Raw genomic sequence first — 72,089 nt, 5'->3', positions numbered from 1 at the left:
AAGAGGGTTCAGTCATTTGTAGAAGTAATCACTTTGTTACTTTCCAGAATAAACAAACGGTGCCCCCGGCTTGCCAGATCTCACACAGGAGGTAAATATGCCAACGTTCTAACTCTGCCTTCACAGTCGGTACAGGGGCATACCATATGGGTGGTGAGGGTAGGGGTGACGGGAGATACCACTAGTTGCAGTAAATTACAACACATCATCCTCCCTAGGGAGACAAGAAACAGGGCAAAGCATAGAGCAACTGGGAGAGAGGGAGAGAGAGGATAAGGGAAAGAAAGGAGACTAAGGAAGGTGGTGAGGGCCAGAGGGTGAAGATATGGGCAGGAGATATTGTGAAACACAGCTTGACCAGGTCTTACCCAGAAGACCCCAATACATTTAGCAATGGTAACTGAGAATAGTGGAACAGTCTCAATTCATACTATATTGTCTGTGCCAGTGCGGAGAGTATCTTTGCCTATAACTTTTCCTACACTGCCTCTCGTTCTCCCTGCTGTCGCTCTCTGGTGTCCTGCCATCCTCTACTGTGTAATCCCTTCCTCTGACAGGAACTACCTGGTCCTGACTCCACATCTTCCCATCTTCCATGACAACCACATTTCTTTTAACTTCCCTGATCTTACCCAGGGGAAAGAATTTGTCACCCTTCGTGGCAAGTTTTACGGGCTTCTTGATGTACACACTCTGTCCTTTCCCAAAGTTCCTCTCCTTTGCTCCCCACTTCTTGCCGTACCATTCTTTGTATTTATTTTGTTTGCGTTCAATCTTCTTACTCGTCTCCTCCTGATCAATCTCCACCTCTATTTTCTTCCCCATCCAGCTGGGAGCTAATTTCGAACCTGCTTTTCTTCTCCTCAAAAGCTCGAAAGGTGAATGTCCTGTAGCTGCATTTGGCGTGGTATGGTACGCCCATAACATGTCTCTGGTTGCATCATCCACATTTACTCCTGACTTGCTGGCCAGTTGTATGCATTCTTTCAGCATGCGGTTTGCTCTTTCTACTTTTCCGTTAGCTTTTGGGCAATATAGTGGGGTACGGACATGGGTAATGGAGTAGTCCTTTTGAAACTCCTTCATCTCCTCCGAGACCAGTTGAACTCCTTTGTCCGTTACCATCTTGGATGGAATACCCTCTCTTGAAAACACCTCCTTTAAGAAATTGATGAGCGACTTAGTGTTAATGTTATGTACCACCTTGTGGGTAATCCAGTTGGAGTAGTAGTCAATTAGCACCAACAAATACTAATCCTGAGGTCCCTTTCCTTGAATGGGACTCGCAATATCTAAACCAAGTTTGTCCCATGGTACCTTTGGAACCTCCATTGGGCTCAGGGGTGCATGTTTTGTCACTCTTGACTTGTCACTTAAGCTGCATGCCAAGCAGTCTCTTACTTTGTCCTCCATGTCCCGGTCCATAGCTGGAAACCAATACTCAGAGCGTAGTCTTGCCTTGCTGGGACTGCGGCCCAAATGGCCCTCGTGGGCCAGATCAATCACCTGGCTTCTCAACCCTTCCGGTGGTACCAATCTTCCAGACTTTAGAATGAATTTCTCCTCCACTGAAAGATTGTCCCTTACTTTCCAATAGGGTTGAATTTCCGTATCAAGATCCTTGCATCTGTCTGGCCAACCTGACACGATGTACCTCTTCACTCTCTTTAAAATATTATCTTGCTCCATTTGTGCCTCCCATTTGTCCTTGGTCACCGCTGCTAGGTTCACTTGCAAGATAGTATCTTCGACCTTTTCCTCCTCTGCTTCACCATCTATAAGAAATCCGCCACCTTATTTTGTTGACCTGGAATATACGCCATTTTGAAATTGTAGCCTTGCAGCCCTAAAACCCATTTAGCAATGCGGGGGGTCATATTCTCCATGTCTTTGTTAGTGAGCATTGAAATCAACGGCTTGTGGTCTGTATGCACTTCGAATGGAACACCCCACACGTAAAATTTGAAATGCCTGATAGCCCAGAAGATGGCCAGAGCCTCTTTCTCCACTGTTGAATAGTAGATTTCCGGACTTGTGAGCGTCCTGGATGCAAATGCGATCACCTTAACTTTGTTATCAACCTTCTGTGCTATTGTCGCTCCAATCCCTTTGTTGCTGGCATCTGTTGAAATGATGGTGTCCTTTTCTGGATTGAATTTGCCAATGTAGGGTGCCTGTATGATAGCTTCTTTTATGTTGGTAAAAGCGGCCTCTTGATCCAATCCCCAATTGAATTTTCTATCCTTCTTGATAAGTTCTCTTAGAGGATGCGACCTTGTGGCAAAGTCTTTGATGAATTTAGCCATGTATTCTGCCAATCATAAAAATGACATGACATCCTCTCTGTTTTTCGGAGTGGAAGCATCTCTCACTGCGTTGACCAGATCACACTTTGGCTTGATGCTCTCTTCAGAGATTGTGTGTCCCAGATAGTCCACAGAGCTCACACCTAGCTTGCACTTGCTCGCTCTCGTTGTGAACCCAACTTCCTTTAATCTCTCCAATACACCTTTCGTGTTGTCATTGTGCTCTTTTTCATTTGTTCCATAAATTAGGATATCATCTTGAAAGCACCTTGTTTTTATGCAGTCTTTTAGAATATGTTGCATCACCCTTTGAAAGGCTGCAGCTGCGGACGCCAAGCCAAAAGGCATCCTCTGGAATTTATAATTTCGGAATGGAGTCGTGAAAGCTGTCAAGGACTGAGACTCTGGATGTAATTTGATCTGGTAATATGCCGAAGACATGCACAGAGAAAATTATTCTATTTATTACCTTTGTGGAAGGCAGGAATGAGTCACCTCTCATGAGTCATCCTCACACTCAACAATGTTAATTAACAGCTATTACACTCTTGACATCTGTATTTATACACTATAGGATACACATTAATAGAAGAATAACTAGAGGATGACTGCTGATTGTTTTGTTGGTAAAGGAGCTGACTGACGGTGGTGAACAAAATGACAGACTTGTCTGGTTAATGTTTGGGCTAGATTTTTCGTAGAGCTTGGGATGATATCTTGAATCTCTAAGCAAGGTTTGAGTGATGCGACAGGAGCTGTTGATCACTGCAAGAGATTCAAGGTTTGTGCCATCATTCACAGGCCTTGAATCGCAAGGAAATTCGAGGGAGTGCTGAATGGGAAACTGAAATCAATATTTCCCATTTTCACAGAAGGTGGGAAGATAGATTTTTTCATGAGGAACCTTCCCAGAAAAAAGAAATAATGAAGCAAAAATATATTGTTTTAAACTCACCCGAACTTCCACACTCTCTGCATTAGCACAAATGCAGGAAGAAGCGACTGCAGTAAACATTCACTAAAGTACTTCATTTTGCACAGAGTGTCTAGGTAAGGCTGAGGCTCTGGGGCTGTGCAAATCGGCGGCGGCCATCTTATGTTGGGCACTCTTGAATCGGCGCTCTAGTCGCCAGTACTTAAACAGCCCCTTGAGAGCAGGTGCGAGATTACTGCTCACACTTCTCCTGAGGCGGAAGCCGGGAGTCACCTAAGCAGATAGCGCTTTTTAAATATTTTATCTTGCTCCTGTTTGTTGTTCCTTTGTGTCCGCTCCCCCTCTGCCTGTCACTTAGTGCTCACAGATTTTATCGTGAAGCTCTGCTTATTTACTATCATACCCTGCTGTGGCACGGACCTCCTAGCACCTTGCACTTTGTCCCGCTGATACTCATTTTTAAATCTTCTTACTCACGCATCCCGGGCTGCTCTCGGCCGATTGAAGGGCTGAGGCTCCGGGGCTGTGCAAATCGGCGGCGGCCATCTTACGTTGGGCACTCTTGGATCGGCGCTCTAGTCGCCAGTGATAAAGCGGTCAGGTCACCCGACTAACCAAATATGCACACTTGGGCCCATAAGAATTATTTCTCGTAATACTTTAATCGGGTAACCCACACTCTACTATCAGCAGTTCGGGTTCCTTTCTATTTATTTCCGTGTACCTGACTTGCCAATCCTTGTCTCAGGTACTTAAGATCACGATGGGCCTAGGAGCTAGCTGTGGAGAAAGTAGACAACACAAATACCATATACCATTTAAATTTCTTTGTACTCTTTATAATAACCACAAACGCAAGGAGTTTCAAAAACCTTTATCTCGTTATCGTTTTCTTCAGTTTCCGTGAGCCACAGGTTAATACAAATCAAACTATCTATCACTAAGATTAAGAAAATAGTATAACAATGAATCAAAGTGAGAAACATTAAGAAATTTGGAAAATAAATGGAAGGGAAAATAAGGAACAAGCTAAATTTAGATCAACAGACTTTCATAACCTTACTAAAGGCGGGTAGGAAAAAAGGAACATACTAGTCAGAGCCAACTTTCAGTTATCACTAACAGTCTATAAGAAACGAAACGCATGCAATTTGACTTATACAGATATGCTTATTCTCTAAAGGGAGGGTACGAATGGGACAAACTATATATGCATATGATTCTGAATTCGACTAAGGGTAGGGAGAGAATGGAACATGCTAATACATCAGTTTATACAAGAAACTTATATGTAGAGAAAAACAGGGTAAAGGACTAATAGGTCATTTGCTTTATTCGGGAAAAGGAAGAAGAAGCTTGGACAGACAAACACCCACGCAACTTTTATATTTACCTAGGACAGAATGAAGACCAACCCTGGCCACGGGTTGGTTGGAAAAGGCGGGAATGGACCCTCAAGGACTTAGGCTGCCAGTAGGCAAGCAGGTACAGCTCATGGACAGTCAGGACAGGATAACCTCAGGATTTTGGATCAGGACTGGGCTCACCAAAGGGTACGACCACCACCTGCGGCTTCGGATGCAACGCCTGCGCTACCCCCTCTCTGCAAGGAATCTGCCAATAACCCCGATTGGGTTTCTCGAATCTCCTAGGAAAGTGCTTCGCCAGCACTTAAGGTTTCTCAAACTCCGACTGAGTTTGTGGAAATTACGGACAGAGTGCTCCGCAGCTCTCTGTATCAGTCACCTATAGAGTTCGTTGGGTCAGTGACAGGTCAGCTATTCGGACAAGTCGGACAATTTCTCTAGCTAAACCTAGGCAAATTATACTGTTTTCGGGACAATGTACCACCCACAAATGTTGCAAGTGAAAGGTTCCCTAATTTCTGATTGGGCAAGAGAGGAGGTTAGGTCATGGTACCTCCTAAAATGTTGACTTTCTCAGACTTAATATTCATTTTCAAACCCACCCCTTACATTCCAGTTCCCATGGCAAGAGAGGTTTTAGCAGACAATGGGGTACACACAATCTAATACATTTGTTGCCACTGCAGGTACAAATCGGCTTCTTTAGCTGGGTTAGAGAGCAGGTTCCCAGGAGCATCTTGGCTTCTGCTGCCAGCTGGCTGGGTTCCACTGTTGAATGACTTTCTTTCCCCCCCCGTCACATGACTGGTCCCATTCGAGCTTCAAGATGGAGTAGTGGTGCTTCCCAGGCCCCCCGAGGATGGTACATGAAAAGTAAGTGAAAACAATTTAGAAATACAGGAAAAAATGAATACACTGTATACCGTGAATGGCTATACTATATCACTTACTTTATAATAACTGTAGCGTTAGGAGTTAAGCAGAATAAACGGCTTTGCCAAAGCAGCAGTGCAAGCACGGAGCATGTGAAAAACAAAGCGGCCATATTTAGCAATACTGCGCACGAGCGACAAGTTCCCTCCAGAACTGCGAGTGCGTCACATCACGTGGGTATGACCGACGCATGCGCAGACTAGATTCCCGCAAAGCAGCAACCATATTATTAGCAAGCTTCATTATTATTAGTAAACACATAGGCAAGCATTGCTGGGACACCCCCGTGAGGTGTAAAAATGCAATATTAGAAAGACAAAAACATATTGAATTAGTTTCATTACTGTTATTTGAGGTTCTTGATACAAGCAAGTAGCGTCACATGTGAATACTTGCTCCATAAATCCCCTCTTTGATGATATTTACTATCATCACTATAAATGGAACCAGATGCCAACTTGTCACATGTCTTGCATCTCAATCTCCTCAATCATTCGATTCATTTTCTCTTTCGTTTCTTTATTAGGGTGAAAACTTTTCATCTTTTTATAAATTTGGTTATTCAGTTCCTCCAGTTCCAATTCATTCACATTCCTCTTCACTCCTCTCTTATTCACAGTGTACTTTTTCTGATGTTTGAGACATTTACAACAAATGAATATAAGAAACACTACTATACTAATGCCCATGATTGGCAATAGTATTTTACTCAAAAGACTTTTCCCTAGGTTAGTAAACCAATGACCTACAGAGGAGAGACCATCAGTTAGTCTCTTCCAGGCGCTGTCAACTTCCAGTGGTTTGAGCTCTTTTTCCAAATTTGTAATATTCCTCACATACCTTTTGATCTCCACACTTTTGTCAGGTATGTAGGTGCAACAATGTTGCGCTTTCAACATTCTACAGACTCCGCCCTCTTTTGCTAATAAGGTATCAAGAGCAAACCTGTTTTGTAAAACCATAGATCTGATCGCAACCATTTTGGTATTGACCATCAAGAAACCTCCAGCAGTGTCAGTAGATAACCGATCCACTACTGTTCACAATTTGCAAATTCTGTGTGTATTCAGAGTCACTCTCACTGCAGGTATCAATGCACTAAAAATATCTCCCACTATTTCTCCAGCACTCTCTCTCTTTGTGCGTGCTAATTTGTTAGTCTTTTCAATGCTTCCAGTGTTTTTCCCCACATGGTATATCTTCCGAAAGACAATACCAAAGTAACAACCTCCGTACCAATGGTCCGGTAATTTGAATTAAGCCTTGTTTCCGCATATACAATAAATTCCAGGAAACACGGGCTCTGACCCATCTTTGAATCCCCAACCCCCAATTACCTTGTAATTATGTTCGCACTCAATGGAACCAATGAATATGTCATTATAATAACTAGTCATTTCTCTATGAAGACAAAGCTTCCCCTTCTTTTCGAAATCCAGCAACAAGGCAGCATTTTCTTTACCATTTGAGGTACTTTCTATATTTTCTGCCCATTTAGGAACTTTTTGAGTTTTATCTTTGGCCTTCCTTTGGAAGCTTTCTCTTCTTTTTTCTACCATATCTAAAATTATTTTTCCTTTCCATGTCGAGAACAAGTCAGGTTATTCTTGTGTGCGTCATCTATGTTAATTTTTCCTACAGTTAGAAAATAATCACCCATATATTTAGCTACATCTCTAGTTGTATGTACAGGGTTCAGGTTTCTTCGAACAGGAAGTTCAGAAAATGTCACGTCAAGGTTTGAGTAATAATACTGTAACGGTCCTCTTCTGTAAAATAAGCTAGTCAGTATACTACAGGAAATTGCATAGGTCAAGGGTAAGTGGTGGTAAGTCACGCCTTCAGCTACTGAAGTAGGTAGCTTCATACAGACATAGCAGTCATCTATTTCCATTGTCTATGCATAATGTACTAATAGATTCGCAAAAACATTTAAATGAGTTTTGTTCCGTATTTTATTGCAGTGTAAGTCTTCCTCATCTGATGCTTCTAAGTCTAGTTGTCTCTGTTTCAAGCTTAATGGTCTGTCTAATGCGTCTATACTTTGTGGTGTATTTCTAGTATGTGATTCTATAGTGTCGTCCGGTAAATTATTATTAGGGTACAGACTTGGGTTTTCGCTCATCATAGAGGGAATGGTTATGGTCAGACCTATCCAAAGTATTATAATTAGTGCTACACTACATACACATATTTGACAACACGTTTTACACCAATTACGCCTAGGTCTTCCATTTACACTGGAATCATACATCTTGGGCTTAAGAGAAGTTTTCAACCCCTCTTTGTAACTTTATCCAAATTTTCCTACACCGAGCAGCTTCAGGTCGGCTCTTCTTCTTTGGTGCTCTGAATGGCAATCACCTCTTCATCACTTTCGTCACTTATATCAAGATCTTCGAACTCCTCCAGTACCAGAAAAGTCAATTCAGGATCCTGATATTTGCGGTTTTGTTTCCTTAGTCGGGCACTTTTTCTCATAGGCTTAGTTCCAGATTTCTCCTTTTCTCTAGCAGCCTGTTTCCTTTCCTCAAGCTTTTCCTCTACAGTTTTTAGTCTTAGTCTCAGTCTTTTGATGAATCTTGGTTCACTTTTCTTTTTCTTGAATCACTGGCACTGTTACTGGGCTTTCGTCTAATGATCTTTTTTTCATTCAATTGTGGTACAGCTGCTTCGATGGTTTCTTGTTCCCTACCTATCTGACTAGTTCCAGGTCCTGAGTCGACTTCTTCTGCCTGGTCACTAAGCTGGCCTTGTTCAGGTGTATGTCGGATTTGGCTTAGTTTTGTTTCAATTTCTTCTTCCTGAACACTTTTATCTATTTCTATCTGATCCTGTTCAAGCACTTCGAACCCTTGATTTTCTTCCGCTTGAACTTTTGCTCTATTTCCTAATTGTCCCTTTTCAATCTCAGGAGTTCTTGGAGGTGTGTCGATAACCTGTTCTGTCCCTGTCTGTTCTTCCTCGTTGTCTGATCTGACATGGATCTCGATAATCTGGTTATCCTTTTCTATTCCTGTCTCGTCCTCACTATCCCACTCTCTATCTAAGTAGGTGTATCTTCTAGTTCTTATAGGATCGAATGTCAGGTCGACTACTGGGATCCACTCATCTTGACTGGTGCTCGGTTGTTCATCATCAGCTACTTCAGGACCAACGTCAGGAGACCCTCAGCTGCACAACCTTCAGCCTCAGTTTCTTCGTTTTCAGTCACTCTTTTGGTATGACTGGCGTGGATCCACTTCGGCACACCTGCACACTTCACCGCTGTCGTGGTAACAAGAATCACTTGTCTCGGTTTTCCCCACTTCGGTGCAAGACAACTCGATCAGGTGTGTTTCTTTAGCACAACCCAATCCCCTGGGTTCAGATTATGGGCTGGAGTTGTTGGCCTGGCGGCGGCGTCTTCCCCAATCTGGTGAGAGATAGAATGCACTTGGTCACCCAGTTGCTTGCAGTACTCTAGCACCAAATCATCAGAAATGCTTAGCAGTTTGTGTCCTGGCACCCATGCTTGTCGCATTACTCTTCCCATCAGTATCTCATGGGGGCTCAGGCCTGTCTTCCGATCTGGAATACTTCTGATTCCCATCAGGACAAGGGGCAAGGCGTCTATCCAAATCATTCCAGTAGAATCACACATTTTTCCTAATCTTGATTTGATAGTGCCATTCAGCTGTTCTACCACTCCAGAAGCCTCTGGGCGATATGCACAGTGCAATTTTTGTGTAATTTTGAATGCTTCACAAAGTTGTTCTATTATCTCATTGTGAAAATGCCCACCTCTGTCTGATTCAATTGTAACTGGAAAACCAAACCTAGGTATCAGTTCCCTTAGTAACAACTTGGCTACAGTGATGCCATCATTTCTTTTTACAGGATAAGCTTCTACCCATTTTGAAAATAAGCAGACAATGACAAGGACGTACTTCATTCCTTTACAGAGGGGCAACTGTATAAAGTCAATCTGTAGTCTGACAAAGGGACCCTCTGCTTTCCCGATTGAACCTGCTGTAACTACTGTTTTCTTTCCCGGATTAAACTGCTGACAAGTTAAGCACCTCTGGCAAAGTGCCTCTGCAATGTTCCTGAATTTCGAATTGTACCATGTCTGTTTAAAGACACGAACCATAGCGTCCCTGCCTATATGTGCATCTTCATGTATTAGCCGGGCCATAGGAGCAAGCAAGCTGTCAGGCAATACAACAAAATGTGCCCCCTCCCTCAATTACTTCAATATTAGGGACCCAATGAACACGAAAGTTAAATCAGGTCCGGTATGTTTATTCATACCTTTTTTTTTTAATGATTATTTCAAGAACTACTTTTTCATAGCAGATCAATAATACAACATACACAATTATTGACAACAAACATTAACCTACATTAACACAATGAAATTGGCAAACTATATAAGAAGCAATGTGAAAAACAATTTCAAGTGTAACATCCCACAAATAATACAGTGCTGAACCATAAGCGTAACAATAAGACAATTAGATACAGACAAATCAGGAAAACGAAAAAAGAGAGCCGATTCAATACAAGAGCACACAAGCGTGAGGCAATATATTTTAGTACACAGTTAATGTATATAGTTAGCTCTTGCTGGATTGCCGACGCGTTTCAAGTTTGGGCGTGAAGTTTCCAAACTATCATCAGGGCTCTTGATTAAGTTCTGTTGGAATGTAAAAAAACTGTTTTAATACAACCAAATGGCCTCTTCAGAAAAGAAGAACCATTTGAATGGAATTAAAAGTACCTGAATATTGGTAATGGGTTGGCCTGTGTGGGTTTCTATCAACGGACCGAATCCTTTATTCAGGGCTCAACCAAAATGACTTCATTGACAACACCACCCTAGAACAGAGGTGTTATCTTCATTTAGAATGTGGTCTCCAGTGTATAGAACAACATCCCACATAAACTTTGCAACACAGTAATGATGTTGGCAGAATCATACCTTAAGTTGATCGATTTTATAGCCAAAAGGGGGCTGGGGGGCGGAGGATTATCTTTTCTTGTTAACCTGTGCGGGAAAATTATACCCGTTTGTAATGAGGGAAACCTTCATAATTAGCATGGAAATTTATCTTTAAAACACAAGATGTTATATTGAATAATCATACCTTTAACGCTCTTTAACTGGTGAGGCGGCAGGGACTTCTACCTCGTGCCTATTAGAGCAAAGGACTGAATGAATATGGGTTTATTTAAAATGTATTAAGTAATGCTCGGCTTAGCGTTATGGCGCTCTGCTTCGCCGAAAATAAATTTACCTTTCGTTTAGGTCTAGGCAGCACACCTCGCCCCCACTCTACGGCCCCGGCCGGGGCTGTCAGGAATCGCAGGGATGTGATTCCAGTCAGTGCTTCACAGGCGCGAACAGTCGTTTTCTGAAAAAACGCACGAGTGGTTTGTTTACTGTGGGGAACACTGAATGAAGGGCTCCAAGCAGATGAGCCTAGCTGTTTGTTGCGCTCACCTTAGAAATCTTTTCTTTAGCGATTCAAACGCGATGCTTTTCTCTCGCTTGCTGGAAGCAGGAAAAGGCGGCGGCCATTTCCACCTACTTAAAGGGGCACCGTTATTAAAAAACGGGAGAGTGCTGCTAGAACCGAAATGTATTGTGGGATTTGGAGTCCAAGCCCATTGTGGTGAGCTTGACCCAATCCTAGTTGGTTCAACGAAAAACAACAAAGGTTAAAAACGGCTTGTGACAATTACAACACTGTGTGATGAAAGTATCCCTCATGATCATAAGGGGGAGGAGAGCAATAGTGACAAGGCGGCAGTATGGCGCCAGGTCTCAGATTCTCGACAATTCAGACATGGTGTTAAGGCCCGTTAATGTGCAGTTAAATTTCAGTATAAGATACGCTTCTATCTTTCTCGTATTTTAAGGATTTATTGTTTATAGTAATATCCTTAAACACCTGGATATCCTTCTGGATCTTGTCAAGAAGAGTCTTGGCGTCAGTGACTGCAGGATTGTCTGCTATTGCTTTAGTTAGCTCCTCGATTTCCTCCAATTCTTTCTTACACAACCTTTGCGCCGTCTCAATGGTGTGTACCATTAAGTCCCGGCTGCATTTAGTATTGATCTGGCTGAATCCCTTTTTATATTCAGCGTCTTCCACAAAGATAACGGGGGTATTCTTAACCTGGAGACCCCAGGGAATAGTTCCACCCTGTAAATGTTTTAACAAAAAATATCCGTGTAATTCTGTTCTGACGTGCTTTTTACAAAGACGAGTCAATTTCTCTGTCTCGTTTTGTTGCTTTGCGTCGGTACTCAAAGAAATGGATCCAAGCGGTGAAGAGGCTATGAGAGACTGGATATGACTCTCGCTGAAAGAAAGTGTATCTTTCTCTGCCATAATTTCTGAAGGACTCAAGGTCCTTCCACTATGAAAGTACTCTTAATACCCCTAAATCTCTCGCGGATATGGCATCCGCTCTTAACAGCACACAAAGAAAGGAGATAGGTCCTTGGCGGGGCCGAGGAGGGGCTGGACCCTATATGAAGCTAGACAACAAAATGTGCCCCCTCCCTCAATTACTTCAATATTAGGGACCCAATGAACACGAAAGTAAAATCAGGCCCGGTATGTTTATTCATACCTTTTTTTTTTTTTGAATGATTATTTCAAGAACTACTTTTTCATAGCAGATCAATAATACAACATACACAATTATTGACAACAAACATTAACCTACATTAACACAATGAAATTGGCAAACTATATAAGAAGCAATGTGAAAAACAATTTCAAGTGTAACATCCCACAAATAATACAGTGCTGAACCATAAGCGTAACAATAAGACAATTAGATACAGACAAATCAGGAAAACAAAAAAAGAGAGCCGATTCAATACAAGAGCACACAAGCGTGAGGCAATATATTTTAGTACACAGTTAATGTATATAGTTAGCTCTTGCTGGATTGCCGACGCGTTTCAAGTTTGGGCGTGAAGTTTCCAAACTATCATCAGGGCTCTTGATTAAGTTCTGTTGGAATGTAAAAAAACTGTTTTAATACAACCAAATGGCCTCTTCAGAAAAGAAGAACCGTTTGAATGGAATTAAAAGTACCTGAATGTTGGTAATGGGTTGGCCTGTGTGGGTTTCTATCAACGGACCGAATCCTTTATTCAGGGCTCAACCAAAATGACTTCATTGACAACACCACCCTAGAACAGAGGTGTTATCTTCATTTAGAATGTGGTCTCCAGTGTATAGAACAACATCCCACATAAACTTTGCAACACAGTAATGATGTTGGCAGAATCATACCTTAAGTTGATCGATTTTATAGCCAAAAGGGGGCTGGGGGGGGGAGGATTATCTTTTCTTGTTAACCTGTGCGGGAAAATTATACCCGTTTGTAATGAGGGAAACCTTCATAATTAGCATGGAAATTTATCTTTAAAACACAAGATGTTATATTGAATAATCATACCTTTAACGCTCTTTAACTGGTGAGGCGGCAGGGACTTCTACCTCGTGCCTATTAGAGCAAAGGACTGAAAAAACGCACGAGTGGTTTGTTTACTGCTTGGAGCCCTTCATTCAGTGTTCCCCACAGTAAACAAACCACTCGTGCGTTTTTTCAGAAAACGACTGTTCGCGCCTGTGAAGCACTGACTGGAATCACATCCCTGCGATTCCTGACAGCCCCGGCCGGGGCCGTAGAGTGGGTGCGAGGTGTGCTGCCTAGACCTAAACGAAAGGTAAATTTATTTTCGGCGAAGCAGAGCGCCATAACGCTAAGCCGAGCATTAGTTAATACATTTTAAATAAACCCATATTCATTCAGTCCTTTGCTCTAATAGGCACGAGGTAGAAGTCCCTGCCGCCTCACCAGTTAAAGAGCGTTAAAGGTATGATTATTCAATATAACATCTTGTGTTTTAAAGATAAATTTCCATGCTAATTATGAAGGTTTCCCTCATTACAAACGGGTATAATTTTCCCGCACAGGTTAACAAGAAAAGATAATCCTCCGCCCCCCAGCCCCCTTTTGGCTATAAAATCGATCAACTTAAGGTATGATTCTGCCAACATCATTACTGTGTTGCAAAGTTTATGTGGGATGTTGTTCTATACACTGGAGACCACATTCTAAATGAAGATAACACCTCTGTTCTAGGGTGGTGTTGTCAATGAAGTCATTTTGGTTGAGCCCTGAATAAAGGATTCGTTCCGTTGATAGAAACCCACACAGGCCAACCCATTACCAACATTCAGGTACTTTTAATTCCATTCAAACGGTTCTTCTTTTCTGAAGAGGCCATTTGGTTGTATTAAAACAGTTTTTTTACATTCCAACAGAACTTAATCAAGAGCCCTGATGATAGTTTGGAAACTTCACGCCCAAACTTGAAACGCGTCGGCAATCCAGCAAGAGCTAACTATATACATTAACTGTGTACTAAAATATATTGCCTCACGCTTGTGTGCTCTTGTATTGAATCGGCTCTCTTTTTTCGTTTTCCTGATTTGTCTGTATCTAATTGTCTTATTGTTACGCTTATGGTTCAGCACTGTATTATTTGTGGGATGTTACACTTGAAATTGTTTTTCACATTGCTTCTTATATAGTTTGCCAATTTCATTGTGTTAATGTAGGTTAATGTTTGTTGTCAATAATTGTGTATGTTGTATTATTGATCTGCTATGAAAAAGTAGTTCTTGAAATAATCATTCAAAAAAAAAAAAAAAGGTATGAATAAACATACCGGACCTGATTTAACTTTCGTGTTCATTGGGTCCCTAATATTGAAGTAATTGAGGGAGGGGGCACATTTTGTTGTCTAGCTTCATATAGGGTCCAGCCCCCCCTCGGCCCCGCCAAGGACCTATCTCCTTTCTTTGTGTGCTGTCAGGCAATACAGGCATACCATCAATGTGAACCATGACACCATCCTCACTCCTTTTCTGACAACCAGTTTTTCTCCACCTTCTCTTTTCCCTTGATCCTGCTGCATTTTGCAAATCTTTCAGTTCTTCCCATGATTTCACATCTTCAAACACCATAATTTGGTAGCTGTTTCCATGTCCCCCCAACTTGATGTTGACTGACATTCGATAACGTGCACAATATTGGGCTAGTTGGTCAGCATATCGATTACCTGCTGTCACATCGTCATCGCCAGATTTGTGAGCAGCACACTTGACCACTGCCAGTTATTTTGGTAACTGGATTGCCTCCAGTAATTCCTTTACAACCTTCCCATTCCTGATAGGAGTACCTGAAGAGGTCAGGAACTCTCTTTGCAGCCACAATTGGCCAAAATCATGCACAACCCCATAGCCATACTGGCTGTCCGTATATATGGTTCTTCTTTTATTTTTCCCAGCTTTACAGGCTCTGGTTAATGCAATTAATTCGGCCACTTGTGCAGACTTGACTCCAAACAAATAGGATGCTTCTACTGCACTTTCTAATGTGCACACTGAATAAGCAGCACTTAATCCTCCATCCTCATGTCTTAGACACGAGCCATCCACAAACAGTTCGTAATCTTCAACAGGCAAAGGCATTTCCTTAATGTCTGGGCGTGGTTTTGTTCTGAACTCAGTTAGGTCTATGCAATCATGCTCGACCCCTCCCTTCACTGCTGCAATGAGGGAATCAGGTAATAGAGTAGCTGGATTCAATAAGTTACATCGAGTAATGGTTACATTTGCTGCACCCACCAGAATCCTTTCATACTTAGTCAGCCGACTAGGTGTGAGATACTGGGTTTTAGTTTGGGTCAGTAAGATTACAACTGCATGTGAAACATACACAGTTGCATGATGATGGATTCACTCTGCTCAGGACTCATGCAAGTTGCAGCTACTGCTTTCAGACATCCGGGTAATCCAGCAGCCACTAGATCTAAAGTGGCAGAGAAATATGCCACAGGACGTCTAGTCAAACCATGCGCTTGGGTCAGATCTGACAATGCACAGTTGTCGCGTGTGTCACAAAACAATGCAAACTCTTTCGAGTAATCAGGCATTCCCAATGCAGGAGCAGTACACAGACAGTCTCGTAATTTTGTAAAAGCTGACATTCTTTCTTCATCCCACTCTACTGGGTCCTTTGCTCCTTTCTTGGTCATTTTTATCAATGGTTTTGCTAGAACTGCAAATCCCACAATCCACTGTCTACAGTATACTACAGCCCCAAGGAACATTCTGATCTCTTTCTGAGTACGGGGTAGATGCATGTTTTTAATTATCCTGATTCTATCTGTGGTTACTTTCCTGATACCTTTCTCTATCTGGTGCCCCAGATATTTCACTGAAGAGGTGCAGAACTGTAATTTGTCTGGTGATACTTTATGCCCTCCTTCCCCTAAATGGTTCAGCAAGGCAATGGTGTCAACAACACAGTCATTCTGACTTTTAGACGCCACCAAAAGGTCGTCTATGTATTGCACCAGCACTGACTCTCCAGGTAGGACCAAAGATTCAAGACACTTTTTCAGAATCTGATTAAAGATTGAAGGGCTCTCTGTGTACCCCTGAGGGACACGATTCCAGACATAGACATGACTGTTGAATTCAAATGAGAAAAGGAATTTGATGTCTGGGTGCAATGGGATTGAAAAGAATGCATGGCATAAGTCAATGACGGTGAACCATTCAGCATTCCATGGAATTTGATACAAGATCACGGCATGATTTGGCACAATAGGACAGCAAGGAACCACAATTTTGTTTACCTTGCGCAAGTCCTGCACTACCCTGTACTTACCACTCGGTTTCTTGATTCCAATTATAAGTGAATTACAAGGACTGCTCATTACCTCCTGTATGATGCTTGCTTCCAATAATCTTTTTACTTCGATGGCAACCCCTGTTTTTACTTCTGCACTCATTTTGTAGGGTTTGGTATTCGGGTAGACTGCATCTTCTCTTATGGCTATTTTAATTGGATCAACATTTGCCATTAATCCTACATCTTTTCCAGTAAAATCCCACACCTCGGGTTTCACTGTTTGTATTAGTTCTTCAGGTAAGTCTTGTATTGTCAGTCTTTTAATTTCTGAGTCAGGCCTTATTAATATTAGTTTGTAAATTACATCTTCATCTGGGGTCTGAATTTCAATGCCTTTTGGTGTGCAAAAGATGGTGCAATTCATTTTGCACAGCAAATCACGTCCTAACAGGTTCACAGGACTGGAGTCACAGACGACAAATCTGTGCATCTCTTTGAAGTTCCCTATTATAATTTCCATGGGCTCAGTTACTGGGGTACTAATTAACTGATTAGAAACACCCACTACTTGGATTGCTTCTCCCGAGAGGGGTAGGTTTGGGACATCTGCTGTTCTCACAGTAGAATGGGTAGCACCAGTGTCCAACAGAAAGGTGACGTCATTTCCTTCAACCTTTCCTTCAATGTATGGCCCTGACTGGTCTACCGGCAAGGAGGCGCCAAGCACGCACTCCTCGTCCTACCCCCTCAGGCGCGGTCAGTAAGGTTCATCACAGAGGAATGTATCATTCAACAGGAATTGCAAAGTTGCTGCATTTCTATCCTCCCTTCCTTCCCAAACCTCTGCTTCCTCACTCTGTTGTGCTCTATTCCTATAGTTTGGTCTAGGTGCACGAGGCAGCTATGGCTGCTTTACCTGTTGCTGAGTCTTTCATGGCCCCTCTTTCTGCACCTGTGGATTCAAATCATTATTGGGCATGTTACCATTCTGTATCCCTGGACACTCGTCTTTCCAGTGCCCTATCTGTCCGCACCCGTGACAGGGGAACTTCTTCTTGGCTTCCTCTCGGCTCATTTTAACTCTGGGCTTCCATCCACCCCCAGGGCTTTGATTCTGGGTATTATTATTCATTTTACTTAACTGCTTTTCTTGTTGCTCTGCCAGTTTCACTTGTGCCCACATGACTTTCTCTTTTAATGCTTTCCTTTTATTTTCCATCTCATCTTCACAATACTTGGCATATTTCAGGACCTCATCTATAGGTTTTGCTTGCCAACAGATTTTATTGTCTTTAATCCACTGTGAAATTTCAGGTCTTAACCCTACCACGAATCGCTAAATGAAATGGGTCATGTCCTTCGTCTCAATGTTATCTAGTCCACTGTACGTTTTGAACACCTGTAACAGACGTTCATAATATGAATGTACAGTTTCATCACGATTTTGGGTAGTTCTATCTATACGGGTCCAATCAGTTTCTTTAGCGGGCACCTTTCCTTTTAAGTACAGTATTACTTGGTCATATTTTCTCATCACCTCCGCTGAGGGGGCTCCTATCCTAGTGTCTCTGGCATACTCCTCACTGGGCCAATCAACAGGAATTTTGCATTCTGTCCACAAATCTACGAGAACTACAATGTCAAAGAACCCATCTAGATCTTTCAGGAGACATTTTTGAACCTTAATAAACCTCTCAACCTGCCTGTACCATTCTACAGGTTTTTCTCGTAATTTTGGGAAATCATTTGTGAATGACACAATATCCTGTCGGGACCATGGAACATGTACATACTTCCCACCTGGCACTTCTCTCATGGGATACAATGGTTCAGGTTTATCTGTTTCTTTTAGGACATATTCAGTGGACACGTGTCGGGACCTACTGTCTTCCTTTTTCTTTGCCCACCTCGATTTCCATTTTTCTAGGTCTCCCCATTTCTGTAACAGGTGTAACAATTCTCTTATCTGCACCTTTTTCCCTGACACGTTCATGTTTTCCAAATCTTTGTCAGAAAGTTCTGCTCTGTATGGTTTCTGTAATACTTTAGATCTGCTGACATCTATTCCCATATTAGCTGCGGTGTCCATTAGTTTCTCATGGAACACTCTGGTATTTCTGGTAATGCTTTTACATATGAACAGTAGCTCTTCCTCATTAAGAGTGTTTAGCCTGTCTAGTCCTACTTTCCCAGCCATCAGTTCTTCCAATTCTATTCTTAGGGCCTTATTTATGAAGGCCTTGCGTCAGTTTTGCGCTGCCGGTGCGTCACTTTTTGTGACGCACCAGCGGTGTAAAATATGTGCCTCGTTGCGCCATATTTAAAAAGTGACGCATCAAGGTAGATGCGTCACTTTTTAAACACCTGCGGCACATTATACCTGCGTCAGGTATAATGTATGCAGAGGGGGCGTTCCCCCGCAAAAAGCCTCGTAATAGTGACGCAGTGAAATCTATGAGATTTCACTGCGTCACCTTTAGGACGCTGTTGCGTCAAAATCTTGCGCCTGCCTCACAGCAGGCGTAAGATTGACGCAAGCCCTTTCACATGGGGCTTTCCCCATGTGAAACGACGCATTGCTGGAGTTGCGTCACTTTTGTGACACACTCCAGCAATGCGTCACTTTTGCGCTTACAGATACGTCAGAAATACTGACGTATCTGTAACTCCTTGCGACATGATGCGTCATATGTTAAATAAATCGCATCAGGAATGTCGTAAGGAGTGCGCAGTGAAAAGTGACGCATCGCTGTTTTCACGCAAAGATGAGTCACTTTTCATAAATGAGGGCCTTAGTTTGTAAATATCTAATGGTTTTGGCTGAGGAGTTACCTTTTCTAATTCTCGAGTCCATCGATCTATTTCTTCCGGAGTCACTACCGTGGCACTCCGAGTACCTGAAGCTGTTTCTATCAGGACTTCTCGTGCACTAGTCTGAGTGTTCTTTCTTGGTGCGCTAACTTCTGGTTCTCTTATGGGCAAGTCCATTAAGGAAATTATAGACTCACATTGACTTGTCTGGCCATCAACTATTAAGGGCTCTTTTCTTGGCGGCGCTACAACTGGAGAAATCACTGGAGTTTTCAGACTAGCCTGTCTATCCCCGTAAAGAGGAACAACTGGTACAATAGTTACTGGAATTGTCAGAGCTTCGGGATTTGAATTTAACTGCGCTATTTTCTGTATCAATTCAGTTCTCTGTTTAACTAAAGCCTCTCTCTCTCGGTCCTGTAGGACTTTTTCTGTGGAGGTATCATGTACTATTTGTGGAATTAATGGAGGGCAAAGATTCGGGGCAGTTGGAATGGTCGTACTTGGTCCCTCACCACATGACGGTCTATAACATGGAAAAGTTGTATCGGGCATGCTAAATCCCTCTTTACTACTAGGCCTATAACCTGAATCTGCTGTATCAGTTGCACTGGCCCTCCTATTACTGGGTGGCCTAATGAATGGATTTTTTGAACTCAAGGACCTAGACTGCTCATCATATGGAGGTGGATTTTTCATTAATAAATCCTCCAAATATTCATCTTCCAAATCTCCCGCTGTCATTAAGTGTCGAGTTTTCTCTGTCCTTTTCCCTCCCATGGGTTTGTCTACTCCACGTACTGGAAAAAGTCCTTCTACCATCATATTCTGTCTCCACTACTTCATCTTTTTCTCTTTAGCTGCCTGCTTCAACTTTGGATACCATTTACTTATTCCTTTATCAGTTCTTGGTCTATCTCGCTCAAAGGCCTCAATCTCCCATTTCTCTAGGGCCTCATATTGCGTCAGTCTTGGTCTGGGGTGCAAGTCATTCATTGGGGTTCTCAAATTAAACAAAATTCTACCATTAAAGGTACCATCTAAAGGAAAAGCTAAAACTCCATCATCTTTAGTATATTCCACCCAATTTTCCAACCATACACAGGTATGATACCCTTTGTCAAACATCATAAACGATGCAGGAGTATTAGGTGGTGGAATGATTACACCTTCTCTAGTTTTTATGGGCTTGTCTTTCTTGAAAAAATTCTTGACCTTGTCTGCGAAAGTCATTTTTCTCTTGCTTCCGTACATATTATAAGGTCTGCCTCCTAGCATCTGATCCTTTCCAAAACCTAAATATTTCGGATCAGGTAAAAATTCGGGATAACACATATACCTCGTAAAACTAACTCAGGCTTAAAGTGTGTACTGTTGTTTACCAATGTTCTTCCAATGCTAGCGTGCCTTGTAAATTTCAACAACCAATCAACTCTGTTATTACATACAACTTCAACCAATGGGTGCGCTGCCTTTTCGTGAATGCGGTCTCGCGCTCCGGCACTCACCCCTCCTTTACAATACCAGCTCCGTTACACACCCGCTGTTTCGACCAATACCAGCGCGGCACAGTGTGACGTCAGCGCAGCTCCGCAACTGACTCCCTTCTTCACAAGTTAACGGAAACTTGATTTCTTTCTTAAAGTGCAAGTTTTCTATTTTAGTTTACAACATATAACATTCGCCACTGTATTCGAGTGTCTAGACAGAAAGATTTGTTTGACTGCAAGTAAACTTCTGTTTACTTTTCATACACTACGGATAGACCCTCCTGCCTACCCTTCACACAAGCATTAGAGAACCTGCTACTTCTTTGACTCATCCACTCTTTCCGGGATATATACTAAGTCCAAAGTTTCACTAGCGAACTCCTTTGCTATCACTCAAGCTCCTACTACTAGGTATGGGCGGATTTTGCGGATCCACGATCCGCGGATTTTGCGGATTTGCGGATCGTAGATCCGCAAAATCCGCGGATTTGTGGATTTGCGGATCCGCAGATTTGCCCTGCTGAATGAGTCACTTAATTTGAGCTTCAACTAGTTTCAGCGGCCATGTGTGTGTTACTATGCAATCGCCCCGAGGGGCGCAGGGTTCCCTTGGGTGAGCTGTCCATCATAGTGGGTCAATGGTGGGAAGACGGTGCACACTGCGAGTGTGTGGGGGGGAGGCTTCCAAGCCCAAAGTCAGGCGCCCCAAGGGGTGCAGAGGTCCCTTCAGCTCCTGGCCACAGGAACAGCACGAGGATTGCGCTCGTGAAAGTCAAGGATGCAAAGGCCTCTATCACAGCTGATTTTCCACGGTAGATTCGGGAAGAAGGCACACCTGCCTCGACGACGCTCACGATTGTTTTTGGGCTGATGAATGAGTCACTTCATTTGAGCTTCCAACTAGTTTCAGCGGCCATGTGTGTGTTACTATGCAATCGCCCCGAGGGGCGCAGGGTTCCCTTGGGTGAGCTGTCCATCATAGTGGGTCAATGGCAGGAAGACGGTGCACACTGCGAGTGTGTGGTGGGGGGGGGCTTCCAAGCCCAAAGTCAGGCGCCCCGAGGGGTGCAGGGGTCCCTTCAGCTCCTGGCCACAGGAACAGCACGAGGATTGCGCTCGTGAAAGTCAAGGATGCAAAGGCCTCTATCACAGCTGATTTTCCACGGTAGATTTGGGAAAAAGGCACACCTGCCTCGACAACGCTCACGATTGTTTTTGGGCTGATGAATGAGTCACTGAAGTCACAGGAAGGGCATGTTGTAAATATTTTACGATGGCGCCGGCAAGCTGCCAGTGCCATCCTAAAATACTTACTAAATTAGCTTCAACAGGAAGCTCTAATAGATAAAATAAAGCAGGTGCGAGCTCCTGCTTTATTTTATCTATTAGAGCTTCCTGTGAAGCTAACTTAGTAACTATTTTAGGATGGCGCTGGCAGCTTGCCGGCGCCATTGTAAAATAGTTACAACAGGCCAGCCAGGCTTCAACTTTTGCCCCCGGAATCCGCCGCTCGCGGATTTGCGAATTCGCGGTAAATTCGTGGGAGTTCGCGGATCGCGATTTTACCGAAAATTTGCAAAATCCGCGAGCGGAATGGATTTTGCGCTCACCCCTACCTACTACTACTCCTTCCTTGTGTGACCCTTACTAGGTAATATCACAACTGAAGTTTCAATAGCGAACTCGTTGCTATCATTTATTCAACTATTCATTCAGAAAACCCTAATTAGCGCTTCCAGTTCTACCTAACCATGCACTAATTTTCCTCAATGTAAGTGACCTCTCTGCAAGGTGGATTCTCCTCACCATCCGCTATTCTGCCCCCGGGGATTCCAGACTACATATAACAATTACTAACAATTTGTTAATACATTAACTCATATAGCAGCATTTCATCACAACCTAAAAGAAAACATTTCATAGCATTTCAAAAAATAATACTTTTACATTTGATCGATCAGGTTTGCAAAGGAATAATATTTTTAGCAGCACATTGAATTTTTCACAGTTTATCCACAAATAACCTATCTACCTATCTTCACTAGTCCTAACCATCCTCTTCTACCAGAAAAACTACTGATAGAGCACGCAGGTCACCCGACTAACCAAATATGCACACTTGGGCCCATAAGAATTATTTCTCGTAATACTTTAATCGGGTAACCCACACTCTACTATCAGCAGTTTGGGTTCCTTTCTATTTATTTCCGTGTACCTGACTTGCCAATCCTTGTCTCAGGTACTTAAGATCACAATGGATCTAGGAGCTAGCTGTGGAGAAAGTAGACAACACAAATACCATATACCATTTAAATTTCTTTGTACACTTTATAATAACCACAAACGCAAGGAGTTTCAAAAACCTTTATCTAGTTATCATTTTCTTCAGTACCAATCAAACTATCTATTACTAAGATTAAGAAAATAGTATAACAATGAATCAAAGTGAGAAACATTAAGAAATTTGCAAAATAAATGGAAGGGAAAAAAAAGGAACAAGCTAAATTTAGATCAACAGACTTTCATAACCTTACTAAAGGCGGGTAGGAAAAAAGGAACATACTAGTCAGAGCCAACTTTCAGTTATCACTAACAGTCTATAAGAAACAAAACTTATGCAATTTGACTTATACAGATGTTCTTATTCTCTAAAGGGAGGGTAAGAATGGGACAAACTATATATGCATATGATTCTGAATTCGACTAAGGGTAGGGAGAGAATGGAACATGCTAATAAATCAGTTTATACGAGAAACTTATATGTAGAGAAAAACAGGGTAAAGGACTAATAGGTAATTTGCTTTATTCGGGTAAAGGAAGAAGAAGCTTGGACAGACAAACACCCACGCAACTTTTATATTTACCTAGGACAGAATGAAGACCAACCCTGGCCACGGGTCGGTTGGAAAAGGCGGGAAAGGACCCTCAAGGACTTAGGCTGCCAGTAGGCGAGCAGGTACAGCTCATGGACAGTCAGGACAGGATAACCTCAGGATTTTGGATCAGGACTGGGCTCACCAAAGGGTACGACCACCACCTGCAGCTTCGGATGCAACGCCTGCGCTACCCCCTCTCTGCAAGGAATCTGCCAATAACCCCGATTGGGTTCTCGAATCTCCTAGGAAAGTGCTTCGCCAGCACTTAAGGTTTCTCAAACTCCGACTGAGTTTGTGGAAATTACGGACAGCTCTCTGTATCAGTCACCTATAGAGTTCGTTGGGTCAGTGACAGGTCAGCTATTCGGAGAAGACGGACAATTTCTCTAGCTAAACCTAGGCAAATTGTACTGTTTTCGGGACAATGTACCACCCACAAATGTTGCAAGTGAAAGGTTCCCTAATTTCTGATTGGGCAAGAGAGGAGGTTAGGTCATGGTACCTCCTAAAAATTTGACTTTCTAAGACTTAATATTCATTTTCGAACCCACCCCTCACATTCCAGTTCCCATGGCAAGACAGGTTTTAGCAGACAATGGGGTACACAAAATCTAATACATTTGTTGCCACTGCAGGTACAAATTGGCTTCTTTAGCTGGGTTAGAGAGCAGGTTCCCAGGAGCATCTTGGCTTCTGCTGCCAGCTGGCTGGGTTCCACTGTTGCATGACTTTCTTTCCCCCCCCGTCATATGACTGGTCCTATTCGCGCTTCAAGATGGAGTAGTGGTGCTTCCCAGGCCCCCCCGAGGATGGTACATGAAAAGTAAGCGAAAACAATTTAGAAATACAGGAAAAAATGAATACACTGTATACCGTGAAAGGCTATACTATATCCCTTACTTTATAATAACTATAGCGTTAGGAGTTAAGCAGAATAAACGGCTTTGCCAAAGCAGCAGTGCAAGCACGGAGCATGTGAAAAACAAAGCGGCCATATTTAGCAATACTGCGCATGAGCGACAAGTTCCCTCCAGAACTGCGAGTGCGTCACATCACGTGGGTATGACCGACGCATGCACAGACAAGATTCCCGCAAAGCAGCAACCATATTATTAGCAAGCTTCATTATTATTAGTAAACACATAGGCAAGCAGCGCTGGGACACCCCCGTGTAGTGTAAAAATGCAATATTAGAAAGACAAAAACATATTGAATTAGTTTCATTACTGTTATTCGAGGTTCTTGATACAAGCAAATCGCGTCACATGCGAATACTTGCTCCATCACCAGTACTTAAACAACTAGTCATGACTCCGCGCAGCGGACGCGATCAGCGGTCGTGCCGCAATCGCGCCGGAGTCGAGCCAGAGTCCAGCCCGTCTGCGCCCCAGCGACAAGGAGGCGCCAGGGGCCAGGCATGCTGCCCCCTCGCCTCTCTATACTTCAGGTGACCCCTATACACTTCTTCTGTTCTGCGAGCGCTTAAACCACCTAAACTGCCCTGCCATTACACCTTTGCCCCTGAAACGTTTGCAACCGCTCTAGTCTGCGGATGTAATGACACTACTATCCAGCGTAAAGCCTCTGATACCGCAATTTGTTGCCGTCCTCCCTTCATGCCACCCCCTTCGTCCACCACCATTCATACGGGTTTTCTTATTAATTCCCGCTCACTGGTCAAAAATAACATCTCCTTTAGGGATTTTATTTCACAGAGAAAGCCCTCCTGGGCTTTTATTACTGAAACATGGGCCACGGACTCGTCTGAACCTGACCTGTTAAATGCCATCCCTGAAGGGTACTCTCTGGCCTGAATGGACAGAGTGGGTCGAGTGGGAGGAGGCTTGGGGATACTGTACCATAACTCCATAAAATGTCGGACTGTCCATCTGCCCTCCTCGCTCGAACATCTTCAGGCGATGCATTTCTCTCTGAATCCCTCCCCCACGATCTCCTTTACTGGGATACTGATCTATAGACCTCCTGGCCTTAGGTCCGCTTTTAGCTTAGAACTCCTTAAGATTATTGAGCCCTATATTTACAGACCTAGTCTAACTATTTTAGGGGATCTTAACTTCCATTTGGAAAATCATAATTCCCCTGACACAATCCATCTGTTGGACTCCTTAGCTTCGTGCGGCCTGTCACAATTAGTGTCTAGTCCTACCCATTTAGCTGATCACATCCTGGATGGGGTATTTAGTAACGATTCCCGCCTCCAGACCGGCATTCCTCTTCTCTTGTCATGGTCGGACCATTTTGCCGTTCCCCTTGACTTCTCTTTCTCCTCCCCCACCGGCCTACAGCCTGATGACACCAAGTAAGTATTGAGGAGGAATTTTGGGGAAATTAACAACGATTCCCTTACCCCCTTTCTATCCACTCTTAAATTCCGGCCTACCAGGATGCTCACACTGCGGCTCTTGACCTTTCTAACACCATAGTGGAGGCTGTTGATTCGCTTGCGCCAGCCCGGCAACGCTATTCTGCCAGGAAACGGCCTTCGGCCCCCTGGTTCTCGGAATCGCTTAGGATTCTCAGACAAGGATGCAGGAGGCAGGAAAGGCTCTGGAGGGCACACTTGGACCCCATTGAGAAGAATAAACATAAAATCCTTCTCAAAGGCTATAAAGCCTCGGTTCTGGTAGAAAAACAGGGGCATTTCTCCAAATTAACGTCCTCTCTTAAGTCACCTAGGGATCTGTTTGATAGTTGACAACCTTTCCCTTATTCAGACACCTGATCGTATAACAGCCTCCCAGGTTCTGTGTGATCAGATCTCCACATTTTTTCGCGTGAAGATCTTGGATATCTACACAGACCTGGAAGCCCTCAACTCCAGTTCCCCTCCTTCCATCCCCTTAATCCCTATATCCGAAATCCAACCGCTTGCCCCTTCCCACTCCCTTTTTCAGTTTCCCCCTATCACTCTTGAACATCTTAGTGCGCTGCTGGACAAGCTTAAGTCTGGGTCGCCGCTTGACCCCTGTCCTTTAAGGGTTCTTAAAGATTGCAGACAGACCATTCTGCCCCCTTTGATGGATATAATGAATCTGCCCATTTCAGAGGGGGAGTATCCCCTGTCTTGGAAACAGGCCATTGTCAAGCCCTTACTAAAAAAAAACACTTTAGATCCTGGGATATTAAAGAACTTTCGTCCCATTTCCCTTCTCCCTGCTCCTGCTAAACTCCTAGAGACGTATCTTAACTCCCATCTGAGTGCTTTCCTTGACAGTACCAATGCTTTGGATCCCTCACAACATGGCTTCCGTAGGATTCACGGAGAAAATTACAAAAACAATTTGATGGACAGAATGTAGATCAATGTCTTACATTCACCCCAGTACAAGGATCTGGGCCTAAATCCATCGTTTTTTGCACTCCACACCACCCTGGGTCAGATAATGGCATTATGCAAATCAGCTCTGACCCTGTCTGTTTGCAAATTCCGTAGGATTCACAGCACTTAGTCGGCGCTCACAGTGGTTGTCGATAGCATCCGGTCTAAGGTCGGCACTGGCCAGACCACCTTGCTGGTGTTATTAGACCTCACGGCGGCCTTCGACACCCTGTCCCCTACAATTCTGGCCAGCCGACTCAGTGAGCTGGGAGTCAAGGGCCCTGCACTTAGCCTTCTATCATCTTTCCTTGACCAACGGAAACAGAGGGTTAAGCTGGGTGAGTTTATGTCACCCATCAAGCCTGTGAAGTGTGGGGTGCCTCAGGGCTCCTCTTTGAGCCCGACGCTTTTTAACGTCTATGTTGCCCCCCTCACCAGGCTCATAAGATCCTTTGGGTTGGAAGCCCTTTCCTACGCCGACGACACGCAGATTATGGTCTCTATCTCTCAATCTGTGGCCATAACTGCCCATAACTTTAAAAACTGTATGGAGGCGGTCGCCGGTTGGATGGTCAAGAACTTCCTTAAGTTGAATGGGAAGAAGACGGAGGTTCTCATTTTTGGGGGCAAGAGTGAGATCTGGTCAATGGACTGGTGGCCTTCTGTTCTTGGTACTTGCCCCCTGCCGTCCCTTTTTGCCCGCAATCTTGGGATCATCCTGGACACCACTCGCTCGCTTGACAAGCAGGTCAGCAGGACTGTGTCCACCTGTTGCAATGCTCTGAGGATTCTCAGGAAAATCATTCATTACCTCTCCAACGATGCACGCAAACAGGTTGTAGTTGCGCTTATTGCATCTAGGCTAGACTATTGCAGTGCGCTGTACTTGGGCATTAGCAATGGTCTGGTCCAGCGCCTTCAGACTGTACAGAATGCGGCCGCTCGGTTTGTTCTGGGGGCTCCTAAACGCTCCTCTGGCACGGCTATTAGAATGAACCTGCATTGGCTTCCCATGCAGGCGATGATTGCTTTTAAGGCTCTTTGCCTTACAGATCGTGCCCTTAATAAATCTGGGCCTGAAGCCATTTGTGCTCTTGTGGCCTATTACACCCCTGGTAGAGCACTTCGCTCTTCCAGTAAAAATCTGCTGGCTGTTCCCCGAATATCTAAAGCTAGATGGGGGGGAAGGACCTTTCGTTTCCTTGCACCCAGACTCTGGAATACGCTCCCCAGTGAGCTTAAGGGGATCTCCTCCCATACCCTGTTCCGCAAAGCTCTTAAGACCTGGCTATTTCAAAAAGCATATCTGTAATTTTTCCCCTGGTGTCTCTTGAGTTCTTGAGCTTTCTTTTTTACCATCCTCCAGTGCCTTGATGCCTACGGGTTAAGTTGCGCTTTATATGTCCCTATATAAATAAATATATAAAAATAAATAAGGTTGCACTGGCTTATAGGCACTCATACAGGGCACCATTGGCTAGTCTGACAGGTCAGTATGTGGGCCATTTATTTGGCTGTTTGTGGGTTTTATGGTCTGTTGGGCCAGCTTTAACTGTTGATTTCCCTGATCAGTTCTCCCAGCAAATCTATGCAATCTTCAATACATTGCAAAACAGCTATACAATGTTGTACAGCTTCTACCACCGGTAGGAACAGTTTATTTCTTGGATAAAATAAATATTAGTATTGTGTAAGGCTGACTCTATGCATCCCCTCAACATATGTTGGCCTGTAGTCCTGCTAGCTCACAATGCCACCATGGGTACCCTAAAACCAAGGAAGGTAACAATTGGATTGGGCAACCTCAGAACTGACTACCCTAACTCCCTAAGGAATTGTGGTAAAAGATCTAGAACCTTTTCGCTTAGTCACTTGTGCATGCCCCGAGAGATACACAAGAAATACACATAGAGGTGATTCAATATTTATTGATCCAGAGTGATTCTTTTGCAAAATACATGTGCTGCAATGATTAACAGACAGAAGCAGATAAAAGTGATCAGTAATATGAGAACAGTAAAAAGGATAAACAGTTCAGCCATTGTGCTAGAGCAGTGTAAAAACACTGGCATATAAGTACTGTCTATAGGGTACTTCTACTATGCACTTCTTAACTAGAAGCATGGGTCAGGTGATCTGCATAAAAACCTGTTAGGATTAGCTATCTTCTTGTGGAATATGGAATGTGTGACTTCATAGAGATTGATGTAACATTCTAGTAAGTAGAGATTCAGCTGAACAACAGATCCTGTTGATGGTTGCATCTAATAAACTTGCTCTTGAAATACTGGATGAATTGAGCATTTTATCACTGGCGATGAGGGAAAAAGCTTAATTGGGGACAAGCTCTTTCAACCATCAACTCCCCTGTGAACCTACATTTGGATTGGAGCTGAATTAGATCCATATTGAACTACAATCGAGTTTACCAAGTTTTGACAAAGAGCTGTTGGAACTAAAAGATTACCAATATCGGAACAAGAAGATTGCCAACAAATATCGTGTTTTTTTGACTTTTTACACCGTTATCGCACATACTTTGACGTGCAACCCATGCGCGGTGGTTTGAAACTGCGTGTACCAGGTACCTGACACTCGGAAAGCATTCTCACAAGGATATGGTCAATAGCCAAAAAGATCAATGTATTTATTTTCTTTCATCATTTTTTTTTCTGATCTTGAACTTACTCGCAAATGCCCAGTTTCGCTCCTGTCTTCACACGCGCATTGTTTTGATTTGACTTTGCCGCGTGTGTTGGTCAGTGAAGAGGGGTTAGCGAAGAACATTCTATCTTCGTGCATCGGAGTTGAAGTGAGGAGGAGAGTCTACATGACCTCACTGTATCAACTCTAACCCCGATGTGAGAGCACGCAGCGTACGACGTCTGACTACGCAGCGACCATATTAGTCAAGTTGTATGACTTTTCCCGTCAGCAATTTGATATCGTAAGAAGCGGACAAACTTTTCAAAGTTTCTAAATAGATAAATCAACTTAATAAGTGGCAATCAACTATACGGTGAGAATTCTTTTCATTTTATTTATACATTGGGACATTTTGTGCAAATACTTTCACTTTTACGTCGTGCCATTGGAAGGAAGCTTCATTTTTTCTCTTTTGGGTTAGTATTGGAACTTGATTGAAAAAGAGTAAGGAAATACACGTTAAGGAAAAACAGCACAGGAGCATTTCTTTTGGTTTTTTTTGTTGTCATTGTACTTACTGACATAATGACCACATCTTCTAGTATGTCACAGCCCCCACCATTTCTCTCTGAAGAAGGAGAACCAATTCTATCTTGGAAAAGATGGAGGAATTTATTTGATTCTTATTTAGTGGCCATTGGAGGAGAACAGTTTTCGGCCTTTAGGAAACAGGCAATTTTGTTACACAATTTGGGTGTGGAAGGTAAGAACACTTATGACAGTATGGACCTTATACCAATAGGTGGAGGCAATGGGGAACCTGCGGACATATATGAGCTGTCCATGACCATGTTGGAACGTTACTTTGGTCCCAGGACCAATGTTGTTCTAGAGCGACACAGATTCTTTACACGTGTACAAGGTCCTGCTGAACGCGTGGGGACGTACATTGCTTCTCTCAAAACTCTGGCACGCACATGTGAGTTTGGAGAGTTGTCTGAATCACTAGTGAGAGACCAACTTGTTAGATGCAGCTCAAGAGTTCAGGAAAAACTTTTGTCTACGAATCCTACACTGTCTGAAGCAGTTGCCATTGTGGAAGGCATAGAGAATACTTCCTCTAGGTCAAGGAAATAAGGAATCAAGAGGATAGTAATCATATTAATAGTGATAGTAAGAAGAAAAGCCAAGTACACATGTTGGAGGACAGTGACATTATTGAAGAGTTTCCTGAGGGAGTTGCAAAGGTGTCTGTTAGTGCAAAGAATAAACACGTGCAAAAAAACTCTCATTCTCAGAAGAATGCTTCAGACATTCAATCTCGCCCTTCCTCTAGTAGAGAAATTCCTCTGGCCAAGGAACGTGATACTCGCCAGCAACGCTCATTTGTTCATCAGAAGATACGATGTTTTAGATGTGGAAGTTTTTCACACAACTCGAGTTTTCCCAACTGTTATGCAAAATACAGTATATGTAACAATTGTGATGTTAAGGGGCACTATGCTCGTGTTTGTAAGTCATTTAGAAAAAAGGATGTGTGTGATGATGTTTCGGATGTTATTCGTACTGTAGTGGTATCAAATTTAAGAGGGAGTGAGGAAATGATTGATTCGGAACAAATCAGTATGCCCTTTTGTGACGTTGGTGTGGATAACAATGTATTTAAACTCATGGCAGATTCAGGGTCTTCATTTACCCTCATAGGTAACAAAATTTGGGACGAAGTTGTAGGGTTAGAAAATGTGTCACTCTTACCTCCAGACATTGCTCCTGTAAGCTACGGGGGGGTCAAATATTTACATCCTTGGATATATAGTAGCTAAGATCACATTCAAAGGAAAATAAACAACTGGAAAGGTATATGTAGCAGTGAGAGGGGACAATCTCCTTGGCTGGAGACACCAAAATGAATTGGGGATAATTCTTAATCCAGGAGCTAAGAATCCTCAAAATCAAGTGATGTTAATGGAAGAGTTGGTTGGTGGTTTTCAATCTGCATCGGTGTGTGACGCAAACAGATACTTTAATGATATCCCAATGTATTTTCTGATAAACTTGGTTGCTTAAAAGGGTTTGAACACAGAATTATTCTTAAGAAATCAGCCAAATCTTGTGTACATAAAGTGCGAAGAGTACCAACTTGATGGTCGAACCCTTGAAGTTGGAGATTGAAAGATTATTAAAGTTGGGTGTGATTGAGGAGATCGAATATTCTGAATGGTTGGTTCCGGTGGTTTTGGCGCCTAAGGATGGTGGCAAGTCGGTGAGAATGTGTGTGGACTTGCGCGGATTGAATGAATGGATCTGGATTGATTGTCAGCCGCTTCCAAATATATCTGAGTCCATCAGTGTTTTGAAAGGAGCTAAAATATTTAGTGTGCTAGATCTTTCATCGGTGTATCACCAAATTGTGCTCCACAAAGACTCGAGGCATTTAACATCCTTTGTTACCCCTCTGGAAGCATACCAGTTCCTGAGAATGCCCTTCGGGTTGGCCTTGGCAGCAGCTTGTTTTAAGAGGGTGATGAAGATGGTCCTTGGAAGTCTACGAAATGTGATGTTTTTCCAAGATGACATTTTGATTTATGGAGAAGATGAGTGTGAGCATGAAAGTGTGTTGAGATCTGTGTTGGATAAATTGGGAGAAAGTGGACTCACTGTTAAAAAAGAAAAATGTCGGATTTGTCTAGAATCGGTTACATATCTTGGTCATGTGATCTCAGGAAGTAGGATACAACCAAAGTTGGAACTTGCGAAAAGCATTGTCAAAGCCCCAGCTCCAGAGGATAAGGAACAGATTAAATCATTTTTGGGTATGGCAGAGTTCTACTCTAAGTTTGTCAAAGGTTTTGCAAGTGTTGTTGAACCCATTAGAGCTCTTTTGAAAAAAGGTGTGCGATTTGCATGGTGAAATGATTGTGAGAAGGCTTTTAATACCAAACAATTGGAAATTGGAAAAATGGCAACTCTAGGCCACTTTGACTCGAAGTTGAAAACCATCTTGACAACTGAAGCCAGTTTTAAGGGACATGGGGCTGTCCTCTCTCAAGTAGTAAATGGTGAGGAAGTAGTTGTAGCTTTTGCTTCAAGGGCTCTTAGGGAAGCGGAAAGAAGTTACTTTTGTATTGAGAGGGAAGCTTTGGGAGTATTTTGGGCAATCAATCATTTTAAATTTTATTTGTGGGGGATTCCGTTTGTTGTGAAGTCTGATCATCGCCCACTTGTGCAAATATTTTCATGTCACCACAATGATCATATGACTCCCAGATACAAGAGTTAAATTTTTTGTGCAATCTATTCCAGGTCAGAACAACAAACCTGCTGATTGATTGTCGTGTTTACCCATAGAAACAGAGGATACTTTGGAAGTTGTTGAAAGTGTGAATTGGGTGATTGGATTGTCTGTGTCTAGAGAAGAGTGGTTGTTGTGTGTCAAGGATGACAAGGTTTTTTCATCCCTCAAAAGTGTCATTTCGAGAGGTTGGCCAGTTTATAAAGATCTTGATGGAGATCTGAAATTGTACAGGACATTGAATGGCAAGATAACTTAATGAGAGGTGACATAGTTCCACCTAGTGTTTTAAGAGAAAGAATTGTCAACTTGGCTTATGAGGGTCATTTGGGAAGAAGACTCACAAAAGCATGAGTTAGGGAGAAGTATTGGTGGCCTGGCATGGACCGAAAGGTAGAGTCGGTTGTTAAAGATTGTCATTTATGTGCTGTCAATGATAAATCTCGCACCACCAATCAATCTCCCCTTTCGCTTGTAGAGGTTCCTGCTGCAGTTTGGACCAAGGTTGGTCTGGTCATAGCTGGTCCTTTTGAAGTGATGCCTTCTCATGAGAGCTTTGTGATACTTTTAGTGGACTACACTTCAAAATGGGTAGTCTCGAAGTGCATGGGTGTGGTCAATTCTAAGGCTGTGATTGAGTTTCTGAAAGATGTTTTTGTTTCAGAAGGGATTCCCAAGTACTTAGTCACGGATAACGGAGTACAATTTACCTCCAATGAGATGGATGTTTTTCTTAAAAATCTTGGAATTGCTCATCAAAAGATGGCTCTATATTCATCCCAGGCCAATTGTTTTACAGAGAGGATGAATAAAGTTGTAAAGAGTTGTGCTCAACGAGCATTGGAATCTAAAGTGTCGTTTAGCAGTGTGTTGAGGGAAACTTGGTGGGCACATCGCACTGTTCATAATGCCATCATGCATAAGTCTCCTTTTGAGGCCTTGAGGGGTAGAGTGTCAAGTTCTAAACTCAACCCAGTTTGGCTTCCAGTGAGGAAAAGTGATGATGGGGTGATTGGTGATTTGATGAGAAGAGACGTGATAGCTAAATATCAGCAAATAAATAAACAATGATATGATGCTAGGATGGCAGTCAAGGTGAGGAAGTGGAAGTTAGGTGATTGTGTGTTGGTGAAAAAACCTAAGCATGGTCACAAAGGTACTTCCAATTTCTGTGGTCCTTTCATCATTGTTGCAATAAGGAAGAATGTTGTAATGTTGGACAATGGCTGTACCTGGAACATGTCTAGGTTAACAAAGTTCACAGAATCTAAAAGTGATTCCAGGGTCACTTCTCAAATTTGAACTTAAACACAGGCCTCAGGGGTAAAAGACAAAAACAATTGCCCGGAAAGTTCAAAGATTATTTCCTGTATTGATATTTTTATTGTTTAACCTGTTTTGCTTTTCTTTAACTATTGTATTATGTTTTGTTGTTCTGTTTTGTTTTATTAACCCTGTGGGCGCGCCCGCGATTCTGCACCTGTGCGGCCGTTTTAATGAGTGGGTGGGTTCATGACGGCCCCCAGCCGTCATCAGCACACGCCCACCGTGATGCATGACAGACAGGGGCCGTCATCAGCATGGAAGGGGTTAATTACTATGTAAGGGGGTGTGTTATGATTAGCTATCTTCTTGTGGAATATGGAGTGTGTGACTACATAGAGAGTGATTTAACATTCTAGTAAGTAGAGATTCAGTTTAACAACAAATCCTGTTGATGGTTGCATCTAATATACTTGCTCTTGAAATACTGGATGAATTGAGCATGAAGATAAGTATATGCAGGTACCCATTTTGGTCACAAGTTGGACAGACCTCCTTGTAAAGGGAAGATAGAAATCAGCTGGGCTGAGAGTCCGAAAACAGGGACCTCGCAGGCACAGTTAAGTGTTCCACTAATTTGAACACAGAAATGTGTGTGTATTTATAATAACAATATCTATTCTTCCTTGCTGAGGCCTCAGCCAGGTGGCCATTGTTTATCCTCTTGTGATAAATATGTGTCCAATGGATGAATAACAACATTTGAACAATGTATGCTTAGGCCTTGTACTAAATGCTCAAGGTGTCCTGATACTATACTTGCGAAGTGGAAATATTAGCAATATGGTTCCAGAGAAACAAATCCTGCACCATCACTCAGGCAAATGTTTGTCAAAAGTCATCATGTAGAAAAGAAGGCAAAGTAAGAAAAGTGTGCATGTAAAATGGCAGTGTTTGTTTCCGGGCCTAATTCAGCCACCTGACAACAGCATATATTTACAAATACAAAACTGCCCCAATTTGCAAACATGAGCCACACTTTAGCTATCTAACTCACTAATGGGGTCCACTTTTTTCTTGGGTGCCCGGGCATAATTTATGTCCCAGTCTGAAACTGTGGGTCTGATTCACAAAAGGCCTGCGCACTTGTGACGGAGGCCCGCCAGTCATGGTGGAGTCTCTGCACTCGGGTGGAATCTTTGCAATGAGAATTCTCAACAGGACGGAAAAGTAGCTTTAACATGGCTCTAATTTCCCATCGTTTAGAAATTATTTACATTTCACTTATGGTAAAAATGTGCTTCAACATTGAGTATTTTCCCACCAGATGTGGCGGGTTAAAAAACTATTAACAGGGAAAGCATTTTCCATGAAATAAAGAAACAAAGAAAACAAAATTAGTTCATACTATTTACCATTTCCTAGCCCTGTGCATTAGTACAAGTTAGCAAGGAAAACTGTAACCCTGGCTATCAATTTTTTTTTTGCTTTGTAAATAAAACATCATTCTAAGCACATAGATGTGATGTTTTTACGAGTAACTGCATTTGGCTTAAGATTATTAAAAAAAAGTGAATCATGGTACAACAGTTTGGGGGTCATTACTCAGAAATAATTATGGATACTTTTGAGATTTTACAACGAAGGCACAGGTCTTTGTCGGGCACACCTTCATGCCTGTTTTGTCTGATTTCACTTTCTTAATGGCATATATTTAACTCAGAATTTCTCTGACTACGTGAATGAGCTTCAAACAGCACAGCTCAGAAACACATGAAGGCAATCACTGCTCGCTATTTTCAATGCAGCTCCTATAAGAATGCACATGTTCACTATACATCATCTAATTTTCTTCTGTACAACCCTTTATAAAAAATATGATTTAAGTGGTAGATTAAAAGAGATATTCCCTTTGCAAATGGTTACATCTGATTGGGCAGTCTAGGATCTCTGCTTTATAAATTAAATATATTGTTAAACCCACTTCATAAATAGCATACAATGAATATAGCGCAAACAGGAGAAAACAAAAAGCCTATTTTTGCAACTGTTTTTGAATTATAAACACCAGCAGATGGGGTGGAGCTGGAGATTGATTTAGCCCATTTCGGTCAACACTCAAAAACACTTATATAGGTTTTGGGTTTTCGTCTGTGTCTTCTATTTAAATCTGCACCCTTTATGTGTCAGATTAATACAAAATCTTCCTTTATAGTATGAACAGAGGGGGCACTAGGAAACACCTAAGGCAGTGGTCCTTAATGTTTTCTACTTTGTGGATCCTCTCTTAACCCCTTCCATGCGGATGACGAACCCCAGCCGTCATGCACTACGGTGCTCGTGTGCTGATGACGGCTGGGGTTCGTCATGGCCCGCCCCTGTTCGTGTTGTTTACAGCACACCAGGGGAATCGCGGCCGCATGGAAGGGGTAAATCATTACTGAAACTCAAGGACCCCTGCTGAATCATTATTAGAATTCAGGGGCATCCACTGAGTCATTACTGGAAGCCAGGGACAAAAGCATTTGCGTTGTTTTGAACTGCAAAACAAAAAAAACACAAAAAAGAAACAAATAATAAGCATTCATTTTAATGCGATGGTTGAAGCTTTTCATAATTCAATTGAAGCTACTCATTGTCTATACTATGTTCTATTTCATGCACCCACACTGCTCTCATGAATACATCTGAGGTTTACCTAATGTATTCATAAAATAGTTTTCCTTCTTTTATATTATTGACACTTTATTAACCTGTTAATATTATTTAATTTTCTAAGCACTAACGGGTCCCCTGAGTAAGCTTCGCAGACACCCCGCGGTCCCCGGAATACAGTATTAGAACCACTAACCTGAGGGCATTTTGGCTTAACAATGTTTTTTTTTAAATTAATCAAACTATTTTTAATTAATCAAAAATCTTAGATTCAAAACGGTGGATAAGTGCACTGACAAAGAAATCAAAAATGATAAGTTGGTTGAGGTCATCATTAGGTGATTAGTAGGGTCTGGATGCAGATAAACTCCTTTTCACAGCACAGTGTTGCAATCACTGAGTCTGAATCCAAGACAAAGAGAGGAACAGACAGAGAACAAGAAGTTAGAGAAGAGGAAGTAAAAACAAGAGAGAGGGGCAGTGGCGGCCATTCTGAGGTTTTTCACACAATCTACCATTCTCCCCTTTTTTTACATTTTTCCTCTCCAGTGGCAGCTGGCAGAGGGAGTGCTGTGGAGCAGTGGGCGGGAGAGGGACGGGGTGGGTGTAGTGGAGTCGGACGTGCGGCAGCCAGGAGTAAAATAAGTAAATAAATGGCCGAGTTGGCGATGCAGCGAGCGCAAGGTAAATAGTTTTATTTATTTACTTACTTACTTAACAGGTTAAGATAGGCTAAGAAAGCAATGCGTCTTTACATACAGGCACACAATGTATTTTAATTGTCATGGCTTTTGGTTTTCTTTTCACTTGTATGTATGTATTTACTCACTTACAGATCCAAAATGGAGTGTGATTACACGACCTACAAAAATTTACAGGTGTAGTAATAAATGTACAGATTTAGGTATATTAGAAAGGGACTAAGACAAGGGACCTAACAGGCCTGACGAAAGCCAGGGAAGACACTATATCCTGCTGAGACATGTCGACTTCTCTGCAGAATGGAGGAGTGAATGGTGCATAATTGACTCGCTTCACCGCCATCTACTGGTATTGAAATACTTTTTAGCCCTAGCCAGGGAATCCGTGAATAAAAAAGATATTGGGATATCCCTGAATTAGTTTTAATACATTGTCTGCACTTATTTACCTTTAGGATCATGACCTTTTCTATATGTTTGTATTCACGCCCCACCCTATTGCGCCATCTCATGCGTTGGTCTGCGCAGAGGTGTGTCCAGCAGCTCAATGATGAAGCAGGTCACAAATATTTGTGGGTGAGGGCAGTTTTTCTAAGCGTTGCACTTTGCCAACTTTTATATCTCTTAAAAAGCAATCTATAATTCCCTACTTCTCAGTGTGTCACTAACCTGGGGGATAACTCTGCTAGTTAAATATAAGACATGTAAGATCTAAGTAATCTTGGGAATTGTTTAGACGTGAGCAATTTGGCTGCATGTTCTTGTGGGATAATTCTGTTAACTAGTGCTTTGGAGTTTGGGTCTGTGCAGCCTGCTTCTACTGCCAGCTGGCTGGCATTTTACCAGGATAACCACTGCTTGAATGTCAAAGGCGGAAAGTGATATTAGAAACATCAGTCAAAGCCAGTATTTCTAGCACTTTTCAATAAATAGTTAGAAAACCAAATACCAGAAGAAATCACTTAGTCATTAGTCTCGAGTACTATGATCCAGAACTGGCATGTTAATAATGAATACAAAGGAGTATAGATGCATTCTTATTTAAGTACCAGACTTCGTCCATTTCAGAAAATCAATCTCTATTTGTGGCTTGGTAATTTAACATTTATTTAATTTATGGAGGTAGGAAATAAAGGATGGTGTAACCACCTTCTTATTCATCTTTCAGTATTACCATTCCATTGAATACAGAAATCCATGTTTAAAAAGGTTCATTGTTTGTCTTTGCCATTTAGTGTTATCTTCCTACTCAGGGTTACAGAAAACCAAAACCCGTACAATTGACCAAGAGTTCTTTGAATCAAGATGCTGTTTGATTTTAGAAGTCAGATTTCAAAGCAAACAGTTTAAGTCTGCTCCACAAGTGGTTATTGGTACTGGGTGGCTTCCTGTGGTGTAAAAAATTGAAGTAGAGTTCAAATAATAAAAATTCTGAGTTTGAGAGGCACAGACAAAAATACCTGCTGTCTCAGTCAAAACCGTTTAGGAAGACCAACCAGCGCTAAGGCAACCACCATGATAACACCCATGAAAATAAGTATTACTGCCAGCCGCAGTCCATGCAGGTAACAGCAGTAGGGCGGTGGGGACGGGTTGGGGGGATTTTGAAGGGCGATGCTGAGGGAAAATGTATTATTTATTTCATTTTCCCTCTACATCGTCCCTTGAAATCCCCCAACATGGCCCTACCACCCCACCGTTGTTACCTGCACGGACCGCGGCTGATTACTGCATCTACCGTGCATCAACTTTTAATTTTGCTGTTCCCAATTGTTGTTTAGGCTTGAAAGTGCCAACATGTGAAGTGGCATTGGCTAAGTAGTCAATGCTGGTGATTGGTGCCACATGCATGAGTAACGTTTTCATTTTCAATTGTTTACTTTGCATTCTCATACTTGCGCTTTTCAGGTTTATAAATGAAGGATTACAAGCCCCGGACCACAAAGCAAGAATACAAAATAGAAACTGATGAGCTACTCACATCTAATGTGCGACAAAATCAGAAACCTGCAAACTACACCAAAGCACAGCAAATAATGAAAAGTCAACCATTTTACCGACTCCTTAATTCTTGGCATTCTAGGTCATTTTCACGTCTTTGATGCTTCGGACGGCCCCTGGCCGTCGACGTCACAGTGAGCATGTGCGGAGGACAGCCGGGGGCCGTCCGAACCATGCATGCGTCATTTTTTGGGGATGAAAACACAGTTCACATAGTTGTGCCCAAACACAACCAAAATGTGCCCACTCACATTAGGGCAAATTCTCACATTTCTGCCATCAAATCCGCCCCATAAATTCACCAAAATGAAAATAGCATTATTGATCTGTGATTCAAACAGTTTTTGTCAGTGGCATCAATCCCCAAAAACACAACGTTATCTCAGGAAACTTTCTTACAATCTAGAATCATACAAACATTCTGATGATTCAGTTTTGAGGAAGTTCCTTTCGCCTAGTGCCCTACTACTACCAATGAGACAAATCAGGCCAGTGGCGGCTGGTGACATTTGAAAGTGGTGCGGCGTGAAATAATCGTTGTACTGTACAGTGGCGCGCAAACGTAGTGAGCGAGCCCGAACACCCTACGGGGGGTTTGGAAGGGTTCTCACCCGAGAACATTATGAAAAAAGAGTGGGCAAATGGTGCATTTTTAAGCAAATTTGAGAAATTAAGATAATAATAACACATTTAAATGACCTAACACATGGAGTTAAATTGGAATAAAGTGATTAGAAGTAGCAATGATAAGTAGACCTTAAAACATGTATGCTTCGCTACATGTTATATGAGCCAGGGAGAGCGGGAAGGCACCTTCACTGGCACTCTCCCTCAGCACGCCTTGAGTCCTTCCACTCAGATTGAAATGCTGATCTATGCATTAAGGGGTCATCCAATTATAAGGAAAGAACTCCTCTGGCATGTTTTCCAAGGCTATATTTTCAGCAACTGTATATGCGGCTAGAGGTGACTCCCCCGGCCCCTTCCCCACTGCAGGTGAAGGCAGAATGGCAGAGAAGTGGAGACATTTGGCACGCACACGTTGCAGTTGAAGTAAGATCGTAGAAGGCCTTGTGCATACACTGACTGCGGTTGCTTTCATGTTGGAACTGCTGCATGCTGCATGTAAAGACAAACTGTGGCAGTAACTCAGACAATAAGCATCCACGTGTTGCATGGCGAAGGCAACTTTGAACTGAGTCTACATGAACTTCCTGCAGCAAAGTCAGATTGGTAGAAAAGAGACGGTCTCTTTTGCCGCTTACAGCAATACCCAAGCAAAGATAACACATGAGGTGCTGCAAATACAAATGATTATGTGCAGGTTTCGTGCTTCAGATGCAACAGCACTGCAAATACAAGTCCAACATGATCCAAATACCTACCACAGCAAACCTCCACTTGCATGCTGCAAATACTCCAGAAAATACCTCAGGACAGCAAATACACACCCAACATCCTGCCTCCCATAAGCACACCCACTGAATGCCCCAAATATCGCAAGACTGCACATGCACATTCAACATACCACAACATAACAGGTGCACACTGATTACGCTGGAAAAATGTAACACTGCAAACACACCTTTAGGATTGCAAATATCCTGAACTGCGGCTACAACCATGCCATGATATGATGACACCCAACTTATACTCTCCCTCACCAAAGACCCAGTCGCCGCCAAAACCAACCTCCAGGAAGGAGTGAAAGACGTCGCAGAATGGATGAAGCTAAGCCGCCTGAAGCTGAACTCAGATAAGACAGAGGTCCTCACCCACGGACGAACCCCATCCGCCTGGGACGACTACTGGTGGCCCTCAGCACTGGGCTCCGTGCCAACACCCTCGGACCACGCACGCAACCTGGGACTTATCCTGGACTCCTCCCTTACGATGACCAAGCAAGTCAACGCCGTCTCGTCCTCTTGCTTCAACACCCTGCGCATGCTCCAAAAAATCTTCAGATGGATCCCCACCGGAACAAGAAAAAGCGTCACCCAGGCCCTCGTCACCAGCCGACTGGACTACGGAAACGCCCTATACGCAGGAACCACCGCCAAACTTCAGAAACGACTACAACGCATACAGAATGCCTCCGCACGACTCATCCTCGACATCCCACGCCACAGCCACATATCCGCCCACCTGAGAAACCTGCACTGGCTCCCCGTCAGCAAGAGGATCACGTTCAGGCTCCTCACCCACGCATACAAAGCGCTCCACAACATGGGCCCCAAATACCTCAACAGCTGCCTCTGGTTCCAAGCTCCAACCCGCCAGCTCCGCTCCGCCAGCCTCGCCCTCGCCACCATCCCACGAATTCGCAGAACCACCGCCGGAGGAAGATCATTCTCCTACCTGGCAGCCAAAACCTGGAACTTCCTCCCCGCACACCTACGAATGACCCAGGATCATCTCACCTTCAGGAAACACCTCAAGACCTGGCTTTTCGAGCAATAGCAGCACCCCCCCCCCTTCAGCGCCTTGCGACCATCACGGGTGAGTAGCGCGCTCTATAAATGTCTGATTGATTGATTGACGGTACATAATAACCCTACAGAAATATAAAATGTGGATGATGCAAATACGTAACGTTGAATAGACACACCCAACATACTGTAAATACTTACTACAGCAAAAACAGTCCAATTATGCTGCAAATGCCTCTATGCAAAAACACCCCACGCATGCACAACTAACCAACAGGTGGAAATACCCAAAACACATAACGGCATATTCAGCAGCATTATAAATGCATATTCTACATTCTCCAAACAAATGGCAATGTAGTGGAAATACCACAACATCTCAAATCTGCCCCATAAATTCACCAAAATGAAAATAGCATTATTGATCTGTGATTCAAACAGTTTTTGTCAGTAGCATCAATCCCCAAAAACACAACGTTATCTCAGGAAACTTTCTTACCATCTAGAATCATACAAACATTCTGATGATTCAGTTTTGAGGAAGTTCCTTTCGCCTAGTGCCCTACTACTACCAATGAGACAAATCAGGCCAGTGGCGGCTGGTGACATTTGAAAGTGGTGCGCCGTGAAATAATCGTTGTACTGTACAGTGGCGCGCAAACGTAGTGAGCGAGCCCGAACACCCTACGGGGGGTTTGGAAGGGTTCTCACCCGAGAACATTATGAAAAAAGAGTGGACAAATGGTGCATTTTTAAGCAAATTTGAGAAATTAAGATAATAATAACACATTTAAATGACCTAACACATGGAGTCAAATTGGAATAAAGTGATTAGAAGTAGCAATGATAAGTAGACCTTAAAACATGTATGCTTCGCTACATGTTATATGAGCCAGGGAGAGCGGGAAGGCACCTTCACTGGCACTCTTCCTCAGCACGCCTTGAGTCCTTCCACTCAGATTGAAATGCTGATCTATGCATTAAGGGGTCATCCAATTATAAGGAAAGAACTCCTCTGGCATGTTTTCCAAGGCTATATTTTCAGCAACTGTATATGCGGCTAGAGGTGACTCCCCCGGCCCCTTCCCCACTGCAGGTGAAGGCAGAATGGCAGAGAAGTGGAGACATTTGGCACGCACACGTTGCAGTTGAAGTAAGATCGTAGCAGGCCTTGTGCATACACTGACTGCGGTTGCTTTCATGTTGGAACTGCTGCATGCTGCATGTAAAGACAAACTGTGGCAGTAACTCAGACAATAAGCATCCACGTGTTGCATGGCGAAGGCAACTTTGAACTGAGTCTACATGAACTTCCTGCAGCAAAGTCAGATTGGTAGAAAAGAGACGGTCTCTTTTGCCGCTTACAGCAATACCCAAGCAAAGATAACACATGAGGTGCTGCAAATACAAATGATTATGTGCAGGTTTCGTGCTTCAGATGCAACAGCACTGCAAATACAAGTCCAACATGATCCAAATACCTACCACAGCAAACCTCCACTTGCATGCTGCAAATACTCCAGAAAATACCTCAGGACAGCAAATACACACCCAACATCCTGCCTCCCATAAGCACACCCGCTGAATGCCCCAAATATCGCAAGACTGCACATGCACATTCAACATACCACAACATAACAGGTGCACACTGATTACGCTGGAAAAATGTAACACTGCAAACACACCTTTAGGATTGCAAATATCCTGAACTGCGGCTACAACCATGCCATGATATGACGACACCCAACGTATACTCTCCCTCACCAAAGACCCAGTCGCCGCCAAAACCAACCTCCAGGAAGGAGTGAAAGACGTCGCAGAATGGATGAAGCTAAGCCGCCTGAAGCTGAACTCAGACAAGACAGAGGTCCTCACCCACGGACGAACCCCATCCGCCTGGGACGACTACTGGTGGCCCTCAGCACTGGGCTCCGTGCCAACACCCTCGGACCACGCACGCAACCTGGGACTTATCCTGGACTCCTCCCTTATGATGACCAAGCAAGTCAACGCTGTCTCGTCCTCTTGCTTCAACACCCTGCGCATGCTCCAAAAAATCTTCAGATGGATCCCCACCGGAACAAGAAAAAGCGTCACCCAGGCCCTCGTCACCAGCCGACTGGACTACGGAAACGCCCTATACGCAGGAACCACCGCCAAACTTCAGAAACGACTACAACGCATACAGAATGCCTCCGCATGACTCATCCTCGACATCCCACGCCACAGCCACATATCCGCCCACCTGAGAAACCTGCACTGGCTCCCCGTCAGCAAGAGGATCACGTTCAGGCTCCTCACCCACGCATACAAAGCGCTCCACAACATGGGCCCCAAATACCTCAACAGCTGCCTCTGGTTCCAAGCTCCAACCCGCCAGCTCCGCTCCGCCAGCCTCGCCCTCGCCACCATCCCACGAATTCGCAGAACCACCACCGGAGGAAGATCATTCTCCTACCTGGCAGCCAAAACCTGGAACTCGCTCCCCGCACATCTACGAATGACCCAGGATCATCTCACCTTCAGGAAACACCTCAAGACCTGGCTTTTCGAGCAATAGCAGCACCCCCCCCTTCAGCGCCTTGAGACCCTCACGGGTGAGTAGCGCGCTCTATAAATGTCTGATTGATTGATTGACGGTACATAATAACCCTACAGAAATATAAAATGTGGATGATGCAAATACGTAACGTTGAATAGACACACCCAACATACTGTAAATACTTACTACAGCAAAAACAGTCCAATTATGCTGCAAATGCCTCTATGCAAAAACACCCCACGCATGCACAACTAACCAACAGGTGGAAATACCCAAAACACATAACGGCATATTCAGCAGCATTATAAATGCATATTCTACATTTTCCAAACAAATGGCAATGTAGTGGAAATACCACAACATCTCAAATTTCCCATCACTGTAAATGCTCTGCTCTGAAAATGTTCCCACACCACCAAGGTGAAGTGAAGGCAGGACCTTGCTTGCACACATTGCTATGTTTATTAGAAGTTTAAACGCCATTATACCTTTTTGCCACTTTTGCACACAACAGTGCATATAGCTATTGTTGTAAGTTTGACTATGTGAATATCTTCATATGAGAATGGCTTGTTTTCAACACCCCTAGACTTACATCGCAACCTTAGTCTGCACAGTGAGTGCTGAAGCCTCCAAGGTTATCATAACAAAGTTTGCTGTTATTCGGGGTGATCGACTCACGCTTAGACACAACATGCATGCAGCTGCAGGTAACTGAAATTCTGGCACCTTTAATATTGCACTGCATACATGATTTTATGCACTTGGAGAAAATCTGTTTACCAGAGAGCGAGAGCTTTGGCAGATCCTGATGTGATTCACTCCTGCTAATCTTGGAGGCATGGGGTCCCCTATTCAAGCCTAAGAGACCTTCTATATTTTGTAAAACATAATTCCTACCTAGCGAGTGTGACATACAAGGCACTATAGGACCTGTTTCCACTATTCATTATAATATGATTTATCTTTTTGTGTTTTATGGAATTGTAACAATGCTGATCATATTATTTTTATTCATATGCCTGCTTTTGTTAGCAAAAATACTGCATCTTAGAGCATGTCGTTAAAATAAATATTTAAAACTTTATCGTGTCTCTGTTTTGCCCATGTTGTGGACTGGTATGAGAATAACAAATGAAAGAGTGTTCTTGATTCCCACCATTCCTGAGAATAACCTAAGTTGCATGTTCTGGGTTGTCTAATCATTGGTTACTTTGCTATAGGACGAAGAGCTAATGTGACACTGATGGTAGTCGGTTAGGGGTTCTAGGTACTGAGGTGAGTTTTTTGGTCCACCACAATTCACTGATGTCCTGGGTCTCTGTGCACAGTTCTGTGTGTGAGCAGAATCCCTGCAACAAAGGGTCAGTACTGAACATATCATAACACTGCAAACATATCAATCACTGTAACTCCCATAACAGTAGAATGCCCCTAAACTGCAAATAAGACTCTACAAATACCCCCAACGCAAGGACCCCAAAGCGAAGACTTGCAAAGCACTGCCAATGCTGAAAAGGTGCAATTATCTCAACACTAAATGCACAACCAGTCAAATGTTCGAGGCGCGGCAAATCAGCCATGTCCGTAAATCCCTGCCTGCTACTGCATGTGGTCCAGTACTAGGAATACCAGCACTGTAAATGAAACGCCCACCACACGCCCTGCAAAGCTACCATCTCTTTAGGTATGCACGCGCATATTCAAAGAGACCTTTACATCAAATAAACACCCTGCAATCCTGCTCGCACGCTGGATAGCAGCCAGCCCAACCCCCGGGTACTCACTGTCAATGAAAGCCCAGCAGGATGAGGGGAAGGTGATGGCGGGAGCAGAGCGCGAGCCAAGACATCTTCACCACGTGAATCACAGCCGGGAAGACAGGTGGGCAGGTGGGGGTGGAGGGTAATTAAAATAAAATAAAATCATACTTTGACTTCCTCCGGATCACGTGCCGCCACCTGAACTCCTGCTGCTCATGGCCGCGTTTCACCTAGGCAGCCTCCCTCCCCTCCCCTAAGCCAATCACAACGCTGCGATTGCAGCATTGTGATTGGTGGGGTGCAGCGGACAGCGCCCCAGCCGGGCGCCTAAGGTGAGGCCATTTTCTCTATGTAGGCTGCATGCAGCCTACATAGAGAAAATGTACAGTGCGCATGACTGCTTTCGTCCGCCCGCCCGCCCCTAACCAGGCACTTCTGCTTTCTCGCAATGCAAGAAGCAGAAACATAAAATGGTAGTTGTACCATATTATGTTTCTGCTTCTCACACTGCGAGAAAGCAGTGGGGCGGTGCCCCCACACCCCAATGGAGATGCCGCCACTGAATCAGGCAGCATTATTCTATAAATGGCAGTACTTAGGGTTAAGACAAAAAGTCTCCGCCTACTTTTGACTGCAGAGCAAATGAATGCAAGGCACAGGTCATCATTTATTAGAGCCTGGGAAATTAACTCGAATCTCGTATCTCAGATCTTAACTAAATTTGAGACTTCTTCAGACTTCAATTTAACTGAAAATTTGGGAGATCTGTGTACCAGAAGATTCAGTTTGCTATGAACTATTGTCGATTGCAGGACACCAATTTCTAGCATGCCTGTATGGGCCAGGGTCGAACTCGGAAAAAAGTATAGGCCTGGCACCTAAATAAAAGTGTCCCTATTAGAGAATCAGATAGCTAAAGAAAAGTGTCCCACATTTGCCAAGCAGTCCTGTTTTGACCTTTTGAAGAAACCATGCATGTGTATTTTGCAAAGTATGTGAGACTGCATGCATTTATGTTTGCTGCATCTAATGCCTGGGATAATATTATCAGTAAGCAACCAGCCCACTTGGGCATACAACAAGACAACAAACTGCTCAAAACGGCCCCAGACACTGGTCTGTTAGACCATCCCATCAGGCACCACTTTCTTGTCTGATTAGCCAGTCCGACACTGGTATCTGCAAACAGAAGCTTGCACAGGATTGTCATCACTGCTCTTTTACGGTCCTTATACTGTGTCGCTAGCAGGCAAAATTAATGGCATGCATTTGTGGCACTCTCCATCAAGGGTCTAATTACGAGCCTAGCGGTCCTCAGACTGCCAGACTCGTGGTGGGGTGGCTGTACACAACCTTACGACCTTGGCGATCGTGCCACCCTGGGGACGCTGACTCCGCCAGGGAACCACCATTCCATGGCAGTGGCGCGGCGGTCTTGAGGCAGTAATTTGATTGTCAGAACTGATGCGGTCCCGCCAAGCATATTACAACTTTCCCCACCGCCATTGATTTCATGGAGGTTTTTCCTCCAGGAAAACAGTGGCGGTGAGGAAACTTGTTACTCACTCCATGTGGATGCACACAGGAGGCACAACGTGTGGCCCCCTGTGTGCATGCACCCCCAGTTTCAGCACGGTATGGACTTCATAGTCCGTACTGTGCTGGAACTTCCTTTGACATTCCCACGGCAGTGCCTATTTTATAGGCACCATCATGGGAACGTCCAAAGGAACTGCCTGCCAGTGACTAAAAAAGTCATAATACAGCAGGCAGTTTCCACATGGGTTTGGTGGTGCGGCGGTCGCGCCGCCGCACCACCAAACTCGTAATCAGGCCCTAAGTCTGTGGCTTTGCTCTTCAAGAATATTAACCGCCCAAAATCCTTGGGCCGGCTTTAACAATTAGATACTAGCCAAAACTTTGCAAGATGACCTTCTCCGGTAGCTCTGGTACAAAAAAGAGTGAGGTTATTTCGATCATTTCTCTAATCTGAAACTTAAACATTTGAAGATATGTTTTCACGGTTGCTGTGCTATAGTTTCCTGGAAGAATGCTGTCGTTAGTAGCAAATGCACTCATGGGGTCCACAGACACACTATTACCTTACTTTGGACATGTGGAACAGTGGGCAGGTTTCCAATTCCATGTATTTCACTGCACTTTATGCTAATTTTTAATGCACTTATACCCAACACGAACATCACCCACCCTCCCAAGTAGACTACTGTTGTTCAGCTTTTCTATACTCAGCACTGATGAGTCTCACATCACTGAGACTATTCTGATAATATTAAATGACAGATGCTTGCTTGGTTTTAAACAGTGGCTTTGGTTACTGTTTTGTTACATCCGAGAAAGTTAGATAGTCCAGACCATGCCAACTTGCAAGTAATTCCATGTTCCCTCTTTTGCACCGTGCCTGAAAGTCATTGTGCAGAACAACAGTAGAAACAAAACTGAGAAACAAATAAATGTGTGGACTTTTCACTTGTTCTTTTAAACCCAGAAATGATTGAGGTAGCTGGAGTGGGACAATGGTTTTCCTCTACATTCCCTCACCCAAGAGATGTTGACTCAATGGAATTCCATGGTATAGATGCTTCAACACTATTTTAACAATAAAGTCACTAATGGTTAAATTTAGAGCAGTGTCGGGCCATAAATGACTATGACTCCTCAGCAATAGAAGACAAAAAAAATATCATGTAGACCATTAAACCAGTTGAGTACACAAGTTATGTAGAAGGAAATGGAGATTTTACATTGAGCCATGTCTTCACTCTAGGTCAAATGCTGTAGGACCAGATGAAGATGATAGGAAAGGATTTAAGAGGTGGAGTGATGATGAAGCTGTGGCTCTGGCCCGAGGGATACTATGGTGGTTTAATGCAAATACAAGTATCAAGATAAAGGTCTTGATATCCCCTCATCAGCACAGCTTTGGTGTACCTTCTGCGGGGGGTAAAAACTGATTCATTCAACTATAATGATGTTGTACTTCTCCTAAGGGCATAGCTATTCTACAGAATCCCGAAAGAGAACCAATGGTGTTAGATACAATAAGTTTGGTTGTCACAACTAATCATGTTTGTGGGACAATAGGTTTTCTGCACTGGTCTTTCTGTTCCAAATCATTGTGGTGAGGTGTGTTAGCACAATGTAGTAATTGATTCAAACTAAGACCACAAGTCACAAAATGCATATGTTGTAATCTGAAAGCCATACAGTGAAACATTGAGTGTGCTTTCACCATGGAGGAATCTGGCTACCCAAACTCTGCATTGTACGTGGCTTCTTAGAACTTACTGGTACTGTACTCTTTAATTACTTCCTACCATGATTCCTCCTGAGGGGTATTGATGCCACATTGATGAATCACAACTTTTGTAATTCCTCCTATGGTAATAGAAGTAGCTCGTGAAGGTGCGATGTCCCTGCGGGGAATGAGATTTTGATATCAATTTATGATCAATTTAATAACTTATCTCATTCATCTGATTTGGACCGCTTGTATCTGTCATTGAGTAAAAGACAACCCTTGTATCGGTTTAGACAAACCCCATTAACGGACGCCACTCGGAAGAACCACTTACAACTGATAAAGTTTAAAAGTTTTATATAAAAGTCAAGTTAAATGCAAATACAATCCTCTCGGGATCAAAGTATACAAAAGAATACAAAATCAATTCCACATTCAGCAATTTAAAGCTTCGATGTGAAGTGGTTCCTTGGCGTCATCTACAGAAAGAGAAAAATATCACGTTAAATCTGTCCCTACTCTATGCTATGTGACATCCCTACTTCGTTAGTTTATTCCCTAAAAAGGTGTCAGCAGTTTGACTTCCAAGGAAGATCAAACTCTCTTAGCCTCTAAAGGTAACTTAAGTTTAAGAAGCAGTTCCCTCTCTGCATACCCATCCGCTCTTCTTAAGGGTCCTCGGCCTACTGCTCTTTTGCGCTCTGATCTCTCTCAGCGCATCTGCTCAAGTCATCTACCCTCTTGCTCTCTATGATGACTTCTGCTCTGAGCTGTTCGCCCTCGCCTTCGCTAATTGCTATCTTATCCCCGGGGTGCTGTCCCTAAAATACACAATCACAGTGTGGGTGGAACGCCCCTTGACGCCCACCACGGACTTTCCCCGATGATGTCAGTTTCTGGCTTCTTCCATTACTTCATCTCTTTCGTCGTCTGTTAAGTTGACCTTTCTTCTTTCAATGTCATCTTCATCTTCTTATTGGTAATTTCAATTGACACTTTCAGATCAGAAATCATATGAACTTAAACAAGACTTTAACTTACAACTGCTATTCTTTGACCTTCTAGGTCCTGTGAATGGTCATTCGAAAACAAGTCTCATATTCTTAGCGCTTCTCATCACGTTCAGGCCATAAACTTTGTCCAGCGTTGTCACCTTAAATCTAACAAGTGCTAGACTTCTTGGCTCTCATGTCCACATCAAGCTATTTACGACTCCTGTAAGTCCGCTAAATTACATACATTGGACTGTGTTCCTGCTAACCCTTGGTCAGTCAGGTTAGAATCACAAATGACCTAAACCCTTCTAACATTTCTACAAAAAAACCTTCTACACAGTACAACCTTTAACACACATTTATATATTCGTATTTAGCAAAGTCTTGATTATGCTTGAATAAATTCGTACATAGAATATAACTACGTAGAGTATAACTTTATATGCTCATTTGTTACATCGTCGTATGTATACTTTCTGCGCACTTCTCCACGTTACATTTCTCGTCACTTCTCCGTTTAAAGTTTCACACGTACATGAATTCTACTTTGCACGTTTTTACATTTCGTAAGCATTTCTACATCATCTCTATATTAGCCTACTATATATACGGGCCTTCTAAATCTAATACATGTTCTAAAGTGGATATAGTCACATTTCCTATATTACTTTGGATTACCTCGGTTATCTATATGCTTATAAGTATCACTTCACATTACGATATACGTTTCATTCCTACGTTTACACAATGTGCTTGTAAATATAGCCTATACATAATTTCTATTCAAATTTCCGCTCTCTCAGTCCCCCCTTTGATGACTTCTAGGAGTCATCACTAAACGCAATTTGAATAACATTTCTAAACCGAACTAGTTACAATATTCCCTCTTTTCATCGTCTCGAGAGCTCTTAAACTTTTATACTGTTGATCTTGTAAAGCAGCTAGTCTCCTTTCTTGCTCCCTCATTGTTCGTTGTAACCGGTTCGATCTATACCATTTATTCAATTTTACTAAACCTAACAATGTGATTATACAAATTAATACTATCAATACAGGCTTTAATATGTACCATACTATGCTTTTCCCAAGGTTGGTAAACCAACTCCCAACCTTTCCTACTCCATGACCAACCTTTTCCCAAACATTTGTTTTGGATAAATCTTCGATCTCTTGATGAATCTGTGTAATGTTCTGTATGACTTTCTCAAGTGGTTTTGAATTATCAGGAATATAAGTACAACATTCCTGGACCTTCAAAGCCTTGCAAACTCCGCCTTCTTTTGCTAGCAGTACATCTAAAGCAAGTCGGTTCTGAAGAACCATTGCTCTAATCGACTGCATCTCGCCTTCTACTAACATTAATGACCTTGCAGTACTTGCAGATAATCTATCCACAACTGTAGCCAGTCTCCTGATCTTAACATCGTTAAGTATTAAACCTAACATAGGAAACATTGCTCCAAATACATCTCCTACTACTTCTGCATCTCCTACTTCCCTTTTCACTCTCCTCAAAGCTTTTCCTTCTATTATCGCTACATCCTTTGCATGATATATTTTAGGGAAGACAATTGCCAAGTAACACGAACCATACCAATTATCAGGTAGTTTTACATAGGCATTTCTTCCACATACAAAATACACATTCGGAATAGCTTGCATTCCTTTCATAAAATCTTTCGTATAGTACTCTAAACGAAAGGCATGTTCGCAATTCACTTCACCTACAAATACACTCTCATAATATGTCTTGCTTCGAGTTAAACATAACTTTCCTTTCTGCGTTCTATCCAATGCTATTGGACCATTGCTACCTTTCTTTTTATGTGCCTTCTCTTCTTCGGTCCAATCCATTTTCCATTGTCCTGACATTTTTAGAATCTTCTGCCTTCTGTATCTATCATCTACTTGTCCTATGAACTTCTTCTCTACCTCTGTCACCTTGCAAGTTAGATTATTTCTGCGTGCATATGATGTATCTAGTGTATCCCAAGGAAGAAAGAATTTAGCTAATCTATCCTCCTTTTTATAATAGTCCCACTTATTCATTTGCTTATAATTCGGAACTTCAGGCAGTACCGAATCATAATTTGAAAAGTAGTACTCAAATCCTTCTCTACCATAAAATATACTAAGAGTAAACTACATGTTATCCCATAAGTCAATGGAAGATGATGATATCTAATGCCTTCGTCTACAGAAGCCGGCAATTGCATACAAACATAGCAATCTTTGGCCTCCATGGCATCGATATACTCGTACAATAGTTTAGCATATGCGTTTGACCTAAAGTTTCCCTGTGACTCGTCTATGTGTAATCTACGAGCTTCATCTGCCAATAACGCCTTTTCACGTATAACATTGCTCTCCTCCTTTTTCCCCATAAGAGCAGGTTTCACAGTTGTTATAGGCTTTACATTTGCTATTTCTTTATCGCTTTCATGTCCTATTATGTACGATATGGTCACTACTGTAATTATGAGAAAAATTACTACTGCTATTAGTGTACCTACTATACATCTAGCTTTTCGGTTTGGGTTGCCGTTCTCCATGTTATCAAACAGCGTAGCTCCTTCTTTTGCGAAAAGTTTCCCTCTGCAGTCTTTGTTTGCTTTATTTGCTTTCTCAGTCCTTATTTCCTTTATTAAAGGTGCTCTTTGTCAATAAAGTCTCTTTTTCGCAACAATGTCTTTTTCCTTTAGCAACCGACAACCCTAACCCTTCTCCGTCCCCTAAATGTAATCCCTAATTTTATTCTTCTTTCCACTCGGCGCTAGGGTATCTTCTTCTTTATAGCTTATATACAAAAGTCTCTTATGCATCAACAATTATTCTCGCACCTGCAGCTTTCACAACAATTTCTAATAATTCAAAACGAATAACTTTTTCTTCTTCTTCTGGCATTTGCTGGCCAAAAGTTGGAAATTGTAATCTATTTAGCACTAGATCTTGAATTTGACTCAAATATGGGGGTATTGGAAGTGTGAAAGTCAGTAATCCCTCAGTCTCGAGTCCAGGCGTCAACATCCATATTTCCACTGCCACAAATGGATCGTGATCGATTACTTTCACTCTCTTCACTCTCCCAGATTTCTGTCCCCAAGACATCTGCTAGATAAGTCCACTCTGGGGTGGCGTACCTTCTGCAGGGCACACGTACCCTCCTCGATCTCCATGGACTTTCAGTTCCTGAGTCTGTAGTTTCCTCCTCCTGGTCTGATTCTTCTGCAATCGGAACAAGAGTTCTTTCTTGCCTTTCTTCTGAGCTTGGCCTTTTCCTTCTCTCCGGCCAACTGGTTTCGTCTCTCTTTGTCCTCCTGCTCCTTGTTCTTGGACCAGTCTCTTGGTCACTCTCAGTTTGTTCGATATCTGTGTCGGACTCCCAATTACTTTCTTCTCCTGAGGCGACTTCGGTCTCACTGATGTCCTGACCTTCGTCGACCTGTTCCGTCTCAATCTCAGTTCCCTCGATCACCTCCACAGCTTGGCTTTCCCCCTCTATGGCTTCTCCGCTTTCCGCTGGATTCTCATCCGAGAGAGGAGCTGTTTCTTCTAGAGGTGTTGGCACTCTTCGGGTGTGTGAGGCGTGTATCCAGTTTGGCAGACCCCCACACTTTACTGCGGTATTCGTCACAAGTATGACTTGAAACGGTCCTCTCCAGCGCACGTCTAAGTAGTTCTTTCTGACATGCTTCTTCACCAGGACCCAGTCCCCCGGACTCAGGTCATGGCACAAGTCTTGTGCTGATGGAACCTCTGCAGCCTGGACCTGGAGGGACACAGAATTAACGGCATCAGATAGTCCCTTACAGTAGTCCAAGATCAAATCGTCTGTGATGTTCACTAGAGCTGCAGTCGGAACCGATGGCAATCTCATGGCTCTCCCCATTAGCACTTCATGAGAAGAGAGACCTGTTCTTCTATCAGGTGTGCTACGTATGCTCATAAGAACCACTGGAAATGCGTCTGGCCAACTCAGGGATGTTGCTGAACAAACTTTGGCAAGTCTGGACTTTATCGTGCTGTTGATTTGCTCTACGATCCCTGAAGCTTCTGGTCGATAGCTGCAGTGTAACTTCTGATCGATATTCAAGGCTGAACATAGCATCTTCACTATTTCGCTATTGAAATGAGTTCCTCTGTCCGATTCCAAAGAGGATGGCACCCCAAACCTCGGTATTAACTCTCTAAGTAACAATTTTGCTACTGTAAGTGTATCGCACCTACGTGTAGGGTAAGCCTCAACCCATCTAGAAAATTTGCAAACAATCACTAAAACGTATCTGAGTCTGTTGCATTTAGGCATTTCAATGAAATCAAGCTGCATTCTATTGAAAGGCCCCCCAGACCTCCCAATGTGACTCAGTGTAACTGGTGTTCTCTTGCCCACATTTAGTTGCTGACAGATCGTACATCGCTGACACACAGCTTCTGCCGCTACTCTAAATTTAGGGTTAAACCACGTTTGTCTGAATACTCTCACCATAGCATCTCTTCCTATGTGTGCTGATCCATGCAATTTCCTTGCCATTGGACTAACAAGTTCATTCGGTAAAACTGCTCTCCCATCTGCAGAGATCCAAAAGTTCATTTCACTTCTAGAACAACCAGCTGTTTCCCAACTCTTTTTCTCATCATCTGGTGCATTTTCCTGAATACTTCGTAATTCATCCCACGTATCTACAGTATCTAACAACATAGTCAATTCAGTTCTTTCTTGGATTCCCCCCACTTTTATATCAGTGTGAGAATATCCCTGTTCCGCACAATAACGCGCTACTTCATCTGCGTAGCGGTTTCCTAGTGACACAAAGTCAACATTCTTTGTATGGGCTGCACATTTGACCACTGCTATGGCCATCGGTTTTTGCAATGCCTCTAACAAAAGTCTCACGAATTCTCCATTCCTAATGGGAGAACCCGAGGAGGTCATGTAACCTCTTTGAGACCATAACTGCCCATAATCGTGAACTACCCCGAAACCATACTGGCTATCGGTGTATATGGTGACTCGAAGGTTGTCGCCCGCTAAGCAAGCACGAGTCAAAGCAACAATTTCAGCTACCTGAGCGGAGTGTACTCCTTCCAGGCAAGCGGATTCTATTACTCTCGTAATTGTGCAAACTGCATAAGCTGCTCTCAGCTGACCGATATTGTCTCTTACACATGAACCATCAACAAAGAAAATTTCATCTGGGTCAGTCAATGGCTCATCTACAATATCGGGTCTCGGTTTGGTGCATAGTTCAGTCACATCAAGGCAGTCATGATCTGTACAATTTTCATCATCCACCTCATTCGGAAGTGGCATCAAAGTTGCAGGATTCAAGACGGAGCATCTTTTTAGGGTCACATTCTCGGCAGCCAGTATGACTTGCTCGTAGCGTGTGAGCCTGCTATTTGTCAGATGCTGAGTCTTAGTCCTGGTCATTAACAGTTCTACAGAATGTGGTACATACACCTCTAACTGATGACCCATGACTACGCTTTCAGATCGTTCAATGCTGACACCCGTTGCGGCTACGGATTTGAGACATCCGGGCAACGCTGCGGCTACTGGATCTAATGTAGCCGAAAAATACGCTACTGGTCTACGCGCATCTCCGTGGATCTGAGCTAAAACTGCTAAAGCGCATCCCTCTCTTTCGCAGCAGTAAAGCAAAAATGGCTTCGTGTAATCAGGCATTCCTAAAGCCGGGGCACGACATAAGTCCTCCCTCAGCTGCAAAATGCCATCAAACAATCTTTGTCCCATGGTACCGGATCACTCACTCCTTAGTGCGTCAGTTGTAATAACGGTTTTGCCTTCAGTGAGAAGTTGGCTATCCACTGTCGACAGTAACCGACCATGCCTAGAAACATCCTGACTTCTCTTTGTGTTGTAGGCGCATTCATTTTCATGATCGCCTCTATTCTGTCTGGAGACACCTTCCGCTTTCCCTTTTCAATCCTATGGCCCAAGTATTGCACTTCAGTCTTGCAATATTGCAATTTACTTGGAGACACCTTGTGTCCATTCTCGGCCAAGTGATTTAACAAGGTTATGGTGTCTTCTCTGCAAGCTTCCTCAGTTTCTGACGCAACTAGGAGGTCGTCTATGTACTGGACTAGAACTGAATTCTTGGGCAGTACTAGACTTTCCAGATTTCGTTTTAATAACTGGTTAAATATCGATGGACTTTCTGTATACCCCTGAGGGATACGACACCATGTTAAGACGCGATCTTCCAGCTTAAAAGCGAAAAGATACTGACTCTCTTCATCTAAAGGTATCGAAAAGAAAGCCTGGCACAAATCTATCACTGTAAACCATTCAGCTTGGAACGGTATCTGAAATAATATCACTGATGGATTCGGTACCACTGGACAACATGAGACAACAATGTTATTAATCTTCCGAAGATCCTGCACTATTCTGTATTTTCCACTAGGCTTCTGCAAACCCATAATCGGGGAGTTACATGGACTTCCCACGATCTCCTTCAGTATTCCCTGTTTAATCATGGATTCGATCACAGGCTTTATTCCTGCAATCGTCTCTGGAGTCAACTTGTATTGTGGGGTTCTTGGATATTCCGCATTAGCTCTTACCAAGATTTTTACTGGTTCTACTCCTTTAATCAGTCCTATTTCTTCTCCAGTAAAATCCCACACCTCAGCCGACACTTTCTCTCTCAAATCCTGTGGAAGTTCCTCCACTGTTAAGGTAGGATATAGTTCCACGCACTCTTGCGAGTTTACAATTTTAAAATCAGCATCCTCATCATTTGTCTGTACTTCTACTCCTTCAGGTGTACAATGTATTGTGCAATTCAGTTTACACAGCAGATCTCTTCCTAGCAAACACACAGGGCTAGAATCACAGATCACAAACTGATGTTCGTCACTGTAATTCCCTATTTTCACTGACACTGGTTCTGTCAAGGGATTTGTCATCCTTTTGTTTGCGACTCCTACCACCTGAATCGTTTCTCCCGATATCGGCAAACCTGGGACTACCGCTGATCTCAGCGTAGATCGAGTGGCACCCGTATCTACCAAAAAGGTTGTAGGACATCCAGCTACTTCAGCCTCTACGTACGGTCCTCTCTGATCTACTTCCAGGGCTGCTCCTAGAGTACAGTCCTCCTCCCTGTTTACTCGTTGCCCTGTAAGAGGATCAACGTAATAGCATTCTTCTCCTCCTACAAACAATGGCATCTGTCTATAGGTTTTTCCTCCGTTTGTGATGCGAGGTGGTTGAGGAAACGGGGCTCGAGGAGTCTGAGTCCCCCCTTTGATTAACTTTCCCTTCGGGGCTGCGGCTCCCTTAACCACGTTATTCTGTACCTCTTCCTCCTCTTGTTCTAATTCCCCTGTCTCAACATTGTAAGGACACTCGCGTCGCCAATGTCCCACTTCGTTACACTGATGACACCTTGTTGTCTTTTTCAGTGTCGCGATATCCATTCTCGGTCTCGGTCTTTCTTCCTCATCTCTGCTCTGATTATTCTGTTTCTTTGCTTGCGTTCCTATTCCCTGTTGCCGCTGTCCACCCTTTCCAGCTGCTTGCATTTGTACCAGCATTAACTTTTCCTTGAGTTTCTTTGCCTTCGAATCTATCTCATCGCTACAATACCTTGCATACCTAAGAATTTCATCTAAAGGCTTGTTCTGCCAACAGATTAGATGTTGTTGTATCATTAGGCTTATGTCTGGTCTTAGTCCAAGAACAAACTTTGACACAAACTGTCCTATGTCCTTAGGATCCATTACATCTAACCCACTGTACTGCTTGAATGCTTTCAGCAGTCGCTCATAAAACTCATGGACTGTTTCCTTCGGCTCCTGAGTAGTTCGATCTATCTTAACCCAATCTATGTCTTGTACTGGCACTTTCTCTTTCAGCCATGTTATTACTCTTTCATATTTCTCCATGACTCTGACTGATGGACCATTCGTCCGGGTATCTCTCGGAGGCTCACAAGTAGGCCATTCAACACTAAGCTTGCATGCCGTCCACAAATCTCCGGGTACTACGATATCGAACAATGTGTTCAAATCGATCCACAGTACCTTCGAGATCTTCACAAATCTTTCTACCTGCTTGTACCACTCGACGGGATTTTCTCTAAGCTTTGGGAAGGAATTGGTAAATGCCGCCAAATCCCCCCTACTCCATGGTACGTGAACGTAATTTCCGTTCGCGATTTCTCGCAAAGGGAATGCTTCCATTCGCATTAGGTCTGTATCCGGGGACCTTGTAAGTGAACTCCTTCTCACGGATCCCTTCTTAGACCATCTTTCCTCCCATCTATCCAGATCTCTCCATATTCTAATACTCTGAATCAATTCCCTTATGTGTACCTTCAGCGCGATCGTTCTACGCTCATCCAGATCCTGATCCGAGCAAGTTAGCCTATGGTTACCCTGTAAAGCTTTAGTTCGTGACAGGTCTATCATATATCTATTTGCTAGATTCGATAAATTTTCATGAGCTGACCTCGCTCTCCGAGTAACATCCTTGGATAAAAACAATATTTCATCTGGTGCGTACAATTCTAATCTCTCTATTTTCACTGTGCCGTCAATTATTTCATCTAAGTCTGACTTCAAACTCATTACGTCGAGCCGGTTTGCTTTTATTTCAGCTCTCAGTATGTCAGTCCTAAGCGGTTCGCTCATACCCCTCTCACCTCCACTATGCGCCCTACGCCTAAACACAGGTGAGTTATGAGGAGTTTTCCTTCCATCTCTTTGTTCCCACCTCTCTAGATCCCAAGCCTTTCCATCTTCCCGTGGGGTGTGGTGGAACATTACTCCATCCCCCATCCCTACATTGCGTCGTTTTGGCTCGGTTTCTCCAGATACGAGATAGGATCCGCCGTTTTGTTCAACATCACTGTAACTCGCTTGCTGTCTGGTGTCGCTCAATAAACGATAAGGTCCTTCATGGCTCCCCATGCTCCCGCGATCTCGATCCTGATCACCAGAAGTATGGCGAGACGTTTCGCGACTCCCTACATTGTCATGATTTTGTCTACTATCGCCGGATGCATGTCGAGACGCTTCGCGACTCTCCATGTTTCTGTGATTCCAATGTTGCGCTGTTTCACCCGGGGCATGGTGTGTGCATCTGAAAGTATTACGGTACTCCTGCGTCCTTTGTTCTCCTTCACTAAAGGTGACGCGAGGCACTTCGCCACACCCTGTACTCCTGTCGTCGCACATTTGCCTATTGCCGCTGATAGTAGGACGATTATTTCCTCTGCTTTCCTGACTCCCTCTCTCCCACTCCGGGCTGCTTTCTCCAGCTCCACAATGAGAGAGAACCCGATTATCTTGGTCTCTCCACTCAGCTCCTGTTTCTACACTTTTATTCCTACTCTCCTCGGCCGTATCCCAATCCTTCAGGTATTCCCTTAATTCCTTAAAGGACTTCGGTTTTGGTCCCCTTAAGTCCATTGGCCCTCTTTGACGCCCATGTTCTACCCAGGGACCTACTTCGGTATCTAATGGGGTACTCCGACTCATCGGTGCTAATATCTGTCTCTGATCCCTATTCTCCATCTCTGCCCTTTCCCTGTCCCATCGTGCCTGTTCCTCCTGCTGGACCCCTTCTGGGTTGTAGATCGACACAATAGGGCCTATGGTAACCGGTACTTGTAGAGCATCTGGCATTTGGTAAGACCTTGCATGCTGTGTTTCTGGCATTTTCTGGACCACGAATCTTCCCACTACTCTTTGTTCGGAACTAGATTGAGGTACTTCCTCCTCTTTCTTGGCATCCCACTCTGATACTGGGATCGATTTATATTCTCCCCATCTAGCTCCGTCCTCTTGTGGTAATATAGGACTTGCGGCCCCTCCGCTGTACGGAGGTGGTCTATCTGTCAATAGCCTCTCTATCAGATCTTCTTCTGTCTCGCTTTCCTCTTCCTCTTCTAGAGGTTTCTTTTCTCCTGTGGCTTCTATCATGGTGAACAGTTTGTCTGCTTCTATCTTTTGCACCCTCCATTTCTTAGCTTCCTCATCCCATTTGGCATCTTGTACTGCCTTTACTGATCGTCTCACTCTTTCTTGACGCCTCTTTACGCTCTTTTCGTGTGCTGTTCTAAACCATACACTAAGTGCTTCGAACTGTGTTGGCCTCGGTAGAGGTCTTGTTGCAAGCATTACCGCTTTTAGTTCGTTCAACACGTCTAGTTTAAACGTTCCAAATCTCGGGAACGTCAGTTCCTTACTCCCTTCAGTTAGCTTATTCCACTCGGAGATCCATAATATCGAGTGCAAACCTACATTCACTGCCATATAGTAAGCTGGTGTGCCTTCTGGTGGAGCTTCCTCACCGGCATATAAGTTTCTTCTATTTCTCCTAAAGAGTGCTCTTAAACTCTTAAAACACTTCATTTTCAATAATCCACAATTTTCCTTTACTCTTCCTTGTTTATGTCCCACTGACAACCAGCAACCAATCCCTACGCGGCTCTCGCTAATCGGCCTATCTCAGTGCGACTCTCGCTGACGTCTGACAAACTAACTAATCTCAGCGCGGTTCTATGCTGACGTCACTCGTTTCCTCTTGCAGCAATTCTCCTTCTTTCTCAACTCGTCTCACGATTTCATATGCGTTTTCATTCATACACTGAAAAATGACTACTTCCGTCCAAGCGATCACTTTTCTCTGACTGTACGGCCACAGTCTAACTGTAATTGTCACCTCAACTGACGAAACGTCTTCCCTCTTACGGTCAGACGATCGCCTCAACTGATAGGTTACTTACACACAGTAAACGTACGACCAGCGTCCGTTACTCATTCACTCACTCTTACGCTCCCCCTATCATCGGTCTGTCGGGAAATCAATGGTACCTCATGACTCCCTTTCAATGGTGGACAAATTACTCTGGGTGTTCGATACACCCGAACCACTTAAGTCCTCTGGACATAAGATTTCATCCGGTTGCGCGCGCTCACAACCTTCCCTCAATCACACTACAGGCATTCAACTCCGCTTGACATTACAACACAGGAACAACATAAAACACCGCAATCTTACAACGCATGACCCTTATACTCACTCTCGACCGATTCTGCTGCTTTTCTCTCGTCGCACCGCCAGCACCGTCTTCGACTGCAATTCTTCTTCTGGTCGTCGATGACTCGGGACCTTGGGGTAAACTAAACCTGGCCTAGGTCGTCTTCCTCAAGAAGATAACCATCATTTCTCTGCTACCAACTGCGGGGAATGAGATTTTGATATCAATTTATGATCAATTTAATAACTTATCTCATTCATCTGATTTGGACCGCTTGTATCTGTCATTGAGTAAAAGACAACCCTTGTATCGGTTTAGACAAACCCCATTAACGGACGCCACTCGGAAGAACCACTTACAACTGATAAAGTTTAAAAGTTTTATATAAAAGTCAAGTTAAATGCAAATACAATCCTCTCGGGATCAAAGTATACAAAAGAATACAAAATCAATTCCACATTCAGCAATTTAAAGCTTCGATGTGAAGTGGTTCCTTGGCGTCATCTACAGAAAGAGAAAAATATCACGTTAAATCTGTCCCTACTCTATGCTATGTGACATCCCTACTTCGTTAGTTTCTTCCCTAAAAAGGTGTCAGCAGTTTGACTTCCAAGGAAGATCAAACTCTCTTAGCCTCTAAAGGTAACTTAAGTTTAAGAAGCAGTTCCCTCTCTGCCTACCCATCCGCTCTTCTTAAGGGTCCTCGGCCTACTGCTCTTTTGCGCTCTGATCTCTCTCAGCGCATCTGCTCAAGTCATCTACCCTCTTGCTCTCTATGATGACTTCTGCTCTGAGCTGTTCGCCCTCGCCTTCGCTAATTGCTATCTTATCCCCGGGGTGCTGTCCCTAAAATACACAATCACAGTGTGGGTGGAACGCCCCTTGACGCCCACCACGGACTTTCCCCGATGATGTCAGTTTCTGGCTTCTTCCATTACTTCATCTCTTTCGTCGTCTGTTAAGTTGACCTTTCTTCTTTCAATGTCATCTTCATCTTCTTATTGGTAATTTCAATTGACACTTTCAGATCAGAAATCATATGAACTTAAACAAGACTTTAACTTACAACTGCTATTCTTTGACCTTCTAGGTCCTGTGAATGGTCATTCGAAAACAAGTCTCAAATTCTTAGCGCTTCTCATCACGTTCAGGCCATAAACTTTGTCCAGCGTTGTCACCTTAAATCTAACAAGTGCTAGACTTCTTGGCTCTCATGTCCACATCAAGCTATTTACGACTCCTGTAAGTCCGCTAAATTACATACATTGGACTGTGTTCCTGCTAACCCTTGGTCAGTCAGGTTAGAATCACAAATGACCTAAACCCTTCTAACATTTCTACAAAAAAACCTTCTACACAGTACAACCTTTAACACACATTTATATATTCGTATTTAGCAAAGTCTTGATTATGCTTGAATAAATTCGTACATAGAATATAACTACGTAGAGTATAACTTTATATGCTCATTTGTTACATCGTCGTATGTATACTTTCTGCGCACTTCTCCACGTTACATTTCTCGTCACTTCTCCGTTTAAAGTTTCACACGTACATGAATTCTACTTTGAACGTTTTTACATTTCGTAAGCATTTCTACATCATCTCTATATTAGCCTACTATATATACGGGCCTTCTAAATCTAATACATGTTCTAAAGTGGATATAGTCACATTTCCTATATTACTTTGGATTACCTCGGTTATCTATATGCTTATAAGTATCACTTCACATTACGATATACGTTTCATTCCTACGTTTACACAATGTGCTTGTAAATATAGCCTATACATAATTTCTATTCAAATTTCCGCTCTCTCATCCCTGTCGCTGCATAATTGGTAAAAACATAAGTTCGGGACAGGGTCGGCTCTAGGAAGGTGCGACCACTGCCACTGCACCAGGTGCTGGCTTCTGGGGGCAGGGGGTGGGGGGCACCACCATGTTTGCAAGTGTATTATTAATTGAAAGCACCTGCTGCAGCGTTCGTTTCCTCCAGCAATTTCCGGGCAAAAAAAAATGTCACGATAAATCCTGTGATTAATGTCCTTCCTGAAGAGAGAACGGAGTTGGGTTTTGACTCACTATAAAGTAGTGCAAAGGGTTAATACGCCTGTTGCAGAAAACAAATACCGAGCAGATTACAAAGTGCATAAAATGTAAATAGGTCAGTCGGTTATTGATTGTAACTTATGAATTGCAAGTAACAATATGATGTCTCTTTTAACAGCAGTAACCCATTGACCTGTTTACATTCTTTGCACTTTGTAATTGTACTGAACTATTACCTTTTATCAAAGAACTGCATGCAAGCTGCTAAGTATAGATTTGAGGAAAGATTAATGTTGAAAAAAGGATTAATTTGGGCAGAAATCCATTCTAATTATTAAAGAGAACACCCAACTATGGTGTTTCTTTTTAAATTCTGAGATTGTACTTCTCTAGACCAGCTTCTATTAAACTATACTGCCTACCAGTATTGATGATATGTAACTCCTACACCTTGTAGTCCTCTGTCTTATGGAACATTTCCCATACTCTGAGTTACACACGTATGATTGGTTGTCTCTGTGTAATGTGTGTGTGATGCAAAGTGCATACTCCCTACACTGGTATGAGTGGTACTATATATCCATCTAACTGATAGTTTTATATCTGCATCTGAGAGAGAATGGTAATGGAGATTTGGGCACTGTTAAAGGGTGGTGGTGAGGGAATCCGTGGTGGAGGTGGTCATTGGGGGCGCCAACAAAAATTGTCGCACCGGCGCCATCAGCTGTTCAGGGACCCCTAGTATTTTTAGCAGCCGGTTATGTTATGCTATCAGCATTTAATTAACTGCAAACAGCTCACTCCAAAAGCAGTGTCTTGGCACTAAAGCCAATACAGAGAGGGCAGATAACACACACACCTGAAAAAGCGGCTGATTAGTGGTATGGTATTTACTGTAACATGCAGATTTTGGAACACTGAGCACCAAAATCTGCATATTATCCCCCCCAAAAACTTAAAATCGGTGACATTTTTGCATTCAATAAATTCCGAAGCCTGGGGAGTCATATTTTACCAGGTGTTAAATATAGCAGCTAAACCTCAGGGCCCTATTCTTTGTATGCAAGGAATACTGAGATCGTTTATTGCTACTAATCATGTCACTTAGAAAGGAATATGACTGCTGAAAATATTAGGGAGTTAAACATTTGAATTGCTTACGATTGGGGGGGGGGCTTATCAACACTATCGGTCTGGCCTACTCTTTAAAACACCCAGCTTTACCAATGCAAAGAATATATCTGGCTAGCACTGAAAGGGAAAGGCAACTTTGAATTTCTTCCTGCCTGAGAATTAGGTAGGGTCTTAAGTCCTGTTTTGGCATATCTGCGCCTGTATTTTCCTCAGGTTAGGGAGGACTAGATACATGCTGACCAGCAGCTGCTGCCTGCCTGCAAGCATTCAAGTGGACCAGGTACAGCTGCTGTTTTCGTGAGCAGATCTTTTTGGTTATGCTGGGACTGCTTCAACAAGTCCGACCTCATGGAGGCATTTTTCACTACAGTTCCCAAGACTGCTCTGCTCAAGAATTTTTATATCAAGAAAAGTTTCTGAGTTCAAAGGTGAAAACTTTTATCCAGACCATCCACCAGCTTTTCCCCTGAAGCGGCCTGGAGTCACCGAACATTTTTCATGTTGTACATTTCCCCATAGGATGAAAATATTCACTCTTTCTATGCTTTTGTGGGTACGGAGAACCCCTAAAATCTTAGACCTCAAAATAATTCCTCAACTGCATGCCCAGGGGTATCAGGGACGGTGTTAAACTTTAATTTCATGAGGCAATGTGTCCGTAGATAATGTGCAACAAAGCATATCAAGTACACAGCATATTAAGCAAGGACAGACTCAGTAAGTGAGTTCTAGGACAGCATTATAAAATTTAGAATTTAAATGGATTTATTACATACATTCTGATTCTCAAATGAGCAGCAAATCAACAAGAAATCAGGCAGCAGCTTACCTACTAGTATGTGAAAGGTCTATACCTTACTCCCCAAATGTAAGGTTTACATAGGAAATCTTCTCAAAGAATGTAATGAAAACTGTGGAGATTCCTAATGGTGTAAGCAAAAGAATACAATTTCACCAAATCAGAGCACAATATTATAGCGTGTTATATAGTGTCACATAGCCTTACCATCTAAGCACTATCTCTCTATATGAATATTGATTCAGTCCCCCTCTATGCTAATATCATCAACAGATCACAGAATAAACTGGTCATAAAGCAACAGTGAAATATTGTGAATAAATACAATGCAGCAAGTATGTGGTAGAACATTACTGAGTCCATGTTAGAGAGACTTCTTCAAGAACAATGTAATTCGGAAATAAACACACATGGCTTTGCATGACTGTGCGCAGCAGGATTAATGAACAGTGAATACGCAGAGTTAGTCATCCATTTTGAACAAGATGGTGTCAAGGCCTAGCTGACACCTAGTTAGCATCAGCCAAAAAAAAGGTACTTTAACTGGTCAGATCAAAATCGGTTCAAAAGCAATAACATCAGATAAGTGTTCACATATAAAGTCAAGTATAGATCCACATTCTGCATGTTGTTAAAAATGTGCAATTTAATATATGGACAAAAACACCTACACTTTGATATGAATTTTTTTCTCTTTTTTATAATTTTTCTCTTTAACCCTTATCTGATTTTCTAACTAACCTGGATTGTGCCTTTTTAATTTATTTACCCCTTGTCTGTATTTTCGTACATTTATCACATGTATTTTCCAAAGGAAAGCTTTGAGCTTTTGCAAGCTGGCAACGGTATTTGGGTCTTTAAGGAGAATGGGCATAAGGAAGAATAGATTAAATGATGGGGAATGAAAGAAGGGCAAGGGGAGTTCAAGAAAGAAAGAAACAAACAAACAAACAAAGAAAGAGAGGAAGGAAGAAACAAAGAAACAAAGAAAGAGAGGAAGAAACAAAGAAACAAAGAAAGAGAGGAAGAAAGAAAGAAAGAAAGAAACAAACAAACAAACAAAGAGAAAAGGAAGGAAGGAAGAAAGAAAGAAAGAAAGAAAGAAAGAAAGAAAGAAAGAAAGAAAGAAAGAAAGAAAGAAAGAAAGAAAGAAAGAAAGAAACAAAGAAACAAAGAAAGAAACAAAGAAAGAGAAAAGGAAGGAAGAAATGGAAGAAAGGAATGGAGAGAGAAGCCCCCCAAACAACTTTAAAGTGTCAAGATTCTGGGACACTGGAAGTTAATAAAAGGACATCACCTCATATTAGAAGGCGTAAACGTGAATTGGGGAGGGTCCTGGCAAACAGACAGGCATCAGCACTTAAGAAATTAAGGCCCAGTGCCCTTCAATGGGTCCTTGGCGGGACGGCTGAGCTCTTCATTCCGTATGCTGTTCAATGTAAGGAGAAGGGATCTGCGGCCTGCTAAGAAAAGGATGAGGATGTTTAAAAACACAGACACGCTTCTCACAGACGACTTCCGACATTTATTTATTTCTGTACTATTATCTCTGCAACTCAAATCAGCCAGCTGCATTTCATTGGATGCAGCGCGGAGGCAGAGGGCGGGAGGCGGCCTGTCATTGATCGCTGAGCTATCGGGAGATAGTGTGGGGTGATGGTGACGCAGCAAGCCAGCAGAGGCCCAGGGGAGCCGCGGCGAGCAGGCGGACAGAGAGCGGGGCAGTGACGGGGAGGGCAGGCAGGCTGTGGCTGCGGGCACGTGGAAGCAGGTGGCCTCTCAAGAAAGGGCGGGGAGTTCACAGGCTACATGGATGACATACATAACCCTGTGTCCACGACCACCCAGCCGAGCGTCCCCACATGCATGGATGGCAGGGCCTCATTTACAAGTGAATTACAGGTGCTGTGGTCTCTTCTGCTCAGGCGGTCACTAACTCTCCCCAGGGGTTCCAGGTTGTCCATGAACCGGGGCCGCATGTTCACTACACCCAACATGGACCGTTTACCATTGTATACTCGGAGGCGGGCACAATTCGCAATTGTTGTAAATAGATTGCATGATCAGTAAAGAGGGTTGGCTCACATTAGGAACACACACGAAATGGTTTCACTCACATCTGGAAAGAGCCACATTTAATGTACCTCTTTTCTTTACACATTTCAGAACGGTGCTCAATTAGAGCTGGTGGTTGCAGGTGGGGCCCATCAGCACCAGTACGAACTTTTAATCATCAGCAAAAATGGAAAGAAGAAGGAAGAGAAAGAAAGACAAACGATGAAAAAAGGAGAAAGCAGGACAGAAGGAACGTCTAGGGACAATGAGAGTATTTCGGCGGATGAGAGAGGCTTTATGTGAAATAAAGTGTAGACACACTGTGTTACTCCACAACCTCAACATTTGGCAGTAGCATCATAGGGTTTCTGAGAAAAATGTAGTTTCTGGCACCTAGGGGCATATTATCAAGCCTGTGCGCTAAAATTATCGCCGCTTTATCGGCCGAAAACGGCCGATAAAGCGGCGATAATGGGCTTGATAATATGCTCTGTGGAATTCCAATCGATTGGAATTCCACAGAGCATATTATCAAGCCCATTATCGCCGCTTTTTCGGCCGATAAAGCGGCGATAATTTTAGCGCACAGGCTTGATAATATGCCCCTAGTCTTTAATAAATCACTCACTGTTTCAGAATTGCTTAATTAGTCCTAAGGGTCTTTGGTGATTCGTTTTGAAGTTTATTGAGGGCTATCTAATCGACCATGGACTAAGAAAGAGGATAAGTGTATGTGAAAAAAAGATAAAAATGATAGACAGATAAAAAAAATAGAAGAGGTGGAGAAAGGCAAAAGAGAGACAATCTAAAGGGAGGAGAAAAAGAAATTACAGACCATAGGAGTTATTTGGGAATTCGATTTAGGGGTAAAAAGCAACAGCGAGAGAGAAAGAGAGTTGTTATTTCCACAGGTATAATGTTGCCCCGTACCCCACCATTTGTCACCGTCTGATGGCAGGTTTGTATGAATAAAGGTTGCCAGCTCGCTTCTCCCGGGTCAGTCGGGTCTGTGCCCATACATAATTGTGATATGATTTATTCCTTTGTTCCTGACCTAAGGCAGAACACATCAGTGGTGAGGAGTGATGGGATCAGCCCCGGTTCAGTCATTTACACCCACTGTCCGTGTCACCAAACTCAGTGACAAGCACCCCTGTAATTCCATATATGAAGCTGTCCTGGTGTCACAGAGCTTGCTACACACTGGGCCTGGCACTCCGGCTGCCACACCATAAAGTGGGTGTAATGACAAACAAAGCAGCTGAGGCAATCAGTTCTTTTTGTTCTGTGTCTAATCCATAAAAGCAGGAGCCCATGGGAGTGCGTCCACGTCCAGCGACTTTCCGTCGGCAACTGCCTAGCAGCAGCTTTGGGAGCACATCCCGGCGTGCAGACCGCCACTGCCATCCACCGAATAAAAACAAGTTGATCGCATGCACAACTGTGACAATTTAAACATGACACATCCAAAGGCTGAAAACTCGCCTCACCACCTACTTCGGAGGCGCTCAACCTCTCCCTCTGTAAGGTGAGTATCCTGTAACATAGCCTCCTGCACCCCCCTACGCCACAGGTATCTGTGAATATTATGGCAATTAGATGCCAAATGCATCCCCAGATACTCCTTGTCAAGAACGTTAGTGTATGATGCTGGTCCTGCATCTGACCAAACAACGTGTGTGCTCCATATACACTAGGCATCACCCAGTGGCCAACTTCCCACATTAATCACCAGCACAACCCCAGAGAAAATCCATAAAAATCCCAACTATAAACTAATCTTCCCAAGAGCAGTGAGCTGCCTGCCCAAAGCTGTAAGGAGAATACATGGTCAATAGAATATTCACCTCCAGTTTCCTGGCAGGGGCCAATCCGGGAGAGGCAGTCTATGTAGTGCAGGCAAGACCAGGTGTGCGCTCGTCCTATATCTGACTACTGTCTGAGTACGCAGCTAAGCGCCTAGCGGGAATCCATGGCACCCTCGGTCCTAAGTAAATAGTATAAGTGGATATAGGCAGCCTCCCTAAGCCTAAAGCTTCCACAGACCCGTGCCCTGCAGCACAAAATACACCACCCTACTTTCACTTCTGTTAATCAGCCATCTTGCCAGTAACGTAGCTCTCAGGTCAGTTCGTTCAGTGATTGCAGAGTCACCAAAGACAAGGCAGCACCATCCAGTGCTGAGACCACTGATCCTCGGTCCAAAGGGGTGCGAGCCTCAGAGTCAGACCCTTGAATCGTCACCTGGAGATTTCTCTTTCTGTTTTCTGTCTTCATCTTTTTTCTCTTTCCAAATTTTTCATCTGTAACACTGGGGTGCTCTTTGTGGTATGGTTACTTATCTCTATCGTCGTTGGAACACATATTGAGTAATATACTTGTTTATATATTTCTATATATATATATATATATATATATATATATATATATATATATATATATATATATATATATATATATATATATATATATATATATATATATATATATATATATATATATATATATATGTATATATATATATATATATATATATACTTATATTTTCATGTTTCAGACCTTATCCAAATGGAAAACAGGCTCCATGAATGCTTTGTTATTTTCACATGGGTGCCTTACGCCACCACTTAAGTTCTATGCTTAACTCCCTGATGAAGGTGACACAACCAACCTCGAGTTTCTTCTCACTGAAACACGTGTGAGCATAACCTTCCCCAATATAACTGTCAGCATTAACCTACTTATATATGTATATGATTTGTAGCAAATTATATTGATGTAGATATATAACATCATTACTGGAAGACTTGTCAATGGATGTCTAGGCTGATGTATAATTGGCTAAAGAATTAAAGCCAATATGGGATTGCAAATAGTGTTTTTAATGTATGGATTGAATTTTCTTTTTCTCCTTCCTTTTTCTGCTTAGAATGACTGTGTGATTGTTTTGATGTGTGATTTTGCTTTTCTTGCTTGATCTATAAGACAGGGAGCATGAGATAAACAAAAAAAAAAGTGTTGTATAACAAAAATGGGCATGTACTGAGTAATAATGTGTTTTTGAACAGGTCTGTCTCATGTTAATGATTACTTATTGAGTTTTACCTTTCAAAACTAATGGAGAAGCGTAACTTTTTCCCATATATTTTGATTGATACAAAATGACATCCCCAGAACTGTAAATAAGAACACCCCTGCACCTCTGAAGATCAGAAGAACTGTGCTGCTGTCAGAGGAGCCTGAAGGAAGATTAGACCTGCTTGCCTTGAACCCAGGATCCCAAAAGTGTCTCCAAGGGTCTGTTGTCTGACCTTCTGTTTGAGCGACATGGACACAACAAGCTTCCAGAAGCTTTTCCTGCTTACCATCTGACCAGACGCAACTGGGCCTGACCTGGTACCCTCTTGCAGCCTCCGTGGGAGTGAGTCCCGGTCCTCATGTGCTGGCCTTAAGATCTTGAAACCTTGGAGTCCAAGTGCAATGCAGAGCTGCACAACTCCTCCCCAAAGACTTCACTGGATCTAGCACCGAGTGATGCAGAGCCCCGCAGACACAGTCCTCACACTGAAGTCAGAAGATAAAACTTCCAATCGGGATAAGCCTGGCCCTTTATCCGACGTGCTCCATTTCAGTCAGCCTGAATTCTTGACTATGTCTCTGTCTGATGCAACCAGATGCCTACAGTTTGTGCTTTGTGCCATTTGGTGCTATTTACACTTAAGATTTTAAAAACTCATAGCTCCAGTTGTACTGATGGAAATTTTGTGATTGCGGTGCCATTCTATTTATTAAAATGTAATCTATTTTTCTTAATTGTTTTGAAGTTCCTCTCGTGGTGTGTTTTAACTTTATTACTGTTTGAGTACTGCATAAATACATACACATTGCTTCTAAGTTAAGCCTGACTGCTTCTGTACTCAGCTACAAGAGACTTAAGCACATGTTCATTGAGTAACGTTTGTGATGCACCCTCACAAGGGTTCTGATCATGATTTGAAGTGGGCTCTCAGCCCCTTCAACAAAAACTGTTCCTTACATAATGCTTATCAATCTGATTGTATTTGTGCATATCTAATTTTGTATCATAGCGTGCACAGCAGGATGTGTCGTTAGCATTTCATTTATTTTTATTGGTGTGACTTGCATGGTTTATCCCATGAATCCAAGTGTCGTTAATTGGTTGTTCTTGTGCTGAACTGAAAGCAACTTGTTTCAAGGCGCTAGCTCAATGAGTGATTGATGAATGGGACCGAAGTAGATGAACATGGAGCATTAGCAGGTTAGGAACAGCTTGCTGGAGATTACTCTTTGTGACCAAAGTGTGAACCACAACTCGAAAATCGCCTCTCTCTTGCCTGGCAAGAGCCAGTAGGGCAAAGCTTTGCATGAACAACTTTGCATAGACGTTGCTTTTTTTTACCAAATAGGTAACTGGACCAACTGTTGTTCTATCCCAAATGTACAGTACACTTAGCGTTTATTGCAAGGTTTCAGCAAAATGAGTGTCTTTATATGAGTATTTTGGATAAATTAATAAATAAATATAGGACTGCAACGACAGCGACATATGCCATTCTGCGAATATGTGCATCAAGAGAGGTGGAAAAGGAATTTACGTGAGCAAATTGCCTCCCACTAGAATGCTCACTCGATCAAGGGGCAAGCGAGGCTGTGTACAGACTGATAAAAGCAGCACAGAGACGTCTCTTTG

The sequence above is a fragment of the Lissotriton vulgaris genome, chromosome 2_1 (genome assembly GCF_964263255.1).
Source record: "Lissotriton vulgaris chromosome 2_1, aLisVul1.2, whole genome shotgun sequence".
NCBI lineage: Eukaryota > Metazoa > Chordata > Amphibia > Caudata > Salamandridae > Lissotriton > Lissotriton vulgaris.
The sequence above is the reverse complement of the archived record's forward strand: the minus strand, read 5'-3'. Positions refer to the sequence as shown.